Source organism: Narcine bancroftii, chromosome 6 (genome assembly GCF_036971445.1).
Source record: "Narcine bancroftii isolate sNarBan1 chromosome 6, sNarBan1.hap1, whole genome shotgun sequence".
Lineage (NCBI taxonomy): Eukaryota > Metazoa > Chordata > Chondrichthyes > Torpediniformes > Narcinidae > Narcine > Narcine bancroftii.
Window position 1 is genome coordinate 193,482,900 of NC_091474.1, and position 72,089 is coordinate 193,554,988.

Below are 72,089 nucleotides of genomic sequence, written 5' to 3' on the forward strand. Positions count from 1 at the left end.
AGTGGTGAGCTGGTTTTATTTTAATTCCTGCATTTTTTAATGGATAGGCTACTTCCTGGTACTGTTACCCAAGTTCCGGAGTTTTGACACGATGATGTCGAGAAATTGTATTTTTACTTTTTGTGATGATGTTGACTGGGGAAAACTTGAAGGTGTAAGCATTCCCACGGGCTTGCAGCCTTCGTGAGCTTGAAATGGCAGAGGTTGGTAGATTCCGTTGAGGAAGACTTGTGATATTGCAACTGTGCATTTTTTTTAAAGGTTGCACGCAATAGCCATGATGCTGTGATGTCAGAGGAGGTTAATATTTAAGGTTATCTACAGGGTACACCTAATTAGCTGTATTATTCTCTTGAATATTGTTGGACCTACACCCATGTACTCAAATAAGGGGTATTTCATCAAGCTCTGAATATAAAAGGTAAGATACTAATTAATTCCAGCATACCCTGCTTCTATCTGTTTTGTAGCCATATATTTGTGTTTAGTCCAATTACATTTCTGGTGAGTGGTGACAAGATTTTGTTCATGAGGATGGATGCAAGGACAATAAATGCAGAAATTACTAAAAAGATGTTCCATCAATCTAAAATGCAAGGACATCACCTGAAATGTTACCTGGCCTTGTATTTCCAGGAATTTTGGTTTATCATTTCAGATTTCCAGTATCTGCAGTGTTTGTATTTTAAATTTATTAATAGTGGCCATGACCTGAAAGTTGTGTAATAAGAATGTTACTTAGTGAGTTTTGAACTAAGGTCCTGGTCACCAATGTTCTCTGTTATAGCGCCAATTTTATTCTGTCAGTGTATACTGTGCAATGGTGAAAAAGTAAAAGATGTATTAAGCCTGCAATTTATGGTATGTCAACAAACAGGTTGTTTGCTGGGAAATTTGACAGCAAATGAGCCTTGAGTGAGTAAGAGTTTGTCATGCACAGAAACACATTGTCTGGATGCACTAACATTCCTGTTTACTGCAGCCATACAAATATATAACACTCCAACAACTTGCATTTATAAACAAATTTTATAAATTAAAATTGCCATAATATGTCATAAGGTAGAAAATATATTAAATATAAAAGGATAGATATGCATGTCTGCAATTAGTGGGCAAAAAGTGATCTTTCAATAGTGCAAAAAGATGTTTTGGTTGGCCTGGAGTTAGGATCATACGAGTAGGTTCAAGTGGCTGGGATTGATTGGCAAGGGGGAAAAAACACCTCTTGCATCTAGAGGTGTTATAGTTCAGGCCTCTGTACCTTTTACCTGAAGGTTGCAATGAGCAGAGATTGTAACCAGGCTCATCGGGATCTTTTAAAATTATGGCCTCCTACTTGAAATATGGTATTGTGCATGAATGTGTGGTGCTTGCACATCAAAGTCTTCCAATTTGGCTGCACTGCAGAAGTTATTGGGTAAAGGGCTGAGACAAAGTTTAATAGGTGGGGTTGAGTGGGAAGGAGGTGAAGATTGGGTTGAAGGAGGGTGAAAAATCAGTTTGTGCTGAATTGAAAGAGGAGAGATCTGATGTAGGATTGGCAAAGTTTGTAGCAGATTTCAACAGGGATTTTATCTGAAGCCTGCAACTGGAGTTAGGTGATCCATTCAGTTAGATTTGAAAAGCTCAGATCAGCAGGAAGCTGATTGGGCAATAGAGATCAAGTGATCCAGAGAACTTGTGACACCAGGTTGTATTTACTTCAGCTCAACAACTTAGAGCAGGGGTGTCAAACTCAAATTCACAAAGGGCCAAAATTAAAAACTTGGACTAAGTCGTGGGCCAAACTAAATATTTATTGAAATTTTTCAACAACATCTGCATGTTTTCTCTTCTTTCAACATATGTAATGTTAAACTTTTTCTTATTAAAATAAATGTTTAATAATAGTTTTAGTTAAAACTCTTTCCAGAAGAAGCATTAACAAATGAGAAATAAAATATTCAATAAATAATATTTCTCTATAGCCTTTAAGCTCCTTTTAAATGTATTTTTTCTCACAAGCCAACAAGTCAAAAAAATAACAACTTGCTTCAATGAAAATCCAATCTTTTGACTATGAACAGTCCAAAGTTAACCAAAGAAAACATTAATCCAAGCTTAGCTTGCTACACTGTGATTTACTCTGATGCACCTGGGTCTAAACCAGATACTTGGCATCTCTTCTTAGATGCAAGTTCATCAAACTCTGGGGTCAGAGTTTGCCTCCCACCTGTCTTGAAAGGTCCTGTTTTCTGTCTTTCGTTTGGCCATTTTCCGTCAGGGGTTTATTACGTGTGAGTTGGGCGACAGGTCGCAAATGCTAATGAAAGTAAAGAGAGGAGGTGGGGGCAATTAGCGGGCTGACGGGCCGGCGCCAACGCATTTGCAAAGCATTCTGGGATTTGTAGTATTAGCTGTGCATGCGCTATACTGGCGCAGCGGCCAGCGGGCCAGCTCTAATATGTATTTGATATGATCCTGCGGGCCAAATATAATTATATCACGGGCCAATGGCCCGCGGGCCTGAGTTTGACATGTGTGATCTAGAGAGACGGTACTATCGACAGTGCATGCCGCATTGAGTAGGAAATTTACAACTAGTTTTTTCTAGCAGAATGGCATAATTGATTGGATGGCCAGGTGGTGTTGGTAGTCTGGGAAGATGGGTAGTTTGGGAAGATGGGGGTTTCATAGATTTTGAAATCACTGGTGAGAGGAGTTTATTTTGACAGCTTGTTGGAGGGGAATGGAAATTTGTCCTGATGAAGGGTCTCCAACCTGAAACATGGCATCTGTGGGAAGAGAAAGTCAATCTGACCTGTTGAATTTACTAAAGTTTTCTTTTATTAATTTTACTTTAAAATTATAGCTGTAGGTTTTATGATTTTCATTTAGTGAAAACAGATTTTTCTTCTGATTCCTACAGTTTGCCATATCATTTAATTAATGTCTTTTAACATCGTACCAAGACACATGAGCAGGATTTTATGTTGAATATGCTGAAATTTTTATTAGCTTTACACAAATAAACAAATGTACAAAATATTTATGGGATGCACAGCAAAAGTGACAAATTGTATAACTCAGCAAAATATAGAGCGCACCCATAATACAAAGTACATCGAATAATTTATTGTAGATAGCCATGTCTCTATGCCCCATACCAAAGAAAAGACATTTTATTTTTTAAAAAAGTACTTTGTTCCTGTAGTAAAACAGCAAAATACTGAAATTTTGGATTTACTTTGTGCCTAGAGATTGTGGAAATAATTCAAGAATGGCACCACAACATTAAAAACTTTATATTTGAGCTACTGAGTAACATATCTTTTCTAAATTCAAGCAGGACATATTGTCTCTCAGCCATTGAGCATTAGTGAATGGGGGCAGCATCCTTCTAAGCAATATCACATGTCTGGCCAAAAGAGAGGCAAAAGACAGCGTATGACATTTGATTGGAGGTAAAAGTACATCTTCCTCTGCCGTTGTACCAAAAAGTGCAACCAAAGGATTAGGCTCAAGATCTACATAAAGGATAAGTTTGAAATGCAGTGTTTCACACTCCCAGAACGTAAGAATTCAAGAAGCCTATTCTATTTTACATTTATCACACCAATAGTATAGATCTGAATTGATACAAGATCATTTAACTTTAGACATATGGGCTATGTATAACTATAAATTGTAACAAACAATGGGCACATATGGATGTAGTTTTAACCATCTTAAAAATTGTAATCCCAAAGCTTGTATGACAATGTCCTGTTCCTGGATATTTTTAATTTTAACTAGAGGGGCGTGTCTCAAACCCATCAACTTATCAATATTAAAACATTGATGTAATTTTTAATTTGCAACTAATGTTCACATCAGGTGCCCCAGGGAAATCAAGTATCTGAGAATGAAGAAAATCAAGTTGAATTGTAGAAAATACCTAAATCAGAAACCTGTTCCAATGAATCTGGAAGGGAAAAATGTTTTTAAAAATCCCACATTAGGTGAATAAACATTTGCATAAACTATCATTTTATTATGCAGTTTCCCTGAAATAATGATATAATGACCATTTGTATCCGACATAACACTGAAAAATGCAAGGAATATTTTGATCAATAAAAATCAAGACCCATCCTGGCTTAAGCCTGAAAGGAAGAATGAAAATGTTCCCCCCTTCACCTTATCATGGCCAAGAATTATCACAAACATGAATAACTTTCTTGTATAAATAAAATAGATGTTTAATATATGAAAACACTTTCTCGTACCTGGATGGTTTAAATCTTTTTACATTCCAACTAAGGAAATTAACAAAAAATACCCATATTTTTATTAATAATGTAAGTTGATTAACAAATAATATCCCAACTCCAGATCTCAGCTTATACACAAGAATTTGAAACTAGTAATATATTGAAAGTGAATCTCACAAGGTCTGAACTTGTACAGATTCCTAAAGTCATAACAATCTTGAGAAAGTAAACCCCCCCCCCACCCCACGGCCACCATCACCCCAAAGCCAGACGGCTACTAAAGACATCAACAGCACACTCTTCAAAACAATCAGTTTCACCCAAACTAATCTTCCTGCCAGACATATTATCTCAGTCCCTTCTTATTAATGTAAATATATCTGCACTTCCAAATAATATATAACAAAATAGATAAATCTCAACAAATAATGTTGAGACTACAACCATTAAAAATTTCATTTAAAGTTTGTCATACAGTTTTGAAAAGTATATAATAAAGTAAAAATTTGAACCATTATTACTGAGAGAGGAATGACGATATACTTCTAATAAAAATTTAATAGCTTCATGAATTTAATACAAAGAAAATACTAACAGGAATACAAACCAAGTAGGTTTATTACCCCATAAAATGTGGTCAAAGCAAAAAAAAACTAAGCCAACTAGTCCTCACCTAACAAATGTTAGAAACCTTAAAAGTAATAGTAGACAATCAGCTTCAGTCATTGAGGTGAAATTAATACTGGGTGCGATGTAGTAGGGAGACCATCTAGTTCCGTGGTTTTTAAACTGCCCCCCCCCCCTCCACATGCCACCTTAAGCAATTCCTAAGCCATAGATGCTCTGTCATTATTTTAAATTTAATTTCCTTCCTTTTACCTATATTTGCATTAAAATGGATTGCTTAAGGTGGTATGGGAGTGGAAAGAAAAAGTTTGAAAACCACTGTTTTAATCATACCTAATTGAATTCTTATGCTTATGGTTTCATAACTCCAAAGGAAATTGGCCAATAACAATTTTCTGAAATACTGAAATATTTCAGTAACAATTGGTCAAGTGTAATGGTTCTTAACCTTCCCTCTCCCATGCCACCTTAAGCAATACTTTACCAATCACAGAGCACTTATGCCATGGGGATTGTTTACAATGGTATGTGAGTTTAGGTGGGCAGTTTGAAAACCACTGATCCGAGCCTATTCAACCACTTCTTATGACCATTGGGAGGTGTAACGTGGAGATGTGCGGGATACAGCAGGGAAGGCTTTGAACCAGGCTTGTACCACTCTGAAATTTCTTTGTATTCGGCAAGCTGCTTCAAAACTTCAGGACGCAATCCTCTACAATCCTGATCTGCTAGCCACGATATTCAAGTTTCCCTCTTTGAAGAGCTTCAAAAATCAGAGAATCCTTTAGTTGATAATGACCAAGTGTGGTCTTTCCTCCATGCTGGCTTGGGTATTAATGAGTGATGAGTTCTATCCATCTCTGGAGGAGATGGGAGCAATTCCTTCCCAAAAAACCATGCAAAACAACTCCAAAAAAAAAATTGGGAAGTTGCCCACTTTCAGTAGATTCAGCCAAGCCCAGAATACATATATTTTGTCATCTGCTCCTGCATTTTAGGTAATTCCTGTTGCTTGATCTGGAGCATACATTTTCTACTTCATTGACACGCTCACAAAAGTTGTTTAATTCAAGCGCCAAAGATAATAGACGTTCACCATGTTCCTCAGTTAATCTCTGAACTTAGTCAAGTTTAGTATTAATCTGATTTAAGAAATCTTTTAAAATTGTCAGTTAACGACTCTCTATGCTGATTCAGTAGCTCAGAAATAGCCTCAATAGTCAAAGTAGCTGGCACTTCTTTCTTCCCTGATTTACCACTTCTTGTAGCCATTTTAATGCAAATATAGGTAAAAGAAAGGAAATTAAATGTAAAACAAAGAACCAAGTAAGTGGAAAAAGTGCAAATTTTCCAGGGCATCTGACTACTCCTGTTACACTATGCTGCAGCCAACCGGAAGTTGTTGAATTTGGTTAAAGCTGTGACATATGTTATACAAATATCCATGTAAACTCTAAATGAGAGAAAGTTCCTTTGCCCTTGAATATCAGTCAATGATCCTTCTTTCAAGCACAAGTGTTTACATCACTTAAAGAAAAGTTTCTGGAAAAGTCACAATATGCTAATTCTATATTTAGTAAAATTCCAATAATCCAGCACCAAACTGACCGATTTTATGGATTATTGGATGCTACTCCTATTAATATCCCAACACACTATTTGTTCACTTTTTAAAGTTTCCCCAGTAGAAAAATCAATCTTCCAGTGAGCTTGTTGAGTTTAAAGAACCCGTAGGAAACAAATTCCATGTGAGCTGAAAGGAAACCTGGGAAGCATTCAAAGGGAGCACTGGCAGCTGTGGCCTGGTGAATATAAAAGGAGCATGGTAAGCCCATGATTTTTAAAAGAAGAACAGATGTGAATCGGCTACAATGTGTTAAAAGGGAGCACCTCGTGAGCCAGGTGCCAAACCACGAGGCCTGCAAACAATTAGACAAAAGTTGATCAAAGATCTATCAAAGAGGTAGGGAAATAACACAGGTTAAATGTGCATGAAAACAGAGAAGGTAAAATGAGGCTGAGACTAAGATATGATTGACTTTAATTTAAATTCCCAATCATGTTAATGGTGATGTAAAATCTTGACTTGGATGAATGATTTGGTTAATAGCAGATTTGCAGTGTTAAATGGTCTCTTTAGCTTGTTCGGCATTTGATTAAATTTGGTACATCAACCAGAAAGAACAGGTGCCTGACCTCTTCATAAATATACACCATGAAATTAGAGCTAAGAATATATTGTTCTTTTTATCACAAGGTGTTGCTAATATAATTCTGATAAAAATAAACACATTCTAAATGGTTAACTTATAAAACACTATAAAGTTCAACAATTCTGGGCAGAGGGATGTGGGAAGCTGAAATGGTTTCAATTCAGCACACTATATAGTTCATGCTCTGTAAAACTGAAGTTCCACACACTTGCCTGATACAAATGTTTTTTTTGCTTTCAATATCAACAAAAATTTCAATAGCTTCAAAAGATTCCCAACCTGTTCAGGGTGAGAATGATGATGCTTAAGGCCGGTGATCCAGCTCTCTACAGAAATTCAGGTATGACCTACAGAAGGAGTAGATTGAGTCAGATTGATAAGGCTTTGGCTCTGGAGACTTTGGCAAGAAGAGACTGAGGTGGTGATGCAGGAGTTGAAGTAAGAAAGGGTCACCCTATTCGAGGAACAAAAAGGTTCAGCAGGTAGGCACAGGTAAGGGCAGGTTTTATATATCATTTTTTTCTTCTAGTCATAGACAGTGGGAATGGCATCAAAGGCAGGGAATGTTCCTCTTGCAGAATGCGGAACATTGCAGAAGCCAACAGTGTCCCTGACGACTTCGTCTGCGAGAAGTGCATCAAGCGGCAGCTCCTGAAAAAACATGTAAATTGAGAGGCACGAACATGTGGGCCAAAATAGCCTATTACCCTGCTGTATGTCTACATTTAAATGTAAAGGAAGACGTGAGGTTGCTTTGTCAGACACGGTGAAGGAAAATCTGAAGGGTTTCTACAGGTATATTAAAAACAAAAAGACAGTAAGGGACAAAATTGATCGCCTTGAAGATCAGAATGGTTGGCTTTGTAAGGAGCCAAAAGTGATCAGGGAGATCTTAATTTTTTTTTAAATTAGTACTTACTCAGGAAATGGGCACACAGTTATGGGAAGCAAGGAAAACAAGCAGTGAGGTTATGGAATCTATATAGATAAAAGAGGAGTAAGTGCTTGCTGTCTTAAAGCACATAAGAGTGGATAAATACCCAAGACCTGACAAGATATTCCCTCGGACCTTTAATGAGGCTAGTGTAGAAGTTGCAGGGGCTCTGACAGAAATATTTTAAGTGTCCTTGGCCACAGGTGTAAAGTCGGAGATTGTTTTAAAAAAAAAAAAAGCTCTAAAATTAACCCTGGAAATTATAGGCCAGTGAGCCTGATGTCAGTAGTAGGCATTTTATTGGAAGGTGTTCTAAGAGTTCAGATATACCTTATTTGAATTGTCAGGGTCTAATTAGAGATGGTCAAAATGGCTTTGTGAATGGTAGGACTATTTAACCAATCATAGAGTTTTTTTTGAGGAGGTTACCAGGAATGTTGACAAAAGTTGCATATGTTGTCCACATGGACTTTAGTAAGTCCTTTGACAAAGTCCTAAATGGGAGGTTAGTCAGGAAATTTCAGAAGCTAGGCATTCATGTTGAAAAAGTGAACTGGATTCCACAATGGCTGCATGGGAGAAGCCAGAGAGTAATGATGGATGATTGCTTCTCAGATTAGAGGCATGTGAATAGTGGTGTGCCTCAGGGATTGGTGCTGGGACTATCGTTGTTTGTCATCTATATCAATGATCTGGATGATAATATGGTAAATTGGATCAGCAAGTTTGCAGGTGACACTAAGATTGGAGGTGCTGTGGACAGCAAAGAAGGTTTTCAAAGATTACAGATGGATTTAAACCAATTGGAAAAATGGCCAGAAAAATGGCAGATGGAATTTAATGCAGGCAAGTGTGAAGGGTTGCATTTTAGAAGGACAAACCAAGAAAGGACATGCATGGTAAATGGTGGGGCATTGAGAAGTACAGAAGAACAGGAATCTGGGAATACATATACAGTACATAATTCCCTGAAAGTGGTGTCATAGGTAGATAGGGTTGTAAAGAAAGATTTTGGTATATTGGCCTTCATAAATCAAAATATTGAGTATAAGTGTTGGGATATTCTAGTAAAATTGAACAAGATATTGCTGAGGCCAAATTTGGAGTATTGTGGGCAGTTTTGGTCACCTAATTGCAGGAAAGATATTAATAAAATAAAGTGCAGAAAAGATTTACTACAATATCTGGAACTGAGTTACGGGAAAGGTTAAACAGGTTAGGTCTTTATTCCTTAGAGCACAGAAGAATGAGGGGAGATTTGATAAAGGTATTTAAAATTATGAGGGGGATAGACAGAGTAAATGCAGGTAGGTTTTTCCACCTGACGGTAGGTGAGATACAAGCCAGACGACATGGGTTAAGGGTGAAAAAGTGAAAAATTTAGAAAAAACATGAGGGGGAATTTCTTCACACAGAGAGTGGTTGGAGAGAGGAATGAGCTTCCAGCTGAAATGGTGAATGCGGGGTCAGTTTTAACATTTAAGAAAATTTAGAGAGGTACATGGATGGGAGAAGTATGGATGGCTATTGTGAGAAACAGAAGTATCTTCACAGATTTTGCTCGAGACAAAAATTGAGAACAAAGAACATTTATTGTACAACAGTGCAAAGTTGGGTGCTTCCCCTTACCATGGGAATACACACATATACTGGGGCTCACCCAACTTTTATACAGTTCATTTCAGTGTAGAGGTACCCTCCCCCCCTTAACATTCTTCTGCCTCCTGGATTGGTTTGGCATTTGGTAATTCTGTCTGCCTACTTGCAGTTTCTGTAAACTTGAAAGACCATGGGGTATCCTGTCTGGGTCCCATCATGTCATTGTTCTTATTCATGAATCTGCCTTTGTCCTTATTCACACATCTCAAGCCCCCAGGACTTATTAATTCTATATGCAGAACTTTCTAATTCTTTCTATCACTATAAGACCCTTATTCTATTATACTTGCATAACCCTTCCTCACACTCTTATCGGAATTCATCCCTACTCAGCACTTACTTAACTTCCTTTAGTCTAGTCTATTATTCTTTATATTTCATTCATACTAACTTTACTTCCTATATTCTATTATCTCTCACAATCCACACTTTTTCTTTAGCTATGCTTAGTAAATTCTCAACTGGAAACTTGGTCTTTTTCCCAGCGAGTCAGCAAATGAACTGCAATCTCAGCATCATCAGACGGAGTTTGGGAGACGTACATCCTTTGGGTTGTAGTGATCTGACGAAGGGTCCGTTGAATTAAACACTGCTCACAAGTCATTAGGCAGGGAAGTATCATGATGGCTAAAGTAACGAGTCCAACTGCTATAAGGGCTGTGTGTATCCACCTCCAGTCACCAGTAAAAAGTTCAACCACCTGACCATTGTGACTGTTGTCATCAATTGATCTTCCACAAACGCCGCCCTCAGCAGCCAACAAGTAATCGAGAGCCAGGCGGTTTTGATAAGCTGTAGCTCGTATCTGTCGTTGTTCTTCAGCCAATAAATCCAAGGCCGTCGCTGTCTGTTTGGTGATAATCTCCAAAACTGCCTGGAGTCTGAGTAAACGGTTTAAATGCCAAATAGCTGTGGTATTCTGGAGCAGCTTGAGCCGTTTACAACTCGAATCCCCCTTATAGTGATTGCCTTTAGCCTTCCGAATGTATTCGTGACCCAAAGGATGATTTACAAGATGCCAAGTTGGAGGGGGGAGCATTTATTGTTACCTAACCTGTGAGTAGCAGCTTGTCTGTGAGTATTAGCATATACTCGTTTATCCCTACTTCAGGTATAGCCCTGACTAATCTTCTGCCTATCATTTTCCCACCATCTTCTTTGTACCATATTTTTAGCACTCATCTCTTTAATATCTGTAGAGGCTGGGACGCCAACCCAATCCACTCCCCAGGCAGTTCTGTTTCCCTGGTCCATGTTGGGATCCTAAATTAAACCATACTAAATAAGGTACCCCACTATGAATATACTCTATACCTGTGCCCTGTCTGCATTCTAAAGGTAAACTTGTCCATTCCTCAAAGTAATTATCATCTCTGCTGCCCCTATTCCAGGAGGACTTAATACATTGTGTACAATTGGGTGGTTTCCCAAAAATTGGGAACCAGCAGAAAAACAATACAGCAAATAATAAAAATAAAATTACAGCACTTTTTCCCGGCGTAGCATAACTTTCAGACTAGAAAGATGCGAGACTGCACGCCAGGTGGAGGGTATATTATCAACGTCTTTAGTTTGTGGATTAGCTTGTTTAATGCATTGTATGTGAGTCCACCCCTTTTCTTTTGTCCGCACTGCAGTGTCTGTAATCAGAAGTACACAATAAGGGCCGTCCCATATCGGTTTTAGTTTATGGTCTTGCCACGCTTTTACATATACCCAATCACCAGGTTTAACAGAATGAATAGGATAGTCCAGGGGTGGGTTTTGAGCTAATAAATCCTTCTGTCTTAAGTCGTACAGAGAAGTAGAAAGTCCCTGTAAATATTTAGATATGTACTGGTCATTAGCCTCAGGGGTAGGGGTATCAGTGTGGAATTCCATGAAAGGAAGACCAAACATCATTTCATATGGTGAGACAGCAAGGTCCTTACGAGGAGCTGTGCGAGTCCTAATTAAAGCCAAGGGTAAGCATTTAATCCAGGAGAGGCCAGTTTCCTCATGAAGTAGAGTGAGTTGATTCATCCGTTCAACACAGCCTGAACTCTGGGGGTGCCATGGGATATGTAACTGCCAATCTATTCCCAGGATTTTACACACACCCTGGAGTACCTGAGAGGTAAAATGTGTACCTCGATCTGAGTCAATGGCTTGAATAATGCCATAACGCAGAATAACAGACTCTAGTAATATCAGGATAACGGTGCTAGCACGATCATTAGGGGTCGGGAAAGCCTCAACCCATCGAGTAAAATGATCCACCATCACCAGGAGGTATTTATAAACCCCTATCTTAAGTAATTCCGTGAAGTCAATCTGTAGTCGTTGAAACAGACGTACGGCTATATTGCGACCGCCAGGCATTACCTGGCACATAATTTTCTTATTCTTTCGCTGACAGATTGGGCACCCCCGAGTACTTTGCTTGGCTATGGTGTACATTCCCGAGCAATTAAAGGACCATACAAAAGCATCAACAAGTGCCTATGTTCCCCAATGTGTCTGCTGGTGGAGCTGATTAATAATCTGATGAGCCAAGGCTTTATTCAGTACTTGGCGTCCCTCTGCCGTCCACCACAACCCATCGGCAGTTTGACGCATTCCCTGGTCTTTCATATAAACCTCCTCTTCCCGTGAAAAGATGGGAGTTTTTTGAACCTCATGGGGTGGGAAGTAACAGCTGCATGTCTATTTTTTCTGTGAGTGCAGCCTGTTTGGCAGCTTCATCTGCCTGTCTGTTCCCCTGTGCTTCAGGACTGTCAATAATTTGATGGCCCTGTACATGAACTACAGCTATCTCCTTAGGTAACATAAGAGCATCTAAGGATTGAACAATTAAGTTTTCATGATTCAACTTTTGTCCTTTCCCAGTTATCATTCCCCGCTCTTTCCAAATCTTTCCAAAGGTGTGCACTACACAAAAACCATACTTTGAGTCAGTATAGATTGTGCCCACCTTTCCCTCTAAACCCTGGAGAGCTCTACAGAGGGCATATAATTCACAGGATTGTGCCGACCAATGACCGGGAAGACGACCGGCTTCAATCACAACTCCTTCATTCCCATCCACTACACTATACCCGCTGTATCGATTGCCATTAAAGCAGCAGGAAGATCCATCAATAAACCATCTTTCACCCTCCCGTAAAGGTTCATCACTTAAATCATCTCTAATTTTTGTCTCTAAATCTATGACTTCTAAGCATACATGCTCTAAATCATTGGGGACAGTATCAGAATCTGGAGAAACCAAGAAGGCGGCTGGATTCTGTTCTTGTTCATAATCAGTGTCAAATCATCCCTATCTTTTTTTTTTTTTTTTTTTAATTTTTTTTATTTTTCACACCATAAATCACATTAGCCATGATATACACAATTTCTTTTTCACACATATACAGTGACTTTTTCTCCCCCCCCCTTTCCTCCCAAACCACCCCCCCTCCCCCCCTCTCATCCATTTTAGGTATACAATCTAGGTTGCATTAATCCAGTCAGACAATGTTGTCATTCAACAAAATTACACCAGAAATTCTACTGAGTCCATTCTTTTCTTTCCTTCTCCTTCCATCAACTTAGGTAATGTTTGTCCCCGGTAGGTTTTCGCTATTGTATTTAATGTAAGGCTCCTATACTTGTTCGAATATTTCAATATTATTTCTTAACCAATATGTTATTTTTTCTAATGGAATACATTTATTCATTTAAATTTGGTAGTTTATTCCTTTTAATTTGGTTATGTATTCCATTAATATTTAAAGACATATAGTTCAGCGTAGCCCTTTTATATTTTGTTTATCTTCTCTTTCCGTTTTTCCATCATTACCTTTCCTCCTTTTCCATTTCTGTTTTCTTATTTTCAACTCTTTATAAGACAACTCAAATCATCCCTATCCATGAGAATCGCTTCATACTTTAAAATTCTAGAATCAGTAAGCCACCTTCCAGCACGTTGTAAGAGAATGGTGCGGACTGTGTGAGGGGTGTGAACTATCATCGGGGCACCAAACGTAATTTTTCGTCCTTCCTCGACTAAAATAGCAGTGGCTGCAATTGCTTGCACACATTCTGGCCTACCACGACAAACAGGATCTACAATTTTTGACAGAAAGGCAACTAGTTGGCGAAAGCTTGCCCTCTCTTGCGTTAATACGCCCATGGCCACACCGTCTTTTGCATTGGTATATAGGTCAAATGGCTTATTTAGGTCGGATAAAGCCAAAACTGGGGCACTAATAAGACGCTGTTTCACAAAGGTAAAATCTTTAATCTCCTCCTCCGTCCAGACAACAGTTTCCCCCCTAGAGTCGCAAGTTTATCATAAAGAAATTTGACCAGGCTAGAATAATTCTCAATCCAAATTCTACAGTATCCCACTAAACCAAGGAATTTCCTAAGTTCTCGAGCACGGGATCTGCAGAATACTGCGTGTTTTCTCTGGACTTATGTTCCTAATTCCTTGACTAACCAGATGACCTAAGTATTTAACTTCAGATTGAACAAATTGTAACTTTGATTCGCTCACTCTAAGACCCTTATTCCCTAGAAAATTCAGAAATTCAACAGTGTATTGTTTAACCACATCATACGATTTTCCCGTGATTAATAAATCATCAACATATTGTATTAATTGACAATTCTCTCTCCGAGGGGCCTCATCTAGTACCTGTTCTAAAACTTGGCCAAACAAATTTGGGGATTCTGTAAAACCCTGGGGAAGGACCGTCCACCGGTATTGATTTTTCCGTCCTGTAAAAGGATTCTCCCACTCAAATGCAAACATGTCCCTACTGTCTATTGCCAACGGACAGGTCCAGAAGGCATCTTTGAGGTCAATTACACTAAACCACTTACTATAGGGATCAATTTTACCCATTATCGTATAGGGGTTAGGTACAACTGGATAACGAGTGAGAATAATTTTGTTTAACTCCCTCAAATCCTGCACTAATCGATAGGTACCGTCTGGTTTTTGGACAGGTAAAATTTGGGTATTAAAAGGTGACATACAAGGTTTGAGTATACCATCTTTCACCAATTGGTCAATTACTGGCTGCAGCCCCTTTCGGCCAGCCATAGGAATTGGATACTGTTTTCGTTTAATTACTTGGTCAGGGTCTTTTAAAGTAACTTGCAGGGGAGGAACATCTAACCCTCCTCTATTGCCTCTTTTTGCCCATACTCTAGGATTTATTAGTTCCCGATCCTCCTCTGTTAGTACATAAAATTGAACCCCGATACCTGATCCCTGTGGTCTGGTACCGATAGCCAATTGGTCCTGTAAATCTCGTCCCAACAGGCAAACTCCAGCTTGGGATATTTTACTAGTTCAACCTCTGTTATTATCTTTTCTCCCATTTGTATCCTTACATTCTTTAGTATAGGGACCGTAAAATCTCTTCCTCCCACTCCCAAAACCAGCACTGTCCCTTCTGTTTTAACACCCTTGGGCCGTTGTAAAATACTAGACCGGGATGCCCCTGAATCTACTGGAAAAATCATCTTGTCACCATGGGGTCCTATGCTTAAATTTACCAATGGTTCTCCGTGCAGCCCCACGGTGTGTATTGACTGAGAACCGTGACCCCCATATTCATAATCTGCCTCCATCAATGCATAAGATCGCGTCTCCCTGGCTCACATTGGGCATTCCCTCTTAAGGTGTCGGTCCTTTTTACAATAATAGCAAACTAATGCTCCTGTTTCCCAATTTCTACCAGGGTCTCCACAGGGTCCCGAGAATGGTCGTCGTCCCCGGAATTCTCCTCTACCCCTGCCTCTGCTCTGGTCTCTACTTCCCCACCCCTGGCGCTCCTCCCAACGTCCAGGAGCTGGCACACAGCTCCTAACATTTCCCTGCTGTCCCTCCACAACTTCCTTGACTGCCTGCATCCAAATCTTAGCCTTTCCTTTCTGTTGATCTTCAGATCTCTGGACGTATGCCCTTTGTGCGATCTGTAAAAGCTGTGTTATTCCCTTTTCATACCAATTCTCTGTCTTTTATAATTTCTTCCTGATATCTGGGGCTGAATTAGTAACAAAGCCCGTCAATATCAACTGTTCACCAGCTGGGGATCCTATATCCAACCCCCCATATTGCTGTATGGCCGCACGCAATCTATTCAGAAATGCAGAGGGGGTCTCCTCGGGACCTTGGGGAACCTCAAATGCATTCTTAAAGTTCTGTCCTTTTGGAACAGACTCCTTCATTCCTTTTACTAGATTAACCCGGTACTCATCCATTCGCGTGCGACCATCATTAGTAGTCTTATCCCAATTTGGGTTTACCAGGGGAAATTTAGCTTCTCCAGGTATCGCCTCTGGACCCCCTTAGTGTTCCCTATCCTAGACTCTAATCCCTGCCTGGCGAATCATTCCACGCTCATTCAAAGTAAATAGAGTCTTAAAGATAGACATTAATTCATCCCAGGTATATATATTAGGTCCCAAAAATTGATCTAATTGTTCTGCACGTCCCTGAGGGTCTTCTATCAGAGGTCATTTCCTTCTTAAAATTGCGCACCTCCGTACTGGTCAGAGGCACATTTACAAACCCGAGACCCCCCACATCCCCTCCCAAGGGAACCTCTCGTAAAGGTCTCTTCCAGTTAATTTCTGGCTTATCCCCTCCTCTATGATGTTTAGATTCCTGCCCTCCAGAAGACAAATCAAAGGGTTTTGCCCTTCCCTCCCGAGGTTCTCACACTGTTCTGAATGACCCACATAATCAAAGTCTCCTCCCTCTCGTGTCAATTGAGGCGGTAATCTTGTACTCTGTGAGCGTGTCATCATACCACCCCTACTTTCTTTTTCTTTCTCTAACTGTGGAGAAAGAGGGGAAGGTGAAAAAGGGTAAAGCGTAGGTGAGAGGGGGAAGATAGGAGCCGGCACAGGGGGAGCATAAGGTGGAGGAAGGGAATGTAACACATCCCATCCTTGTATTTCAGGGGCAGAAGGTTCCTCATCCTTCTTGTTCTTACATTCCTTTTCGCTCAAAATCATTTGATCAAACGATCCACTGAGCTAACAGGCTGCATATTCTCTGCTCTCGGTATTACCTCCTTGATTTTGGTAGAGCCAGATGTTCAATGCCTGACACATCCAGTCCTCGTCGGATCCGAACTTTGGCCAATATACCAAACTCCCTTTTATCAGATTCTTAACCCATTCCTGATAGCAATACCTGACCATGGTCTGTTTATCTTTCCCACGGGTATTCCCCGCACCCCAATCAGATAACATTAATCCTAACGGACCATGTTTAGGTATCTGATCTTCCCATCCTTCTTCAGGACTGTTTCCCTTGCTACTTACTCCTCCCATACTAGCAGGTAAATAAATTCCTCTTACCGGGATCCAGTAGCTATTCCTAGCGCACTTCCTTAACGTTCTCCCGTCGTTTGTTCTCATTGCCTCTTCTCGGATATCATTCGCTTCGTCCACTGACCAGTCACCCTTCGTCCGCGAGTCCAGCTGAATCAGTCGGGCACTCTGTCAGTGGAGGGAGTGGGATCCCGGACGAGCCCCCATTTGTGAGAAACAGAAGTACCTTCACAGATTTTGCTCGAGACAAAAATTAGAACAAAGAACATTTATTGTACAACAGTGCAAAGTTGGGTGCTTCCCCTTACCATGGGATACACACATATACTGGGGCTCACCCAACTTTTATACAGTTCATTTCAGTGTAGCGGTACCCTCCCCCCCCTTAACATTCTTCTGCCTCCTGGATTGGTTTAGCATTTGGTAATTCTGGCTGCCTACATGAAGTTTCTGTAAACTTGAAAGACCATGTAGTTCACAAACTACAGTTTGTGAACTTGGCCAGGGCCATCATGGGCATCAATCTTCACTCCATCAAGGACAACTTCTAGCAAAGAAAGCAGCCTCTATTCTCCAGGACCCTCACCACCTAGGCCATGCCCTCTTCACTCTGCTACCATTGGGAAGGGGGTAAAGGAGCCTGAGATGGACACCCAGCAGCACAAGGGCAACTTCCTTCCATCTCCCATCAGATTTCTGAATGGACAGTGAATCATAAATTCTACCTTCTTTTGCACTAATTATTTTAAAATTTATTTTCTAGCAACACTTGCACACCAATACTGCCACAAAACAACAGGTTTCATGATGTGTTCCTAAGAAGATAAGAAGTAAGAGCAGGCATGGGACATCTGGCCCATTGAGCTTGCTCTACCTTTCAAAGAGATCATGGCTGATCTGATGATAGGCTCATCTCCTCCCTATTTTTTCTCCATAATCCCTTAATCCCTAACCCTAATGTCTAAAAATCCATCTGACCTTGTCTTAAATATATTTATCGAGGTAGCCTCCAATGCTTCAATGGGCAGCAAATTCCATTGATTCTCCACCCTTTGGGAAAAGCAGTTCCTCCTGATCTCCATCCTAAATCTTCAACCCCAAATCCTGTGTCTCCTCATCTCCCCTGCTAATGGAAACAACTTTCCTACCTTATCTATGATTTTATACATTTCTATCAGATCCCCTCTTAATCTTCTAAATTCCAGCCTAAATATGCATGAGATTGTCTGATCTTGGAAGCTAACCAGACACACCTGGTCAGTTCTTGGAGGGAGACTGCACCAGGTTCTGTAGATCTCTGTGAGAGATGCTGGACAATGTAGTGACTCTGTCTGCCTTACGGTAGACAAAAGTCAAAGAATTTCATGTATGTTACATTCTAAATGTAGTATTACGTGACAATAATGGAACCTTTACCTTACTTTAATACAGTCCCACATGACTTGATCTCTCCTCTTGGGCTAACCCCCTCATCTCTGGAATGAACCTGGTAATGAACCTGGACCACCTCCAAAGCCAGTCCATCCTTACTCAAGAAAGGAGACCAGAACTGCATGCAGTATTTCAGATGAGGTTTCACCAGTATCTTGTACAGTTGCAGCATTACCTCCCTGCTCCTAAATTCAATCCCTCTAGCAATGAAGGCCAACATTCCATTTACCTTCTTGATAGCCTGCTGCACCCGCAACCCAACTTTTTGCGATTCATGTACAAGCTCTCCCTCATTCTTCTGCCGGGCAGCATGCTGCAATTGCTTTCCATTTAAATAATAATCTGACAATACATTCTCATTCTGAGCTTCTCACATGAGACTCCAGTATGGTAAATGCCTTGCTTCTTCTTCCTTCAATTTTTCTCTTCATTGTATTCAATGGGAATTTAATGGACTGAAAACAAATAAATGCCCAGCAGCAGATCACCTACACTGCAGAGTACTAAAGAAGGTTGCTGTGGGGGGTGGTACAGTAAGGACATTCAAAATACTCTTAGATAGGTTCATGGATGTAAGAAAAATAAAAGTTTATGGGCATGAGATAGGGAAGAGTTTGATTGTCATGGAATAGTTTTTGGGTCGGTGTGACATCCGGGGCTGAATGACCTGTACTGTGCAGTAATGTTCTATGTTCTGTTTTGCTCTTCACTGAATGCCATAGAAATTAATGGCACTATAAACCAATAAATATGCAGGACTTTATTATCTACAGTCCAGAGTACTAACAGAGAAAATAATGGTTGATGGGTGGGAAAAAATACACACTGGAATCATTACATCTTTCTTCGCATTGTTTTGGGTGCTTGAGGCCAAGATTCTTCCATTACACGGCAATGATTTTGATGATGGAAATGGATGTGATATTTCTATGCTTACAAAGGAAATCCATCTGAGTGGGATTGTGAATTGACAAGTGGATGCAAAGAGGCCTCAGGGTGATTTAGACAAGTTGAGTGAGAGTGCAAAAACAGTACAACACAGATTAAAAGGGTTTTCCATTTTGGTGAGGAAACAAGGCAGAAGATTATTTAAATAATGCTAGAATGGGAAATGTTAATGTACAAAGGGATATTGATTGCATCGGTAGAGGTGCATCTCAGGTTTGCCTTTTACATTTTCTCCACCTTTGAAATTTTGAACAGAAGTTTGCTAAAAGCAAATGAAATAGCTTCTGTTGACAGAGAGATTGAAAATAACATTAAAAATGCTGGAGCTATCCTTCCTATAACTGAATGGTTAAATGTGAAATATCACAAAAGAATCTTGATGGTTTTGTTTCTCAATTGACTATCCTTGGAGCCTTCTGCATTAAGTCATCAATGGGGTATTTATCCAATTTCAGGCCATTGATTTTTGCTGTGGCTTTTGTGACATTTTAGGAGGCAGGCACATTAGTTGAATCTAACTGGGAAAATTTGATACCACTAACTATTCACCAGTTCATTGCTAATTTATTATAAGATTCATCAGTATGTTTCACGCATTTTAAATGAAACAAAAATCTTTTCTGCAGACAGATACCCATCTTCTCAATGGCTAACATTGTAAACCTTCACGATGGCAGTCCTATTTTGCACAATTAAAAAATAGTGAGTTCATTTGGGAATTGCGTACTCTTGAGTTTAGACCACAACATTTCTATCTCTGTCCAGTCGATTTTATTTCAAACAGATTGATTAATTTTAAAATAAGTATTCTTTTTGTATCCTGCTATTCAGAATGTGGTGATTAATCCTAATCAGACAATGCAAAAATGCAGATGTCATTCTAATAGTGGTACACAATCTGTAAATAGCTTTATTACTGAATTTGTATTAAAATCTGAATTATAAAAACTACAGTTGCCTAAACTTTTATCTGGGATTCTGAAAACCGGTAACCTCGAAAAACCGGCGCTTTTTTTGGTTGATGACATCTGGCATCAAACATGATCCGACATGACCCTCGCTCAACTCCCGTTTATCCCGTCATATTCCACATCGCTAATTAGTGGTATCATTAGAACAGTGGTTCTCAACCTTTCTCTTTCCATTCACATACCACTTTAAGTCCCTCACCCTACTCACGTTGGAACATACAGCGTCATTCTGCCAGTTTATAAGTGCCACAACACTTTCAGTCTGCGCAGCAGCTCAATGGCCGTCATCACTACCCATAATCCCCCAAGCAGCTGAAACCGCTGTACCAGCTCCAACGCAGGGGAACAGAGAGGTGGCCGTTTTCCTGGCTCTGGTACAGCGGTTGGGGGAGGGGGGGCGAAATAGAGACAGCAGCACAACTCAGGCGGGGAGACAGAAGTGTGATGCGCATGGGGGGGAGAGACAGCAGTGCAACTCAGGTGGGTGAGGAGAGGACAGACATCAATGTGACTGAGGCGAGGGAAGAAGAGACGGCAGTGCGATTTGGAAAGGCAGGTTTAAATGGATCAAAATCATTTTGATTTCAAAATCTGTAAGATTCCAAACAATGGCAGGTGTCCGGTCCTGATGATCCCAAATAAAGGGTTAGACACGTATAAAATTATATGGAGACTTCTGACAGAAGCTTCACTGGATAACCTTAAATATGCAATAATGATTGACAAAGGAAATGAAAGATGATAAAGTGATCCAGGTCTGGACTATGTGCAATTTTAAAGAATCTATCATCTCCATACAAAGGAATGGACCCAGCACTTGGTCACTAGTTCCAGGAGAATTACACCATGGGTAAAGTTTCTTGATTTAACTATCCTGTCTAATGCACTTAGCTTCCCGTTCACGTGTTAGGTTTGATATTAAATGATGGAGAGATGTTCAACTATCCTTGTTCGCTTCCATCAGCAAAAAATAATTGGAGCCCTGCTTGTTTCATTCTTGTTAGGGACATCAAACCTAAATTCACCACCAATCCCTACACAAGAGGTTCAGTCTCTCTTAGGTTGTTGTCATTGTGAAAGTTTGGAGGGAAAGAAAGATCCATCTCTTTTTCTCAGAATGGAAGTGGAAGATTATTGAATACAGTAATAATGGCTCAGAAACCAGGGAAAAGTCACATTTTATTAAAGATAAGTTGCTTTGCTGTGAGCCAAAATAAATAATTTCTCACGTGAGCAAGTCAATAAGGATATTGCGCAACAAGCAGATTGTATGTTGAGTTTTAAACAGTTTTTTTCAAGCTATTCAAAGAGCATTATTAATATACATCACATGAAAAGCTCTTCAGTTTCCTCTCCAATTTAGTGTTTTAATTTTTACACAGTTTTATTTCATTGAAGTTCATTCCTGTCAGGACCAATCAGACAACATTGAAGTTCAAATTTGTCCTGGAGGAACTTAAGTTATTTTGGGTGAAGCAAAGAATTGTATTGGATGTAAAGAAACTGCTGTATGTTTCATGAAAAAAAAATCAGAATAACATGTTCACTCATTGTTGAATAGTTTAAAAATATAACAAATTGTTTGGTGTGGAGTCTCTGTGGCATTGATTATTTTACTTTGGCACAATTTTCCCAAAGTTAGCCGAAACACCACAATAGGTCAAGGAATTCCAAAAGCAAATTACATCCAGAGTAAATCAAGTTTCCATGATGTTTTCTGCTTTTTACAAGCCTCACATTGGAAGTTGCATCTACTCTCTCACCACAGGGCAAATCAGTAATCATGATAAATTGATAATAATGGCACAAAATTGTGTCATAAAGAAACATTAAATATGAAGAGGCCAAGAATTGATCAGATTTGGTCTTGAGATTCATTACTTAGTATGAATTCTCAGCGCTCTCAACAAGTCCAGCAAAAGTTTCAATTCTGGACATTAGGGGAGATTGATAAGTGTGGCAATCCTGTGGTGGTGAGCAAATAATCTTCCTGTGTTCACTCTGTCTCTTTTTTAAAAAAATCTGGCATTTCGTTGATACTTGGCTAAGAAAGAACTGTGAAGTATTAACTTTACATCTATCATTTATGTGCTAAATTCTGTGACTACTGGCTTCTTTTATCCCATATGAAGGATAAAGAAAGAAGACACAAAATCCAAGGTGGTAATGCAGAAAGAAAGCAGATAGAGTCCAGCTGGTCAGTCTGTTGAAGGCAGGGTTTGGGGGTTAATGGGGGAAGGGCGGGGGTGGAATGTAGAGAACAGAGGTCAAGGAAAAGAGGCTTTTGCCAAAAATCAGAGAAAAGATGCCAAAAAAGAAGCAAATGGGCTTGAAAAATGGTGGTGATGTCCACCAGCTTAGTCTGATAAAGTAGAAAATGGTGCACCCTCAAAGATGAAGCAGGGTGACTGCACATTACAGAGAATACCTTCAGCTGATAGAAAATTGTGAAGGGATTCCGGTTGTGGCAACTAGGGATAAAAATGATGAGACAGGTAGGTGGGGTAATAAAGAAGGCATTCAGAACATAGAACATTACAGCACAGTAGAGGCCAGCCAACCCATGATGTTGTGCTGACTGTGGCGATACAACCACCGACCGGACTGTCTGTGACAGTCTGCGCCTGTCTGCACTCCTGCACTGCCTACATACCTAGAGGGAGGTAACCTGGGAGGCTGGCTCCACCTACTCCCTGCCAATCACCTGCCCCATATAAAGGCTCACACCAGCCCTTGGGCAGGATTAGAGCACTGAACCTAGTGTGCAGGTTTTAAGCTAAGTACAGCCAGTAGTTTGAGCTTGTTTGTCCACACTGCAGTGCATGACAATTTAATTAGCTTCATTTTAAAGAACCATTAATAAGTTTATCAGGATAGAAAAACTGGGTATTGACCCCCAACACCCAGAAGCTCCATATAACCATATAACCACTTACAGCACAGAACAGGCCAGTTCGGCCCTACTAGTCCATGCCGTAACAAATCCCCACCCTCCTAGTCCCACTGACCAGCACCCGGTCCATACCCCTCCAGTCCTCTCCTATCCATGTAACTATCCAGTCTATCCTTAAATGTAACCAATGATCCCGCCTCAACCACGTCTGTCGGAAGCTCATTCCACATCCCTACCACCCTCTGCGTAAAGAAATTTCCCCTTATGTTCCCCTTATAATTTTCCCCCTTCAATCTTAAACCATGCCCTCTAGTTTGAATCTCCCCCACTCTTAATTGAAAAAGCCTATCCACGTTTACTCTGTCTGTCCCTTTTAAAATCTTAAACACCTCTATCAAGTCCCCTCTCAATCTTCTATGCTCCAGAGAAAAAAGCCCCAGTCTGCACAACCTTTCCCTGTAACTCAAACCTTGAAATCCTGTCAACATTCTCATGAACCTTCTCTGCACTTTCTCTATTTTGTTTATATCTTTCCTATAATTTGGTGACCAAAACTGTACACAGTACTCCAAATTTGGCCTCACTAATGCCTTGTACAATTTTATCATAACCTCCCTACTCTTGAATTCAATACTCTGATTTATGAAGGCCAACATTCCAAATGCCTTCTTCACCACACCATCTACCTGAGTATCAGCCTTGAGAGTACTATTTAACATAACTCCTAAATCCCTTTGTTGCTCTGCACATCTCAATAGCCTACCATTTAATGCATATGACCTATTTAGATTTCCCACTTCGAGATCTGAAAGCATGCGATCGGGACAATTATCCACATTCAGGCTGAAGTAATCAACTCAGACCAAAAGAAACTCATGGTTCTGCACACAAAACTAGGCCTGTTTGCATTCCAGGCAATCCATGACTGTACCGAGTACGAACTGGTGATGTCCATCCTGGAAAACATCTACCAGCCTCCAGAAAATGTATTCTACTCCAGGTACCTGCTTAGCATCAGGCTACAACAAACAGGTAAGATGGTAGAGGCTTACCTTGGGGCACTGAGAGAACTGGAACGTGCATGGCCACTGGGGAAGTGGAGTGGCTCATCCAGGATGCGTGTATGTGAGGCCTGTGATCGAAGGTGACTGCTGGAAGAAAGCAATGCTTCCCTCATGAGGGTCATTAATGTGGTTCGCTCTCTGGAAGCTGCAGCCAACCATGCTCGCCTGCTGCCTCCCCCTGCCTGGCCGATGCAGACAACCGCTGCCGCTGAGGTTCCCTATTGTGGAGATGCGATCACCGCCACCGATGCATTCCTATCACTTTAAGTACTGCAGGACCTGGTGTGGGCCCGACAGATGGTCCAGAAAGAACAGCCCCGCAAGGTATTTGCATTGCACCCAGTGTGGTAAGAAAGGCCACTTTGCCAAAGTGTGCCTCTCCAAATCCGCCGGGAGGACTGCGGCCCTCCATGACCAGTCATAAGCTCCCTTCAACCCTCCGGACACCTCCATGTATGAGTATTGGACAGTGCCATTACTCCGCCCGTAACTTCCCCACACACCGGTGATGTCACTTCCAGCCCAGCCGTTGAACCACGCTGATTCCATGTGCTCCCCATGGGTACCACCATCTTGAACCGGCCAACTTACCGAATACCTCACTCCCATCCTGTTGACCTGACAATGTGGTCAAAATGTGCGCATATAGCCAAATCCGGACTGCTTACTCGTTGCACCCCATGCCGGCATTTGCAACGTACGAGAGCCACCACGATGCACCAATGACGATACCGCCACCATCCTGGCTAATTGGAACTGCACCTAGCAACCGCTACTCGCCGCTACCAGCTTGGAGCAGTGACTTGGAACCCGAGTCGGTCCTAGCGTCCACCATGCTGTCGGATAACATCCCCCACAGACTCAGATGCTCAATGATGGACATCACCGTCAACAGGAAATAATAAAATGCCTGTTCAATAGCGGTAGTACTGAGAGCTGGAGAAGTGGAGTGGCTCATCCAGGATGCGTGTATGTGAGGCCTGTGATTGAAGGTGACTGCTGGAAGGAAGCAATGCTTCCCTCATGAGGGTCATTAATGTGATTCGCTCTCTGGAAGCTGCAGCCAACCATGCTCGCAGTCCATACATTGGCACTCAAAATACACCCAGCAAACTTTTCCATCACTTTTGCAGTCCAGGACCACTCCATCACAGCACTGGGGTGCTGCTCTGTAAGTTTGACTGGGAGGACTGGGAGGATGCATGCCCCAAGACAGGTTCCACCGCCACTAAAAGAAAATCTCAAGTTGGATCTTGACTGAATGACACCACTAGGGGTTATAAAGAAAGTGGAGGAGGCCACAGAATGGGTGAATTCAATGGTGTGTATCAAAAAGAAAGGTGACCTGTGTGTGACCATGGACCCAAAAGACTGAATGCCAGTATAAAGAGGGAAGATTATCAGATTCCAACCAGAGATATAATTACAAGATAGGTGGCTGATGCAAAGACTTACACTAAATTGGATTATATTCCAGGGCTTCTGGCAATTAAAATTGCATGAAGATAACACAAAATGTTGTACATTCAATACATCATTTGGCCAACACTCCTGTTTAAGGATGCCTTTTGGAACTTCCTCAGCTGCGGAAGTGTTCCACAGGACAATGGAGCACATTACAGAAGGCATAAATGGGGTACATATGTACATGGATGACATGATCCTGTGGGGAACCTCACAATGTGAGGCTTATCAAAGTGCTACCAACGCATCCAGAAGTCTGGATTAAAGTTAAACAGAGCAAAATGTCATTTGGAGTGAAGGAAATCACTTTTCTGTGAGATAAACTGTCCGAGGCAAGTGTGAAGCCAGACAAGAGCAAGGTGAAAGCAGTTCTAGAGTTGCTCAGACCCACTGACAAAAAGAGCATATTGAGAGTACTGGAATGATCAATTTCATTGGTAAATTCATACCAAATGTGTCTTCCAAAACAATGTACCTGAGGAAGTTGTTACATGACAAATGGGAATTCAAGTGGACAGACAACACGAGGGAGAATGGAGATGACTGAAAACCATTCTAACTACAGAACATTCTTTATTCCATCCAGAAAGATGAAAATATCAATGGATGCTTCAAAAGATGGAATAGCTGCCCTTCTACTTGTGGGAGAAGTTTGGAGGCCAGTCATATACACATCAAGGACGATGACCACATCTGAGTGTCCATATGGACAGATAGAGGGTGTCTAGATCTGGTGGTCTACGGACTCAAGAAATTCCACAGCTGTGTGCCCGGTCTATCAACATTCACATCAGAGACAGAGCACTAGCTATTAATAGCCAGAATCAGGAAAAATTTCTGTGAGATGACATAGTGAATCCAAAGACTGATATGAAGCTACAACATTATGACTTTGAATTGATGTACACACCAGGGAAACGTATTGTCCAGGGCAATGACACAGAGCTAAGTACACAATGAGAGTTCCACAGAGACAGATGTGAAGCTCCATGTGAGTCTGATCACTGAATCTCTTCCTGTATCTGACATGAAATCCAGGCAAATTGCAGCTGAAACAGAAAAGACACAGTTCTACAGAAGGTCATCAAGAATCTAAATGAAGGATGCCCTGAAGGTGAATGTCAGCCATACTACAACATTAGAGCTGAGCTGAGTGTTGTCAATGGGCTTCTACTCACACAGAGCAAAATTCTCATTCCCAATCACTGCGGCAAGAGATGCTGAAAAGGGTGCATGAGGTGCACCTTGGAATAGAAAAATGCAAGAGGAAGGCCAGAACTGCTGTTTATTGGCCAGGGGTAAATGCTGATTGGTCTCAAGCTGTGAGACCTGTTTAAAACATCATTCAAAGCAGCCAAAGGACCCCATGATCATATCTGACTTACCAGAGGAGACATGACAGAAAGTTGGGACTGATCTGTTCCACCTGGATGGAAAGAATTATCTGCTGGTTATTGACTATCTTTCGAACTATGCTAAGATTGTGCTGCCTCCCAACATGTCTGCTGCCTGTGTGATCAAATATATGAAATTGATTGTTGCAAGACATGGAATTCCTCAAGTCATCTACAATGACAATGGACCATTCTATTGCAGAGAATTCCAGAACTTTGCAGATTATGATTTTCAACATGTGACTTCAAGCTCTCTGGAACCACAGTCTCAAACAGTAAAGCAGAGGAAGGAGTTCACATGGTTAAACAGCTGCTCAAGCACAAAGCACAAAACAGTGGCTCAGATCCATATCTAGCTCTGTTGAGTTAAGAGCTTCACCACTTGAAAATGGCACGTCACCTGCTGAGTTCCTGATGGGACATAGACTGCGCACCACACATCCCTACTCTGCAGACCCAAACAAGAACAGAGATGATGAACGGAAATAAAAGTGTCTGCAAAGGAGAAAAAAAAGTGAACTATATCAAGTCAGCAAGAAAATTAAGGTCACTGGCACAACATGACACAGTGAGATCCAGAGGTTCCAACACATGGGAGAAAAAAGCCATTGTTCTGCAGAAAGAAAACCCAAGATCCCACAGAACAGAGGAAGGTCAAATACTGAGGAGGAATTGAAAGAGCCTGCTAAAGATGCAAGTGACGCTGCAAGAGCAGACAAATGCAGCAGATCCACCCTGCACAGCGACAGAGGAAACACCACCAGTGCTAGACACATGCAGCTGTGTTGATAAGATCCACATTTATTATCAAAGCACCTGACAGGCTGAATCTCTAAAAGAAAAAGAACTGCACACTTAAAAGGTTTGTGCTGTGATGTTTGTGTTTAACTTTAAATTCAAATGAATACAGTATTACTGTGTAATGTTGCGAGATTGAACATCTTTAGGAAAGGGGATGTGATGATTGGGAGTTGACCACTAAAGGAGTCGGAAATGAATGTTCTACCTCAGGTTAGATCCAAAATGAATATCCCATGAGATTGTGAGTTGTTAATAAAATATAATTAATACAAGAAAACACGTTTCTTTATTATAATAAAAGAAACATCACACCGGCCGCCTACCCACCAGAAGTCCCAATGATGCAGCTACCGATTCAAACCCTGTTCCCAGCTGCTTAATTACCGGAGCTTACGATGCTGCAGTCACTGACTCCACCTTGGACCCTGGTCGCCTACCTGCAGAAGGTCCCAATGCTTCAGCCACCGACTGTCACCTGAACCCCAGCTGCCCAAGATCAGAGCTTTCCACACTGACTCTCACCATGTGGCTTTTGACACAGATACCTACCATGGACCCAAGGTCATTGCTTGATCCCATTTACACATCCCCCTCTACTCCTCACCCTTCCTTATCCCTCTTCTCTACCCCCATTTCCCCCTCTGAGCTCCCCTCTTTTTCCCTACCCCCTAACCCTCAGGCCTCTCATCACCCCATTCTTTCTCATAACCCCCTACCCTCCTCCTTCCCTTCTGACCCCCACCACCTCCCACATCCCCCCCGATTTCCCCCACCTCTGACCTTCCTCACCCCCCAGCTCCTGCTTCTGACATCCTTAACACTCCTCTCCACCCTCTGATCTCCCCAACCTTCCTCTCTACCCTCTGACCTCCCTAAACCTCCACCTCCTCCCAATATCCTTCACCACACCAATTCCCACTCTGATGTCTATTTAGTCTTTACCATCCTCTCTGACCTTCGCTTCTCTGAAATGGAGCACTCAGTCCTCAGTAGAGGCCTTACCTTCATCCCCCACTGCCCACAGCTTAATGATTTCCGCAACGTCATGATGCTGAATTCTTCAGTCGCTTCTGCCTCGGCCTCCAGGCCTATTTCCATGACTGGTACTCTCCACTCCCATCCAAGTCCCCTTCTCCTGGTTTAAGCCTTCTACCTCCTCTTAAACACCTCATGCTGGCCAACTGTCCACTTGGATCTTATTATTTTTAAAATTTTAAAATTTAAAATTTAGATATACAGCACCGTAACAGGCTATTTTGGCCCATGAGTTCGTGCCACCAAATTTGCACCAAATTAACCTACACCCCCGGTACGTTTCAAATGGTGGGAGGAAACTAGAGCCCACAGGGTAAACCCAAGCAGACACTGGGAGAATGTACAAACTCCTTACAGACAGCGCGGGATTCGAACCTTGGCTCTGGTCAAAAGGACTATAAAGGCATTTCACTAGCCGCTATGCCAGCTGTATCACTCTAATTGCAACAAAGTCATCAACCGTCACAACTTCACTACTCCCCTCTCTTACTCTAATCTTTCCTCCTCCAAATGGTCTGCCCTCCACTCTCTCTGAAACAATCGTAACCTCACCATCAAATCCGCAAACAAGGGTGCTGATGTTATGGTCTGGCATACTGACCTCTACCTTGCTGAAGCCAGACAGCAGCTCTTAGACACCTCCACCTTCCACAGGACCCCACTACGACACATCAAGCCACGTCCAACACCATATCCAACCTTATCACTTCAGGTCACCTTCCTCCCATGGCCTCCAACCTCATTGTCTCCCATCCCTGCACTTCCCATTTATACCTTTTACCCAAGATACAGGCACCCAACCATCTTAGTAGACCCATTGTTTCCGCTTGCTCTTGCCCCACCAAATTAGTTTTGTCTTACCTTGACTCTATCTTTTCTCACCTACATCTGCAATACCTCACATTGAGAATCCCAGATGGTGTGTTGCCTCCCTGCTGCTAGGATCCCAGATATCACAGAATAAGTTCACAGCATTCTCAAGAGGGACGGTGAGCAGCCAGATGTCGAGGTCCATGTAGGGACCAATGATGTGGTTGAAAGGATAATGAACTCCTGCAAGGAGAGTTCAGGGAGTTAGGCACTAGGTTGAAGGGCAGGACCTCCAGTGTTGAGATCTTAGGATTGCTACCCATGCCACGTGTGAGTGAGGTTAGAAATGAGAGGATAATGCAGCTTTAACACATTATGTAAGGGAAAGCAGATGAGTTTAGAACATGGATTGGGATATGGAATTATGACATTGTGGCCATTAGTGAAACTTGGTTGCAGGAGGGACAGGACTGGCAGCTCAACGTTCCAGGCTTCCCTTGTTTTAGACACGATGGAGCGGGAGGGATGAAAGGGAAAGGAGTGGGATTGCTTGTCAGGGAAAATATCACAGCTGTGCTCATAGACTAGATGGCTCATCTATTGAGATAATGGGTGGATCTAAGGAATGGGAAAGGTATGACCACACTAATGGAATTGACTGCCCAATAGTTGGTGAGAATTGGAGATAGTAGACAACTGCAGGAAACATAAATTTGTGATAGAGATTTTAAATTTCCACCATTTGACTTGGACTCCCAAACTGTAAAAGAACTTGATGGCTTGGAGTTTTTCAAGTATGTTCAGGAATGTTTTCTAAATTAATATTTAGAAGTACCAACGAGAGAGAGGGCAATTCTGGATCTCCTATTGCAGAATAAGACCTGACAGGTGACAGAAGTATGTGAAGGGTAGAGGTGGCCAAACTTGCATAACACAAGAACCACATATGATAAACCAGATTTTTGAGAGCTGCAAAAATCATGAGATGATAAGCCAAGCCCACTAAATCTATCATTGTGTGCACCAGCTCCTACAATTCCCATCTCAGCCAGCATATTTCCGTGAGCTGCACAATATGTGTCAAAGAGCCGCGTGTGCCTCAAGAGCCACAGTTTGGCCAGCCCCTGGTATAGGGGAACATTTTGGGTCCAGTGAGCATATACCATTAGTTTCAAATTAATATGGATAAAGGTAGGTCTGGTTCTCAGGTTGAGAGTCTAAATTGGAGAATGGCCAATTATGAGGAAATGAGAAAGGAGCGAGAAAATGTGGAATGGAACAAGTTGCTTTCTGGCAAAGATGTGTTCGGTAAGTGGAAGGCATTGAAGGGGGAAGTTTTGAGCCCCTGTCAGTACTAAAGACTAAGTTAACAGGCATAGGGAAGCTTGGTTTTTGAGGGATATTGGGGATCTTGTCCAGAAGAAGGGAGAGGTGTATGGCAAGCATAGGCAAATGGAGCAAATGAGGTACTTGAGAAGCATAAAAGACGCAAGAAAAATCTTAAGGAAATCAGGAAGGCTGAAAGAAGAAGAGGTTGCTTTGGCTGACAATGTGAAGGAAAATCCTCAGGATTTCTACAGGTATATTGAGATATCTTAAGAGATATAAAAGAATAGTAAGGGACAAAATTGGTCCCTTTGAAGATCAGGGTCATCAGTTATCTATGGAGTCAGAGGAGATGGGAGATATCTTAAGTTTTTTATTTTGCATTAGTGTTTATTCAGAAAACTAGCAGAGAGTCTTGGGAAGTAAGGGAAAGCAGCAAGGTCATGGAACCTATCGAGATTAAAGAGGAGCTGGTGCTTGCTATCTTCAAGTAAATATGAGTATATAAATCTCCAGACCTGACAAGATATTCCCTCTGACCTTGAGAGAGGTGAGTGTAGAAATTGTAGGGGCCCTGGCAAAGATATTTAAAATTTTCTCAGCCACAGATGAGGTGCTGGAGGATTGGAGGGTAGCTTATGTTTTTCAATTGTTCAAAAAAGATTCCAAAATTAATCCAGGAAATTATAGGTCAGTGAACATGATGTCAGTAGTAGATAAATGATTGGAAGTGTCCAAAGAGATCAGATATACAAGTATTTGTTTAGACAGGGACAGTCAACATGGCCGTGTAGCAATCTTAGAGTTTTTCAAGAGTTATCAGGAAAGTTGATGAATGAAAGACTGTGGATGTTGTCATCATGGACTTTAGTAAGGACTTTGACAAGGTCCAACCTGGGTGATTAATAAGGATGATTTAGATGCTTGGTATCCATGGTGAGGTAATGAACTGCATTCGACATTGGCTATTTGGGAGAAGCCAGAGAGTGATAGTGGATGATTGCTTTTCAGACTGGAGGCCTGTGTCTTAAGGATCAGTTTGAAACCATTGTTTGTCATCTATATCAATGATCTGGATGATAATGTGGTAAATTGGATCAACAATTTGCAGATGACACAAAATTAGAGTTGTAGTGACAGCGAGAAAGGGATTTAATCCTTGTTGAGGGATCTGGACCAACTGGAAAAATGAGCTGAAAAATTGAAGATGGAATTTAATGCAGATGAGTGTGAGGTATTGCATTTTGGAAGGACAAACCAAGGTAGGACATACGTGGTAAATGGTAGGGCAGAGGGATCTCGGAATACAGATACATAATTCCCAGAAAGTGGCATCACACATAAATAGGGTTGTAAGGGATCTTTTGACATATTGGCCATATTGAGTAGAGGAGTTAAGAAATTATTGTAAGTTGTATAAGACATTGGTGAGGCCAGTTCTGGAGTATTATGTGCACTTTTGGTCACCTAACTACAGGAAAGATATCAATAAGATTGAAAGAGTACAGGGAATATTTATTAAGATGTTGATGGGACTTCAGGAACTGAAATACAGGGAAAGATGAAACAGGATAAAACTTTATTCACTGGTGTGTAGAAGAATGAGGAGAGATTTGATAGAGGTTTACAGAATTATGATGGGTATGGGGGTACAGAAAGTGCAAGTAGGCTTTTTCCAATGAGAGTAGTTGAGATACAAACTAGAGGACAAGGGTTAAGAGTGAAAGGGGAAAAGTTTAGGAGGAACATTAAAGTGAACTTCTTCATATGGGGTTGTGGGAATGTGGAATGAACTGCTATTTGAAGTAGTGAATGCGGATTCAATTTTAACATTTAAAAAGAATTTGGATGGGTGCAATACATGGAAGGGAGAGGTACTAAGAGCTGTGGACATGGTGCAGTTCAGTGGGACTAGGCTGAATAATAGTTCAGCACATACTAGAAGGGCCAAAGGGCATTTTTTCTACGCAGCAATGTTCTATGGTTCTAATAGACTATTTGGTATTATAATACCTTTTATTTCCTGTTGATGCTATGTGACTTGCTGAGTCTATTCACCACTTTTATGCATTACACTAGACCCCAGCCTCAGCAGGTTTTCTTGTATACCTCCAGATGGCAGCTCCATTGCAATCTCTTCAAGGGATACCTTTTCTGAAAAGTTTCTCCTCTTCTCTTCAAAGGAAGTTATCTGAGCCCCTCTCACCATTGCTCCTCTGTTATCACCACTGCTCTCAGGCTCTAGGATCTGTTAGCCTGTAATTCTCTCCCTTCCTATGGATGCTGCATCATTTGAGTTTCTCCACCACTTTTGTGCACTGCTTTTCACCATTTTTGTCTCTTTTGATTTTGAAATAAGGTTGTCATATATGCAGCTTTCCAAGCTTCTAGTATCTATTTAGAATCCAAAGATTTTTGGAAGATTATCATGTATGCACTCATCATCTTTGTAGCCACTGGTTTAAAGAAAACAAGCATCGAGGCCCAGGTGACTTTAAATTTTCAGTTCCTGTGCTTCATAAAAGTGCACCATTTACATATATATTTTTCTATTTTAAAACTACAAACATTGAATTTTACTTGTAATATCTTTTCATATATGTATTCTAAGGTGGATCATGGCAGAAACAATTGATGGACATTCTGAGACAAAAATCTTCATTTGAGGAGTGTCCCTCATACGGGTCAAGACTTTCTTATAAAACTCTCATAAATTTATAAAAATGTCAATAAGCCCAAAATAAGCATTTTACGAAAAAGAAATGAGAGTAACACCAAATAAAAAAAACATTGGTCTTTCCATTACTTGGTTGAATGTATTCCCTGTGATGGCCTCTCCGCTAACTAATTCCCTATACATGAATGTGAGCTCAAGATGGTGCCTAACACACAAAAAAAAATCAGTTTTGACTGTCTTTTAACAAGATGTCTAAATATTTGCATTATTTTCCTCTGCACAATATTGAGCAAATTGGCTGCCCCATCTTTCTGGGTTGAGATCCTGATCCCAACTCTGACCTCCAGCCAGGGCTCTCCCACATAGGTCTAATCAGCATCCCTTCTTATGCTCAGGATTCAAGCACCACAAGTACATCATGTCCAGTACTTCCTTACTTCATTAACCTCACCGACACTGTGCTTAATAATCCATTACAGATTTTGCAACAGAGGCTGAAATCTGTGGTGTCCGTATCATAATCTTGTTTCCAACTGTGATGCTGGACTCGTGCTGATATTTTTGTTACATTTTGCCAGAATACCCTGGATTTTTGGCTGTGGTAGGTTTATGGACAACTTTTCATGCAGATTGTAAAAAAAATTGCACGAATTACCCTAAATAGTTCCAACTTTTGACTCCAAATTTGACTGAATAAGGATTTGTTCAAGCTACAGACATTGATTAATTTTATTAATCCAATTCCGATGTCTTACAACATCAGAAGGGATTTATATTGCATCACAACTAAGCCTAAGTACATCATACCTACAGCCCAAAATTCATTATTACTTTTGACTTAACGGATAAAATTATTTACATTGTTCATTTATATTCTGATTACTGTATTGAATTAAGTTAAATGTATTGAAATGCACTGTGTGAACACCAACACTCCGGTTCATCAAATTCCATATAGTAGTCGCACGAGGCACGCAGTGAACGAAAGAACCACACAGAGTTGAAAATGAGTTGAACCAACTGATATTAATAGAATGTGTTTGAATCCCTAGGAACCTGATGATGCTTGTGACTCCCGGGATTTTTATGACATCAGCCACTAGGCTGTGGGGTTGTGTTCCCCCACCGCCCACCCGGAGCTCTCACAGTCAGATTTGTCGTGGGCTTGTCCATGACTCTATGAGTCAGTCCGCCTGTTGTTGAGGTTTGCTGCCACATAAACCAGAACAGGCATTAGGAGGTGTGGAGTCCACAGCAAACACCTTTTTAGTCCGTTTGGGTGACCAACCTCATTGGCATGGGAGTGTCACAGTCAGTCACAGGTCTAGGTGCGCTGACTTGAAACAGTCAATGGTGAAGGTGTCCTCATGGCCACTCACGTCGAGGATGCACGTAGTCCTGTTCTGACACACCACCTTGTACGAGCCCTTGAAGATGTAGTCATAGTCCCAGAAGTCCTTGGGGACAAAGGAAGGTGTCGGGCCTTGGCACGAGGTTGGGACAGGAATTAGTATTCCTAACTTCTCTAGGAGTCTTGTGAGCACTGCTGTGGATGTCTCCTCTGTGCCATGGGCTGCTGGCATAAGCTTGACTGGAACCGTCAGTGGGGCGCCATATACCTACTCTATCGAAGACATGGCTATGTCTTCTTTGGGAGCTGTGTGGATGCCGAGAAGCACCCATAGGAGCTCTTCCACCCAATCTAGGCCTTGGAGGTGCGCCATCAGGGCCGACTTCAGGTGCCATTGGAAACATTCCACCAGGCTGTTGGACTGTGGATGGTAGACCATGGTGTGGTGCAGCTGGGTTCCAAGTACCTGTGCCAGTGCTGACATGAACTGTGACACCCTGCCTGAGGTGATGTTGGCAAGCAGGCTGAAACATGTTACCCAACTTGCAAATAGGGCTTTGGTGCAGAACTCCATGGATGTGTCGGCAAGCTGTACAGTTTCTGGCCACCTGGTGAATCTGTCAACCTTGGTAAATAGGTACTTTTCCCCCAAGGAAACCAGCAGCAGATTGAAGATGTCCACATGGACATGCTCAAACCTCCTGTGTGGTTGGAAGGTTAAAGGTGAGCCTTCACGTGCCTTTGGACTTCATACTGGTCCAGTGCCCAACCTGCTTGTGCAGGCTGTGCCAAGCAAATCTATCCGCCACCAGTTGGATGGTTGCCTGAATGGATAGATGGGGCAAATCATGTAGTACATCAAAAACACGGCACCTCCAAGCAGCTGGAATAATGGGCTGGGGTTTGCCAGTGGACACAATACAGGAGAACTCGCTGCCTGTTGGATCGATGGTGAAGTCCTCAAGTTGCAGGCCTAAGACTGCAGTGCAGTAGGCCGGCATTTCTTCGTCCAGCTGCTGTGCCTCGGTGAGCACCACATAGTCCAGCCCTGGGAACTGTGAATGCACCGAATGGATGAAGGTGTGAGACAGTGCATCAGCCACAACGTTGTTTTTCCCGGAGATGTGTTTGACTGTGGTGGTATACTCCAAGATGTATGACGGGTGGCGTTGCTGCCGTGCCGACCATGGACCTGACACTTTGGCGAATGAGAAGGTGAGGGGTTTGTGGTCCATGAAGACCGAGAACGCCCTGTGGTGCATTGTTAGCCAGAATCAGACGCACACAAAGATAAAGACTGTACAAAAGGCTTTAATCCACAAAGACTTCTACAGAGCCAGGCTACCTATGGCTGCAGCAACTCTGAGTGAGGCCTCGGGAGGCCGGCGCAGGCTTATATCCCAGAGGGTGATTGACACCCAACCGGGTGGGGCTTGATCCCTTCAGGCCAACTGATTGACAGCCTGCCCAGGTGTTGTCCTGTCCCCTTACACTCCTGCAGGTACAGAGGTTGCCCCCTGCAGTAGGCCAGTGGTGTATCACCACATTCACCCCTTTCTTTAAAATTGTCCTGGGGTGGGGGTGGGGGGGGGGGGGCAGTAACAAGGAATCACACCCACTATGTACATACAATATTTACAGGTTGAGATGATCTGGCGGCCGCCGGGGTCTCTGTGACCGTCGTAGGACTGGCTCCTGGTCACTGGTCAGAGGGGAAGTGGGGGGGCTGGTGGTAGGGGTGTGTGTGGCTGGTGTGATGCCATGCAGAGGGGTGGCTGGGGGGGACGGGGTCGATGTATGTGGGTCATATTGGATGGGTGGGGGGGACGGGTTCATCTCCTAAGGCTGAAGTGGGCCCCTGGTGGTCAAGAGGGCCCTGCATGCCCCATAGCTGCCTGGGGACGGGGATGTATGCCCGGTCAGCATTGTCCTGGGTTGGAGGGTGGCGTGGTGTAGTGGGTGCTCCTGCTGGTGCCAAGTCCCTGGTTGAGACGGTGTCCTCCCTGCCACTGCCGAACCTAACGTAAGCGTAGTTATGGTTTGCATGAAGGAGGAAAACCTGCTCTACCAGGGCTTCAGCCTTGTGTTTCCGTACATGCTTTCGCAGAAGCACCGGTCCCGGAGATGTGAGTCATGTTGGTAGTGACATTCCAATCGCTGACCTCCTGCGGAATGAGAACAGACGTTCGTGAGGGGTCTTGTTGGTAGCCGTGCACAGCAGTGACTGAATGGCATGGAGCACCTTGGGCAGGGCATCCTGTCAGTACTCAACAGCCCACCCTTTTGACCTGAGATCCAGGAGGACTGCCTTCCAGACAACCCCATTCTTGCATTCCACTTGTCCGTTGCCTCTCAGGATATAGTTTGTCGAGCAACCTATCATGATGCTCCTCGCCATAGGGTACTGGCGCAGCTCGTCGCTCATGAAACTAGACCCCCAATCGCTGTGGATGAAGGCGTGGTAGCCAAACATGGTGAAAATCTGCCCCATGGCCCTGATGATGGTGGCTGTAGAGGTGTCTGGACAAGGGATGCTGAAAGGGAAGCGTGAGTTCTCATCAACTACCGTGAGGAAGTAGACATTTTGGTTCGTGGAAGGCAGGGGCCCTTTGAAGTCCATACCGAGATACTCAGAAGGCCGAGTAGCCTTTACAATGTGGAACTGGGGGGGGCAGAAGAACCTCGGTCATGTCCCTGATGTCCCTGATGGTGTACGGCAGATTTTGGGACTTAACGAAATTATACAACCGGGTGACGACCGGATGGCAGAGGGACTCATGCAATGCCTGCAACCTGTCGTCATGCATAGACGCTCAGGTGCGAGAGAGGGCATCGGGGGAGTCGTTAAACTTCCCGGGGCGGTACTAGATGTTGTAGCTGTAGGTTGCCAGCTCAACTCTCCAGCACAGGATCTTGTCGTTCTTGATCTTGCTCTTGTGAGAGGTGTTAAACATGAACACCAGGGCCCACTGGTCTGTGAGGAGCATGAATCTCCTGCCGGCCAGGTAGTGGCGCCTATGGCGGACCACTTCCACAATCGACTGGGCCTCCTTTTCAATGGCGGAGTGCCCCAGCTCAGAGTCCTAGAGAAGAAGGAGATGGAGCGCCCCCCCTCCCCTTAGTTGAAGGTAGCAGCGAGGTCCACCTCGGAGGCATCGCTCTCCACCTGGAAGGGGGAGTCCTCAACCACAGCCTGCATTGTGGCCTCCGCGATGTATTGCCTGATATGGGTGAAGGCTGCCTGCGCCTCAGGTGGGAGGGGAAAAGTTGTGGCTTGGGCCAGTGGGCGGACTTTGTCCAAGAAGCGAGTAACAAACTGCATGTAATAAGAGAACAGGCCCAGACACCTGCGGAGGCCTTTAGCGTGGGGCGGGTGGGGGGAGGGTAACTCCATAAATGAGCGCATCCTTTCTGGATCTTGGCCGACGCCTCCATGGGCCACGATGTACCCCAGGATGGCGAGGTGGGTGGTGCTGAACACACACTTCTCCTTGTTATAAATGAGGTTCAGCTCCGCTGCCATCTGGAGGAATTTCTCCAGGTTAGCATCGTGGTCCTGCTGGTCACGGCTGCAGATAGTGACGTTATCCTGATATGGGAACGTTGCCTTCAGCTTGTGCCAGTCTACCATGCAATCCATCTCCCGCTGGAAGACGGAAACCCTGTTCGTGACCCCAAAAGGAACCTGGCAGAACTGGTAGAGGTGCCCTTCCACCTCAAAGGCAGCGTAGGGCTTGTCCTTCAGGTGGATAGGGATTTGGTGATACGTTGATTTCAGGTCAATCATGGAGAAAACCCGGCAGCGGGCTATCTCATTGACCATGTCGGCGATCCTCGGCGGGGTAGGCATCCAGCTGGGTGTACCAATTAATGGTCTGGCTATAATCCACAACCATCCTCGGCTTACTTTCCCCTTTGACCACCAGGACTTGGACTCTCCAAGGACTGTAACTGGGCTCCATAACGCCTTCCACCAGGAGTCGCCACACCTCTGCCTTGATGAAGTCCCTGTCTGCAGCGCAATAGCACCTACTTCTGGTGGCGATCGGCTTGCAGCCTAGCGCAGGATGTGGGAAGAGCGCCGGTGGGGTGATGCGCAGTGTGGAGAGGCAGCAGGTTGGCCGGAGCTAGTAGGTTGGTGTGCTGTGCTGTGCAATGTGAGTGGAGGTTGGGGCACCCCGAAGGCAAGGGTGACACTCTGCAGGTGGCACTGGAAATCCAGGCACAGGAGGAGTGGTGCGCAGCGTTTGGGCATGACCAGGAGCCTGAATCCTGTGTAAGTCTCCCCTCCCACTGTTATATCAACTGAGCAGCACCTGAGGATACCAACAGTCTTATCCTTGGCGGCGAGCGCGATCAAGCAGGTGGTGGGGTGGACCTTTAACCTTAGGAAGTGGGCCAGGCTTGGGTGAATGAAGCTCTCGGTGCTGCCACTGTCGAACAGGCACTTTGTTATCGGCCCGTTTACTCTTACGTCCATCATCGAGCACCCAAGGTCGTGGGGGATGTCCCTTGTCAGCGTGGTGGCGGCCAGGACCGTTTCAGAGTCAGAGGTGTCGCTATCTGGAGGGATAGAGAGTGTCGATAGGGTGGCCTGGTCATCGCCTGTGTTGTCCACGTCGGCATCGGTCATGAGGTGCAGCGTGGGGAGGCGTGGGGAGCACCGGTAGGGCAGCCTGGTCATCGCCCACGTCGTTCTCAGTGTCGTCAGATGCCCTCCGTGTCGGGTGCTGCCTAGCCTAAGATAGTGGTGGCACGTGGGGAGCCGCTGTGTGGCTGGCCTCCTTCCCCAGGTGTGTCCGCTACGCCGGGGGAAGTGACATCATCACAGCCGGCAGCAGTGACGTTGTTACGTCAGCTGGAAGTGACGGCACACCGTGAGCCGGAAGTGACGTCGCTGTAGTTCTCAGTGAGCGGCGCCAGCAAAGGCGGAGGCTGGTGCAGATACTTAGGGCACACGCTGCGACGGTCGCTGGCAGGGCCGGATGTTGCGTGGTCGAAGTCGGGGAAGATGGAAGTCATCGCGGGGACAATGGCGCCTCCTGGCACGCACACGTGGGGAGTCCACGGGGGAGGTGGGGAGGTCATAGGGGCGGCTGAGCTGCCAGCACGTTTAAGAGGCACACTTTTGCAAAGTGGCCTTTCTTGCTGCATTGGGAACAATACTGGTTCCTAGCTGGGCAGTTTAGGCACGATCGTCGATCTGACCCACACCAGGACCCACAGAGTACTTACAGGGGCACCGGGCACCTGCCGCAGCAACGATCTCCTCCCCAGCTTAGCCTGGGGTTGCAGATGCAGTGTGAGAGGGCCATGAGGGAGCCTGGGGGAACCTGGAATCGAAGGCTTCGATGTGCAGGGTTGCTGCTTCCAGGGTTTGGACCACTTCCACAGTCCTGGTTAGGGCATAGATGTTGTCTTCCAGCAGCTTCTGCTGGAAGGCCCTCGAGCGTAGCCCTTGGACGAAGGCATCCCGGATCAGCCTCTCGACCTCCTCTGCACCTACCCCGGGTTCAGCCAGACATGGTCGGGCCAACTCTCGCAAGTGTCCCAGGTTGCTGGGCTCGGGTGTTGAGGAGGTACCTTGCACAGACCACATTCATGGGGGGCTTGTACAAGTTCTCGAGAGTGTCCATTGCACTCTTGTACGTGGAGCAGCCTTTAGTTACCCGGAAGGCGCGGGGACCCAGCTTTGACCGGAGTAGGACCAACCTCTTCCGATCGGAGTCCAGAATGTCGCCCTTGTGTGCCTCGATGATTGCCTTGACCACGTGCTGCCAGATCTCAAAGCATGTCTGGGCTTCCGGGTGATGTGGGTCAACCTCGAGGCTCCTTGCACACAGTTTTTACATAGCCGCCGTGGGAAAATTTTGTGGATTAAATTGTGGTGCACTGTTAGCCAGAATCAGACACACACAAAAATAAAGACTGTACAACAGGCTTTAATCCACAAAGACTTCCACAGAGCAGGCTACCTATGGCTGCAGCAACTCTGAGTGAGGCCTCGGGAGGCCAGCACAGGCTTATATCTTGGAGGGTGGTTGACACCCGACCAGATGGGGCTTGATCCATTCAGGCCGACTGATTGACAGCCTGGCCAGGTGTTGTCCTGTCCCCTTACACTCCTGCAGGTACAGAGGTTGCCCTCTGCAGTAGGCCGGTGGTACATTCCTGCAGGTACAGAGGTTGCCCCCTACAGTAGGCCAGTGGTACACTCCTGCAGGTACAGAGGTTGCCCCCTGCAGTAGGCTGGTGGTACACTCCTGCAGGTACAGAGGTTGTCCCCTGCAGTAGGCTGGTGGTGTACCACCATACTCCTGCCCCTCAAGAAATATCAAAAGTGTCGAATGGTAGAGGGCTAGCAGCTCCCTGTTGTATTTCAGCTCCAGGGGTCGTTTCACTGAGCAGAGTAATATTGGCAAGAACTATGGTTGAGTTTAATATTGTTTGTTTGCAAAATGTACAGAACATTGATGTTCTGTGAAATAAAATGTGAGTGGAAAGAAAGAAAATTGCTGAAGAGCTCTTTTTGCAACAAATGCAGTCAGTTGTGTGTTTTCTCTTGATATTGTATTTTTTTCTTTCTTGAAATATATTTGATGATTGTTTTATTTAATTATAAATATTGATTATATTATAGAAGGTGAAAATAAGTGTACTGAATTGTAAATGTCTCCGCTTTTTTTAATAAGGGAAATTCTATAACTTCCTTGAAAAGTTATAATTTATTTTTTATCCTTTTTCTCCTCTTGACTGTTTTTTCTTGCTATTATGTGTCGATTATGGTTCGACGAAAACAACCAGGAAATCCAGGAGCTGCTGGCAAAGAAGCAAGCTGCCCACCAGTCTCACCTTGCAAAGCCGTCCTGACCAGAGAAGAAACGAGCCTTCCGTCATGCAGCCATCTTCAGCGTAAACTCCGGGAGATCCAAAATGAGTGGTGGACTAGCCTCGCCAAACGAACCCAGCTCAGCGCGGACACTGGCGACTTCAGGGGTTTTTATGAGGCTCTAAAGGCTGTGTACGGCCCCTCACCCCAAGTCCAAAGCCTGCTGCGCAGCTTAGATGGCAAAGTCCTCCTCAGCGACAAGATCTCCATCCTCAACCGATGGTCAGAACACTTCCAATCTTTTTTCAGTGCCAACCGCTCAATCCAAGAATCTGCCCTGCTCCAGCTCCCTCAACAGCCCTTAAGGCTAGAGCTGGATGAGGTCCTCACCCGGGAAGAGACATATAAAGCAATAGAACAACTGAAAAGTGGCAAAGCAGCAGGTATGGATGGCATCCCTACCAGAGGTCTGGAAGGCTGGCGGCAAAACTCTGCATGCCAAACTGCATGAGTTTTTCAAGGTCTGCTGGGACCAAGGAAAGCTGCCTCAGGACCTTCGTGATGCCATCATCATCACCCTGTACAAAAACAAAGGCGAGAAATCAGACTGCTCAAACTACAGGGGAATCACGCTGCTCTCCATTGCAGGCAAAATCTTTGCTAGGATTCTCCTAAATAGAATAATACCTAGTGTCGCCGAAAATGTTCTCCCAGAATCACAGTACAGCTTTCGCGCAAACAGAGGAACTACTGACATGGTCTTTGCCCTCAGACAGCTCCAAGAAAAGTGCAGAGAACAAAACAAAGGACTCTACATCACCTTTGTTGACCTCACCAAAGCCTTCGACACCATGAGTAGGAAAGGGCTTTGGCAAATACTAGAGCGCATCGGATGCCTCCCAAAGTTCCTCAACATGGTTATCCAACTGCACGAAAACCAACAAGGTCGGGTCAGATACAGCAATGAGCTCTCTGAACCCTTCTCCATTAACAATGGCATGAAGCAAGGCTGCGTTCTCGCATTAACCCTCTTTTCAATCTTCTTCAGCATGATGCTGAAACAAGCCATGAAAGACCTCAACAATGAAGACGCTGTTTACATCCGGTACCGCACGGATGGCAGTCTCTTCAATCTGAGGCACCTGCAAGCTCACACCAAGACACAAGAGAAACTTGTCCGTGAACTACTCTTTGCAGATGATGCCGCTTTAGTTGCCCATTCAGAGCCAGCTCTTCAGCGCATGACATCCTGTTTTGTGGAAACTGCCAAAATGTTTGGCCTGGAAGTCAGCCTGAAGAAAACTGAGGTCCTCCATCAGCCAGCTCCCCACCATGACTACCAGCCCTCCCACATCTCCATCGGGCACACAAAACTCAAAATGGTCAACCAGTTTACCTATCTCGGCTGCACCATGTCATCGGATGCAAGGATCGACAACAAGATAGACAATAGACTCGCCAAGGCAAATAGTGCCTTTGGAAGACTACACAAAAGAGTCTGGAAAAACAACCAACTGAAAAACCTCACAAAGATTAGCGTATACAGAGCCGTTGTCATACCAATACTCCTGTTCGGCTCCGAATCATGGGTCCTCTACCGGCATCACCTACGGCTCCTAGAACACTTCCACCAGCGTTGTCTCCGCTCCATCCTCAACATTCATTGGAGCGACCTCATCACCAACATCGAAGTACTCGAGATGGCAGAGGCCAACAGCATCAAATCCACACTGCTGAAGATCCAACTGCACTGGGTAGGTCACGTCTCCAGAATGGAGGACCATCGCCATCCCAAGATCGGGTTATATGGCGAGCTCTCCACTGGCCACCGAGACAGAGGTGCACCAAAAAAGAGGTACAAGGACTGCCTAAAGAAATCTCTTGGTGCCTGCCACATTGACCACCGCCAGTGGGCTGATATCGCCTCAAACCATGCATCTTGGTGCCTCACAGTTCGGCGGGCAGCAACCTCCTTTGAAGAAGACCGCAGAGCCCACCTCACTAACAAAAGGCAAAGGAGGAAAAACCCAACACCCAACCCCAACCAACCAATTTTCCCTTGCGACCGCTGCAACTGTGTCTGCCTGTCCCGCATCAGACTTGTCAGCCACAAACGAGCCTGCAGCTGACGTGGACATTACCCCTCCATAAATCTTCATCCACGAAGCCAAGCCAAAGAAAGAAAGAATGTGTCGATATACTATTAAGAGTGTGGTTTTTGAGTTTTGAATTTACTTTATATTTTAAGAATATTTCTTATATATATTTGGAACATTATATAATTGAGATGTTTAATCGTTAATGCTTTAAATAAGATTTAAAATTATTTTGAAAAGAATTATGGGAGTGAGTTATAATTTATGTATGTTAAGGTTATACAGAATGCCTTATTTATTCTGTGCACCTGCTTATATCAATTTATTGAACTGTATCCCTTTTTCTGTTTGTATAATTTCTTTATTAAAATCAATAAAAATATTTTATAAAGATATTGTATTTAATAAAACAGCTGAAGTTGCCGATCTGTGAACTGCACCTTATACTTCTGAATTTATTTTTGATGCTTACTGCAATTTGATGAGAGATTTTGGAAGAAAGGAATGAGTTAATGTATCAAGTTGACACCATTTCAACCAAAAGGGAAAGGATGAATCCTGTGATAGAGTGGAGAGGAAAAGAGATCCAATGACACAAGTCAGGTGAACGCTGGCAAAATAAAATAGAAATTAAGCTTTGTTAATCCCAGCTGATGGATTTCAGGGAAGTGTATTTCAAAGGAGATGGATGCAAGTGAATTAGAGAAAGAAATATAATCCAATAGGGTAAGGCGTAGGAGGCTTTGAGAGCACCTGAAAAGTAAGGATAACTGCCAGAGAACATTTGGCATTTGGAATGCACTGCCTGAGTGGGTGTCTCACAACATTTAAATGAACACTTGTCAATTGAATTGTCAAGGCATAGATGACTACAGATTAATTTCTGGCAAATTGTATTGATATACCTGGATTTCTGATAGTCAGCATGGAGATAGTGGGCTAAATGGCCTGCTTCTATGCAATGTCAGTCTATGTCAACACAGTTGCTGGGAATGTGAAATTTTTTAAAAAGTCAGAAATATTCAGCAAATCAGGCAACATCTGCAAAGAGAGAGAGAAAGAGAGAGAGAGAGAGAGAGAGAGAGAGTCAATTTTCCATATCGATGAGTCCCGGCTAATGAGATTCTGTATCCTTGAGCTCATGGGAGTGCCTCCTTGGTACACCGTGAATCAAGTTCAAGTTTATTTATCATCCGATTGCACAAGTACCACCCGACAAAATGGCATTCTCTGGTCTATGGTGCAGAACATGCAGACATACAACCAGTCAGAACATATGCAGGACAAATATGCATAGATAAAAAATAAATAAATATTGTTTCATAAATAGTGGAGTCTTGGGTGATTAATGTGAGCAGTTCATTTAGTCACTCAGCATTCTCACTGCCTGTGAAAGGAAACTGTATCTCAGCATGGTGGTGCTGGCTCCGATATTCCTGTATCTCTTTCCCATTTGCAGTAGCTCTAAGATGCTGTGTGCAGGGTGGTAGGGTCCTCAACAATTTTGTGCACCATCTTCAGACAATGATCTCAGTAGATCACTTAGATGGAGGAAGGGAGACTCCAGTGATCCTCTCTCCCAGTTTTATGGTCCTGTGGTTTGACCTCCGATCCACTTCGCTACAGCAACCATACCACACTGTGATGCAGCAGGTCAGGATACTCTTGATAGAGCTCATGTAGAAGGTCAACATGAAGGTGACCAGTAGCCTGCCCACTTCAGTCTTCTCAAGAGTGCAGTTGTTGTTGTGCCTTCCTGACAAATCAACAGACAAGATAATTGGAACAGATTGGAATAGAGTAGCATTGCTAATGAGGCATAGTATCACAGCTGCATTAAGTGGGGGATGATGTGGGGAGATTGTGAACTGAATCTGTGTGGGTGGAAGTCAGAAGCAGGAAGGGAGAAATCACTCTATTGGGAGTATTCTGTAGGTCCTTTAATAGCCTCTGGACCACTGAGGAGCAGATAGTTCAGCAAATTTAGGAAAGGTGGAAAAATTGCAGGTCTTTAAAGTCCCAAATATTTAACTGGAGTCTTCTTTATGCAGAAGTGTTACAGGGAGCAGAATTATGTCCAGGAATGGTTTCTGAATATGGGCAAGCTGATTAGAGGAGAGGCCAATCTAGATCTAGTACTGGGCAATGAACCTGATCAGGTGACATCTCTTGGAGGGTGAGAATTTTAGAAATAGTGATACATTTCCCTGACCTTTAGCACAGCTATGGACAAGGACAGGAGCAGATGAAATGTGCAAGTTTTGAATTGGAGAAGGGTAATTATGATGGGATTATGCAAGAACTTGGGAGAGTAAATTCTGAAAAAGTGTACTCAGAGAAGTGCACAGCAGAAATGTGAAGTATGCTCAGGATGGGTTGTTTCACTGAGCAGAGTAATATTGGCAAGGACTATGGTTGACAAGAGAGGTGGAACAGTTAGTCAAGATGAAGAAGGAACCATACACAACCTTTTTATAAATGACCTGGATGAAGAACTAGAGGGATGGGTCAGTAAGTTTGCAGATGATATAAGGTTGGAGGTGTTGTAGGTAGTGTAGAAGGCTATTGCAAATGACAGCAGGATAAAAACAGGATGCAACTTTGGGCAGAGAAGTGGCAGATATTGTTCAATCTGGAAAAGTGTGAAGTAATATTTTGGATGATTGAACTTGAAGGTGGAGTACATGGTTAAAGGCAGGATTTTTAACAGTGTGGAAGTACAAACAGATCTTGTGGTCCAAGCCCAATAACCTTGGTGATGCCTCAAAGTTGCCATGGAAGTTGATAGGGTAGTTAAGAAGGCAAATGTTGTTCTGGTAGTCTTCATTAGTCAGAGGATTGAGTTTAAGAGCCACAAAGTAATGTTGCCACTCTATGACACTGGTTTATCTTGTATCTGTGAGTATTGTGTTCATTTCTGGTCACCTCATTTTAGGAAGGATGTGGAAGGTTTATAGAGGGTGCACAGGAGATTCAGCAGCATGCAGCTGGACCAGTGAATATGTCTTGTGAAGAAAGGTTAGGTCAGCTAGAACTTTCCTCTTTAAAGTAATAGGCAATAAGAGGTGATAATAGATGTCCATTAAGATGATTTAAGATTAAGAAAGGCATTAATAGGGTGGACAGCCAGCACTTTTATTTTCAGGGTGGCAATCGCCAAAACAAGAGGACATCAGTTTAAGGTGAGTGGAGGAAAGTTTAGGTGAAGTATTAGTGTTTTTTTTTGCACAGGTGGGTAGCTGGAATGCAATGTTGGGGATGATGGTGGAGGCTGATACAATAAGGACATACAAAAGATTCATAGATAGGAGCATGAATATAAGAACATTAGAGGGTTATGGTCTGTCAGGAAGGGAAAAATTAGATTAATATAGAGTAGGTTTATATAGGTCAGCACAACATCATGGGCCAAAGGGCTAGTAACACTCTGTATTGTTCTACTCATAGCACTCTCACACTGGCCACAAAGGATGGATTTAGTAATTAAAAAATAATGGTGTTTCAGGATCTTGACTCCTTTTGGTAGTAGTGAGGCATGGAATCCATGGAACCTTCACTGTGTGGATTCAGAATTGGCTTTCCTGTAGAAAGTAGAGTAGTAATGAATGAAAATTATTCTGCCTGGAGGTCAGTGACTAGTGGAGAAACAGAGGAATCTGTTCTGGGACCTTTGCTCTCTGTTATTTTTATAAGCAACCTGGACGAAGATGTAGAGGGATAGGTCAGTATGTTTGTGTATGTATGTACGTCAGTAAGGTTGAAGGTGTTGTGGATAGTGTCGAAGTTTGTTGTAGATTACAACAAGGTATAGACAGGATGCAGAGTTGGTCAGCAAGATGGAATTAATCTGGGTAACTGTGAAGTAATGCATTTTGGAAGGTCAAACTTGAAGGCAGAATACATGTTTATTGTAGGATACTTAAAAAAATGGAAGAATGGAGGAACCTTGGAGTTTGAATCCATAGATCACTCAAGGTTGCCTCACAGGTTTATAGGATAGTTAAGAGGGCCTATGGTATGCAGGGCTTCATTAATCATGGAATTAAGTTCATGAGTCATGAGGTAAAATTCCCCTCTATTATTCTCTGAAGAGACCAGAGTTGGAATATTGTGTTCAGTCTGGTTACCCCCTTACAGGAAGGATGTGGAGGCTATGGAGAGGATGCAGAGGAGATTTACCAGGTTGCTGCCTGGATTCAAAAATATGTCTATGAGACAAGTTTAGCAGAGCTGGGAATCTTCTCTCTGGAGCAAATAAGATGAGAGACAATTTAATAGAAGACAGAAAATTATGAGAGGCATAGATAAGGTAGACAGCTGACACCTTTTTTCCATACACTAGAGGATATTTGGCAGCTCGATACTCCTGGGTTTTATTGTTTAAAATGTGCCAGAGAAGAAGTAAAAGAGATGGAGATGTAGTATTGCTAATCAGGGAGAATGTCAAAGCTACACTCAGAGAGAACCTAATGGTGGGCTCATCTACTGAGGAAATGTGATTTGGGATCAGATATAAGAATAAAGCAATGACTCTAATAGGGCTATATTTTTCTTGGAGTCAAAGGAAGTGCACAATGTACTAAATAAGTATTTACATTGGTGTTTACCAAGGAGAAAGACCTGGAGGCACACACAAATGCACACACACACACACACACACACACACACACACACACACACACACACACACACACACACACTTATACCCTGCCATTTCTGATTTTGATGCTCCTGTATCTCTTTCTTGATGGTAGTGTCAAAGATACTTTGTGCTGAATTGAAAGCATCTAAAATAATTTATTGAGCCATATTTAAGTAACAGTTTCAGTAAATGTAATTAACAAAGGAAAGGGAGACCAATGATCTTCTCACCCATTTTGATGATCTTCCATATTGACTTCTGGTCCGATGCTTTGCAGCTACCATACCACACAAAAATGCAGCCAGAGAGGACACTCTAAATTGTGCTGCTGTACAATGTTGTCAAAATGGGGGCCAGTAGCCTTGCCCTCCTCATCTTTATCTTCCTTAGAAAGTGAAGGTGTTGCAGCACCTTCCTTATTAATGAGGTGGTGTTGTGGGTCCAGGATAGGTCATATGCACACCAAGGAAATTTGTGCACTCCCTTCGCTCCATGATGGAACCGTTGATGTTTAATGGAAAGTGGTCAACTTTCATCCTTATGAAGACCTCAATTATCTCTTTCTTTCTGTCCATGTTGAGATTCAGGACATCATTTTTCAAGCCTCCCAAGCTCCTCTCTATAAGACAACATATCATTGTTGCTGATGAGGTTAACTTCTGTTTTGTCATCTGCCAACCATATGATTCTATTTGAACTGAATGTGGCAAAAAACCATCATGAGTCAGTAGCATGAACAGTGATCAAAGTGATGGGTCTTAAGATTTAACATTTCTATTTGCTAGTTGTGGGGGAAAGGGACACTTAGTTATGGGAAATATAGATGAATCTGTCTGGAAAATGTTGGCAACTGACTTTTTTTTAAAACAAGCTCATGTACTAACAAAAAGAAATAGTTCTAAGTTTGAGTTTTATGCCACAGATTTAAAAACAGGTTTTACTGAACTTCATTCTATCCAACTGGAAGAAACACGTAATAGGCTAAAGGCAATCAATGCCATCAGAATGATCAAAACTACACTTAATTTTTATGTAATGAAGCATGGAACCTGGCTCCTGTGCTTATGACCCTGGATTTTAGCAGGTAACTGTGGTGATATGTAATTACACCACTAGGTCACCAGGGGTAATCCCAGTGACCTTGTATATAAAGCAGACCAGAGCTACAGTCTAGCCTTCCAGGTTCGTTTTCCAGGCCTCTTAGTGTACATATTAGTTTATTAAATTGTGCTGCCAATAACCACACCAGCAGTGCGAGTATAAGACAGCTCCCTTAAAAAAAATCACATTCACCTCCCTTAAAAAAAATGTTATTCCCCACCCCCCCAGTCCTCCTTCCCTTGTTTGTAAGTTAATGTCCAAACTTTTTTGTGGCTTCCATTGTCTTCTGGACCTCCTCAGTAGTGGTATAGAGGTGAGATGTGCGGTCTGCCTTTCGGCCTTTCTTGGTGGAGGTGTGGGAGTGGGAAGTACTAGATGGCCATGTGGGCTGGGGATCCTCTTGTATGGGATTAAGTCCTGCCATCAAGTCTAGGGTGGTGATATTTTGTGGGCCGGGCGTACCCAGGGTCCTGATTTCCGGGATGTGTGGTATAGTCCTCTGGGGTGACTCGATGGATGACTATTCTAGTGACTGCTGCTGCACTTCTTGATGATCTGTAGACATCTGTGTTCCCTCTGCATTGTTCACACATCCAGCCAGCGCGAGATCCCTGGTGGCCACCGAGTCTTCTCTTCCATCTGGGAATGTGATGAAGGCGTACTGAGGGTTCACGTGCCTCAACTCCACTTGATCCACCAGCAGATTCACTTTGTGGGGTCTGCAGTGCTTCCAGAGGAGAACAGGTCCCAGTGTCATCATCCATTTAGGCAGCACTGGGCCCGTCGTGGCTTTCCTTGTGAAAGAAATGATACGGTCATGTGGGGTCATGTTAGTGGCAGTACACAACAAAGAACGTATAGAGTGTAGGGCTTCTGGCAACACTTCTTGTCATCTAGAAACAGGCAGGTCTTTTGCTTTCAAGGTCAAGGTGTTTTCCAGATAATGGCATTTTCCCTTTCGACATCCATTCCCCCTGGGATTGTATCTTGTAGTGCAGCTGATAGCAATCCCTCTCTAGTGCAGGTACTACTGTACTTCTGCGCTCATGAATTCAGCACCCCTGTCTGTGTGTATGTAGTTTGGGTACCCAAATATGCTGCAGATGGGTTGGAGGCATTTTATAACAGTGGCAGTTGATATATCAGAACACGGGATTGCAAAGGGGAAACGGGAATATTCATCTATTACGTTTAGGAAATAGACATTTCTATTATTGGACGGGAGTGAGCCTTTAAAATCGAGGCTGAGGTGCTCAAAAGGTTTGGTAGCTTTTATAAGGGTGGCTTTGTCTGGTCGGTAAAATTGTGGTTTGCATTCCGGAGAGATGGGGCAGCTCTTGTTCACTGACCTCACTTCCACTACCGAAAATGGGAGGTTTTGGGTTTTAATGAAGTGAAACAGTCTTGCGACCATCGGGTGGCCCAGCTCATTGTGCAAGCTCTGCAACTGGGATGTGTGGTTAAGGATGGCACAAGCACCTCTGGACAGTGCGTCCAGGGGCTCGTTGAGTCTCCCGGGGCGGTATAGAATGTCGTAGTTAAATGTAGACAATTCTATCTGCCAGCGCAGTATTTTGTCATTCTTAATTCTCCCCCTGTTCTGATTATCGAACATAAAAGCCACAGACCGTTGGTCCGTGACAAGGATGAAGTGTTTGCACGCCAGATAACGTCGCCAGTGCCTTACTGCTTCCACAATGGCTAGGGCTTCCTTCTCTCCTGCTGAGTGTCTTACCTCTGACCCCTGTAGGGTTCGCAAGAAATAGGCCACTGGTCATCCATCTTGGTTTAGGGTGGCTGCCAGAGCCACATCGGATGCATCCGTTTCTACTTGAAGCGGGATCGACTCAGCTATGGACTGCATGGTAGCTTTAGCGATATGGTCCCTAATGTCCCTGAATGCTCTGGTGGCTGCTGGGCACAGAGGGAAAACTGAGGCTTTTATAAGTGGGCAGGCCCTGTCAGCGTAGTTGGGGACCCATTGGGCGTAGTAAGCGAACAGTCCCAAACACTTTTTTAATGCTTTCAGCATGTGTGGCACTGGGAGGTGAAGGAGAGGGCGCATATGGGCCGGGTCTGGGCTGATTTCCCCGTTCTGCACCATGTAGCCCAGGATTGGCAACTTCCTGGCGCTAAAGACAAATTTGTCCCTGTTAGGTTCCTTCCCTCGTCTGCCTGGAAGAAGCATTTTAAATTCATGTCATGATCCTCCTGAGTGTGGCCACAGATTGTCACATTGTCTAAGTAGGGGAATACTGCTTTCAGTTGGAGCTCATCTACTATTCAGTCCATTTCTTTCTGAAACAGGGACACTCCATTGGTGACACTGAAGGGGAGTTGCAGAAATTGATACAGCCTGCCGTCTGCCTTAAATGCCGTGTAAATGCAATCGCTGTTTCTAACGGGCAGTTGGTGGTATGCTGCCTTCAGGTCGTCTATGGTGGAGAACACCTTATACTGCGCAATGTTGTTGAACTTGTCTGCTATGCGTGGCAGTGGAAAGGCATCTAGTTGTGTAAATTTGTTGATTGTCTGGCTGTAATCCACTACCATGTGCAGTTTTTCTCCTAACTTTACTACAACCACCTGGGCTCTCCAGGGGCTGGTGCTCTGCTCTATGATGCCCTCCTGTAGTAGCCTGCGGACCTCTGTCCTAATGAAGACTCTATCCCTCGGGCTGTATCTCCTGCTCTTTGTGGCTATTGGTGTGCATTCTGGGGTCAGGTGTGTGAACAGTGGAGGGGGTTCTATGTTCAGGACAGACAGGCTGCAATGTTGTTTCTTCATAAGGCGTAGTGGGGAGTGAGGCCTGTTGTGCACTATTGTAATGCTTTCTATCTGGCACTGAAAATCTAACCCCAATAGTACCGGGGCACAGAGGTGAGGGAGTACTAGTAATTTGAACCCTTCGTATTTTGTGCCCTGGATTTCTAGAGTAACCCTGCAAATCTGTTTTACCTCAGCTGCAAGGATCCGGTGCTCACTCGGGTGTGTGGGGAGGGCAAGGTGGTTGACTAACCCCTGGTCAATAAAACTTTCAATGCTTCCACTATCTATTAAGCAATTTACCCTCACATCATTAATTTTGATGCACACAATGGCATCAGATAAATTGTGTGGACTCGCCTGATTCATGCATAGGGAAGCAAGTCTGGTGTGTCCTTTGTGTCCTTCCATCCGATAGTACTCGGCATTGTGAGAAGCAGAGGTGCCTTCACAGATTTCACTCGAGACAAAAAATCCTAAATAAGGACGGGAGGATAAAATACCGAAACATAGTCCATTAGGACTAATGTTATCCAATTGGAGTGCGGGGAAAATCCATGAGAAGGATAAGCAGACCATGGTCAGGTATTGTTGTCAGGAATGGGTTAAGAATCTGATAAAAGGGAGTTCGGTATATTGGCCAAAGTTCGGATCCGACGAGGACTGGATGTGTCAGGCATTGAACATCTGGCTCTACCAAAATCAAGGAGACAATACCGGGAGTAAGGAATATGCAACCTGTTGGCTTAGTGGATCGTCTAATCAGATGATTTTGGATGAGAAGAAACTTACAAATAAGAAGGATGAGGAAACTTCTGCCCCCGAAATAAAGGGATGGGATGTGTTACATTCCCTTCCTCCACCTTATGTTTCCCCTGTGCCGGCTCCCATCCCCTCCCTCTCCCCTACGCTTTACCCTTCTTTACCTTCCCCTCCTCCTCCACAGTTAAAGAAAGAAGGAGAAAGTAGGAGTGGTATGAGGACTCGCTCACAGAGAGCAAGATTACCGCCTCAATCAACACGAAAGGGAGGAGACTTTGATTGTGAGGGTTATTCAGAAGAACAGTGTGAGGCCCTTCGGGAGGAAGGGGCTGGACTCTTTGATTTATCTCCCAGAGGGCAGGAATCTAACCATCACAGAGGAGGAGATAAGCCAGAAACTAACTGGATGAGACCTTTACGGGAGGTTCCCTTAGGAGGGGATGGAGCGGGTCTCGGATTTGTAAATGTGCCTTTGACTAGTACTGAGGTGCACAATTTTAAAAAGGAAATGACCTCTCTGATAGAAGACCCTCAGGGATGTGCAGAACAATTAGATCAATTTTTGGGGCCTAATATATATACCTGGGATGAATTAATGTCTATCTTTAAGGCTCTATTTACTTTGGATGAGCGTGGAATGATCCACCAGGCAGGGATCAGAGTCTGGGATAGGGAACACCAAGGGGGACCAGGGGTGATACCTGGAGAAGCTAAATTTCCCCTGGTAAACCCAAATTGGGATAAGACTACTAATGATGGTCGCACGCGAATGGATGAGTACAGGGTTAATCTAATAAAAGGAATGAAGGAGTCTGTTCCAAAAGGACAAAACTTTAAGAAAGCATTTGAGGTTCCCCAAGGTCCCGAGGAGACCCCCCTCTGCATTTCTGACTAGATTACGGGCGGTTGGATATAGCAATATGGGGGGTTGGATATAGAATCCCCAGCAGGTGAACAGTTGGTATTGGCGGGTTTTGTTACTAATTCAGCTCTAGATATCAGGAAGAAATTACAAAAGACGGAGAATTGGCATGAACAGGGACTATCACAGCTTTTGCAGATCACACAAAGGGCATACGTCCAGAGGTCTGAAGAAAAACAGAAAGGAAAGGCTAAGATTTTGATGAAGGCAGTAAAGGAAAGCAAGGAAGTGTTAGGAACCCTGTGTCGGCTCCTGGATGTTGGGAGGAGCGCCGGGAGTGGGGAAGTAGAGACCAGGGCAGAGGTAGGGGTAGCGGAGGATTCCGGGGATGACGACCGTTCCCAGGACCCCGTGGAGACACTGGCAGAAATTGGGAGACAGGAGCATTTGTATGCTATTATTGTAAAAAGGAGGGACACTTTAAGAGGGAATGCCCGATGCGGGCCAGGGAGACGCGATCTTATGCATTGATGGAGGCATTGATGGAGTCATGGTTCTCAGTTAATGCATACCGTGGGGCTGCACGGAGAACTATTGGTAAATTTAAGTGTAGGACCCCACGGTGACAAAATGACTTTTCTAGTAGATTCTGGGGCAGCCCGGTCTAGTATTTTATGACATCCCAAGGGTGTTAAAACAGAAGGGACGGTGATGATTTCGGGGGTGGGGGGGGAGAGATTTTACAGTCCCTAAATTAAAGAATGTAAAGATACAAATGGGAGGAAAGATAGTAACAGAGGATATTTTACTAGTTCCCCAAGCTGGGGTTTGCTTGTTGGGACGTGATTTACAGGACCAATTGGCTATCGGTACCAGACCACAGGGATCGGGTATCGGGGTTCAATTTTATGTGCTGACGGAGAAGGATCGGGGACTAATAAATCCTAAGGTATGGGCGAAAAGAGGCAATAGAGGAGGGTTAGATGTTCCTCCCCTGCAAGTTACTCTAAAAGACCCCGACCAGGTAGTTCGACGAAAACAGTATCTGATTCCTATGGCTGGCCAAAAGGGGCTGCAGCCAGTAATTGACCAATTGGTGAAAGACGGTATACTCGAACCCTGCATGTCACCCTTTAATACTCCAATTCTACCTGTCCAAAAACCAGATGGCACATACCGATTGGTACAGGATTTGAGAGAGTTAAACAAAATTATTCTCACCCGTTATCCGGTTGTACCTAACCCTTATAAGTTGATGGGTAAGATTGACCCCCATAGTAAGTGGTTCAGTGTAATTGATCTCAAAGATGCCTTCTGGACCTGCCCTTTAGCAATGGACAGTAGGGACATGTTTGCATTTGAGTGGGAAAATCCCTTTACAGGACGGAAAAATCAATACCGGTGGACAGTCCTTCCCCAGGGTTTTACTGAATCACCAAATTTGTTTGGCCAAGTTTTGGAACAGGTACTAGATGAGGCCCCTCAGAGAGAGGATTGTCAATTATTACAATATGTTGATGATTTATTAATCATGGGGGAAATTTATGATTTGGTTAAACAATGCACTGTTGATTTTTTGAATTTTCTAGGGAATAAGGGTCTTAGAGTGAGTGAATCGAAGTTGTAATTTGTTCAATCCAAGGTTAAATACTTAGGTCATCTGGTTAGTCAAGGAATTAGGAAAATAAGTCTAGAGAGAATACGTGGTATTTTGCAGATCCCGCTTCCAAAGAATGCTCAAGAACTTAGGAAATTCCTTGGTTTGGGGGGATACTGCAGAATTTGGATTGATAATTATTCTAGCCTGGTCAAATTTCTTTATGATAAACTTGCGACTCTAGGGGGTGAAACTGTTGTCTGGGCGGAGGGGAAGATTAAAGATTTTGCCATGGTGAAACAACGTCTTACTATTGCCCCGATTTTGGCTTTACCCAACCTAAATAAGCCATTTGACTTATATACCAATGCGAAAGACGGTGTGGCCATGGGAGTATTAACAGAAGAGCGGGCAGGCTTTAGACAACCAGTTGCCTTTCTATCAAAGATTTTAGATCCTGTTTGTCGTGGTTGGCCAGAATGTGTGCAAGCAATTGCAGCCACTGCCATTCTAGTAGAGGAAGGACGCAAAATTACGTTTGGTGCCCCGATGACAGTTCACACCCCTCACACAGTCCGCACCATTCTTTTACAACGTGCCGGAAGGTAGCTTACCGATTCCAGAATTTTGAAGTATGAAGCAATCCTTATGGATAGGGATGATTTGACATTGATTACAAATGAAGATCAGAATCCAGCCGCCTTCTTGGTTTCTCCAGACTCTGATACGATCCCCAATGATTTAGAGCATGTATGCTTAGAAGTAATAGATTTACAGACTAAAATTAGAGGTGCTTTAAGCGATGAACCTTTACAAGAGGGTGAAAGATGGTTTATTGATGGATCTTCCCGCTGCATTGATGGTATTCGTTACAGCGGGTGTAGTGTAGTGGACAGGAATGAAGGAGTTGTGATTGAGGCCGGTCGTCTTCCCGGTTATTGGTCGGCCCAATCCTGTGAATTGTATGCCCTCTGTAGAGCTCTCCGGGGTCTAGAGGGAAAGGTGGGCACAATCTATACCGACTCCAAGTATGCTTTTGGTGTAGTACACACCTTTGGAAAGATTTGGAAAGAGCGGGGAATGATAACCGGGAAAGGACAAAGGTTAATCCATGAGAACTTAATTTTTCAATCCCTAGATGCTCTTATGTTACCTGAGGAGATAGCTGTAGTTCATGTACGAGGCCATCAAATTATTGACAGTCCTGAAGCCCAGGGTAACAGATGGGCAGATGAAGCTGCCAAACGGGCTGCACTAACAAAAATAATAGAGATGCAGCTCTTACTCTCCATTCCACATGAGGTTCAAAAGACTCCCATCTTTTCACAGGAGGAGGAGATTTATATGAAAGACCAGGGAATGCATCAAACTGCAGATGGGTTATGGTGGACGGCAGAGGGACGCCAAGTCCTGAATAAAGCCTTAGCTCGTCAGATTATTGATCAGCTCCACCAGCAGACACACTGGGGAACGCAGGCACTTGTTGACGCCTTTGTACGGTCCTTTAATTGTTCTGGAATATACACCTTAGCTAAACAAAGTACTCAGGGATGTCCAATTTGTCAGCGAGTGAATAAGAAAGTCATGTGCCATGTAATGCCTGGGGGTCGCAATATAGCCGTACGCCCGTTTCAACGAATACAGATTGACTTCAAGGAATTGCCCAAGATAGGGGTCTATAAATATCTCCTAGCAATGGTGGATCATTTTACTCGATGGGTTGAGGCTTTCCCGGCCCCTAATGATTGTGCTAACACCGTTATTCGGATATTACTAGAGGCTATTATTCCACATTACGGTATTGTGCAAACTATTGATTCAGATCGAGGTACACATTTTACCTCTCAGGTACTCCAGAGGGTGTGTAAAATCTTGGGAATAGATTGGCAGTTACATTCCCCATGGTACCCCCAGAGTTCAGGCTGAGTCGATCGGATGAATCAGACCCTGAAAAATCAACTCACTCGACTTCATGAGGAAACTGGCCTCTCCTGGATTAAATGCTTACCCTTAGCTTTAATTAGGATTCGCACAGCTCCTCATAAGGACCTTGCTGTCTCACCATATGAGATGATGTTCGGTCTTCCTTATATGGGATTCCACACCGATTCCCCTACCCCTGAGGCTAATGACCAGTACATATCTAAATATTTTCAGGGACTTTCTACTTCTCTGTATGACTTAAAACAGAAGGGTTTATTAGCTCAAAACCCACCCCTGGACTATTCCATTCATTCCATTAAAGCTGGTGATTGGGTATATGTAAAAGCGTGGCAAGACCATAAACTAGAACCTATATTGTGTACTTTTGATTACAGACAGTGCAGTACGATCAAAAAAAAAGGGATGGACTCACATACAACGCATTAAGCACGCTAATCCATAGACTAAAGACATTGATAATATTCCCTCCACCTGGCATGCTGTTTCGCATCCTTCTGGTCTGAAAGTCACGCTCCGCCGACAAAAATTGTTGTAATGTTATTTTTATTATTTGCGGTATTGTTTTCCTGCTGGTTCCCAATTTTTGGGAAACCACCCTATTGTACACAATGTATTAAGCCCTCCTGGAATAGGAGCAGCAGAGGTGAAGAATGGACAAGTTTACCTTTAGAATGCAAACAGGGCACAGGTATAGAGTGTCTTCACAGTGGGGTACCTTATTTATTACGGTTTAATTTAGGATCCCAACATGGACCAGGGAAGCAGAACTGTCCTAGGGGAGTGGCTTGGGTCTGCGTCCCGGCCTCTACGGGTATTAAAAAGACAAGTGCCAAGAATATGGTACAAAGAAGATGGTGGGAGAATTATAAGCAAAATATTAGTCAGGGCTATACCTGGAGTAGGAATAATGCTCGCAGACAAGCTGCTACTCACCAGTTAGGTGACAATAAATGAGTAGATTTAAGTCAACGAACAGCTGACTTGCTGGGGTTGAAGAATTGTTGGATTTGCGGAGGGCCAACTAAAGATGGTACCTGGCCCTGGCAAGGTGAGCCTTTGGATATATGGGAACTTCTACGCTTTAATGCTACAACGAATAAAATTGAACGACGCCCCCCAAACTTGGCATCTTGTAAATTATCCATTGGGTCACGAATGCGTTCGGAAGGCTAAAGGCCTATAAGGGGGATTCCAGTTGTAAACGGCTTAAGCTGCTCAAGAATACTACAGCTGTTTGGCATCCTGCAACCCTTACCTGGTATTTCTCTATGGAAAAAGATTCGGATTGTGTGCTTTATGAGAAGATCAATGACACCAGTGACATATGGAACTGTTCAGGTGAGACTCCTTACTGGGCCATCCCCTTGCTTCGGCAGATCTGGAACCAGACTATCCCACATGGATATGCACCAGAGGGTTTATATTGGATTTGTGGGAATATGGCTTATACCTTTTTAGAACCTGATTGGAGCGGCACTTGTTGTATTGGAATCATTCAACCTCAATTTGTCTTACTGCCTTTGCATGCCGACCATCACCTTTCCACCAAGCTATATATGCGCCTAATCCCACAATCTCCTCAGGATACTCGTCCAAAGAGAGAACTTAAAATTGGAAATTTGGGTGAAGACTTGCCCCCTGAATGTATTGTTTCATATTATGGCCCTGCTACTTGGGCTCAGGATGGATCATGGGGATATCGAACCCCCATTTATATACTCAATCGTTTGATCAGACTCCAGGCAGTTTTGGAAATTATCGCCAATCAGACAGCGATGGTCTTGGATTTATTGGCTGAAGAGCAGCGACAGATACGTGCTTCAGCTTATCAAAATCGCCTGGCCCTCGATTACTTGTTGGCTGTTGAGGGTGGCGTTTGTGGAAAATTGACCTTACCAATTGTTGCTTCAAGATTGATGACAATGGCCAGGCGATAAAAAATATTTCTTCAGGAATTCGAAAACTTTCACATGTCCTGGTCCAGACTTGGCATCCTTGGTCCAGTATATGGTGGACTAAAATTTTTACTGGTGACTGGAGCTGGATACATACGGCCCTTATAGCAGTTGGACTTTTTATTCTAGTCCTTATAATAATTCCCTGCTTAATGCCTTGTGTGCATTGTTTAATTCAACAGGCCCTTCGTCGGGTCACTGCAACACAAATGATGTATGCTTCCCAAACTCCGTTCGATGATGCTGAGGTTGCAGTTCATTTACTCACTCACTGGGAAAAAGACCAAGCTTAAAATGATACTGCCCGATTGAGGATTTACTAAGCGTAGCTAAAGAAAAAGGGTGGTTTGTGAAGAATAATGGAATATGAGAAGTCAGGCAAGTGCTAATTAGGAATAAATTAGGATGGGGTGAAGGGATAATGGAATATAGGAAGTCAAGCAAGTGCTAAATAGGAATGAATTATGATAGGTTGAATAAGGTAAGAATGAGGAAGGGATAAGCAAGCATAATATGTTAGACTTAGCAAGTCTTGTGGGTTGAGATTTATGAATAAGAACAAAGACATGACATTTCCTGGTGAATGCACCTTGGCTGGGGCCTTGGGGCTTCTGCATACTTTTGCATAATGCCTACGTTTTCCACAGCTGGAACAGACATTTTCTCTGGCAGGGCAGAGGGCTCTGGGGTGCTTTCTTTGTCCACTGAAAAAGCACTTGGGACCCTCAAGGTGCTGCTGCTCCTGTGAATTCCTGTGAGGCAGCAAACTTTTCTTTTCGTGGGGCTAGAGAGTCCAGCAGTGTGACGTTTGTCCTGGTGCTTTCTAAAGCTTCTGCAATAGTCTCGGCCTCATCTAGCCCCACCATTCCTTTCTCCAGCAATCGGTGTCTCATCTCAGTGGACTGTATGCCCACAACAATTCTGTCCCTAATAATGTCCTCCGCATACTCCTGAGCTGATACTGCTTTAAAGTTGCAGCCTCTCGCCAGGTCTTTCAGAGAGAGTATAAAGTCTCTAGCAGACTCCCCTACTTGTTGTGACCTGGTCATGAGCCTGTACCAGGAGTGGAGTTCGCTATGCCCCTTACTGTAATGCCTCTGTAAAATGCTCATTGCCTCTTGGTAGGACCTGGCATCCTGTATAAGGGAGTAAGGGTGGTCTCACAGCTCCACTAACAGCAGCATTAATAGCTCTTTATCCGATGCCTCAGCAACCTCCATGTAATTCAGAAAGCATCTCTGCCAGCAGCCGAAGTGCATGCTGGCTCAGGGATTTCTGGGGTCGAGCTCCAGCCTGTCTGGTCACAGCACATGGCTAAGCCGCAGTCTCTGGACCCTTAGGTGTAGCAAGGGCGGACCCTGGGGTACTGGGAGCTGCTGGTAGAGCCTCTGTGGGGCTTGTGTCTGCTGGAGGAGTAACCTGGGTGCTAGGGGCTGTTGGCTGAGTCTCTGGCTTTGGGACGTTTGCAGCGAGCTTAGTGGGGATCCCAGCTGTAGCGTCAGGTCTCCATGGTATTGGGGACAATGCTGCTGGGGAGTGACGGTAGTGGTGTCTGCTTTCCCTGGCTCTGGAGTGGTCAGGAATTCTGCACATACAAGGTGATCGGGAGAACGACTTGTGGCCTCTTTCTGATCAGACCGGGGTTTAGGGTTGGTGGCACCTGTACCGGCAAACCCATGGGCAGGCAGGGCTCTTGGCTGTTTCTTACCTGCCCTATCATACTTCTGTAGTCTTCCCCACATTCCACCATGATTCCAGTACAGTGGTCCCTACCCATCTCTGTCCTCGGATGCACATGCATGCTGGTCGTCCCCGCAATCCATCCCTCGGGAAGCGTCTCCAGGTGGTCGGACATGCGCGTTGGGGCAGAAACAGCTTCCATCCTAGCATGTCACACATGAAACCATCCCAAATTAAGTGGGAATCTGTGAAGAAGTTTAAAGGGAAGAACAGACCTTGCATGGCAGGGGTGAAGAAGAGGCAGTGGTGTTCTGCTGTTGGCAGCTTATCATCATTTGTATACATTCCAATAACTATTGCCTAATGAGTCCACATAAAAATAGATATGATGATTAAAAGGAACTGTTTTTCATCAAGAAGCTAAACAATATTAGTAATGGTTTGTTAACAGCATGTTTGTAGATTCCGGGAGTTATCCCGGAATGCATTCAAAATGGGGAACCATCTGTTCTCCACACAAGCATATTGTTGCTCAGGAGGCGATGTTGTTAGCTCATATTCTGCAAGTCTGTTGTCTTGCTGTGAATGTGTCTTTAACAAATTGAAGTATTTTAAAAATGTAAATATCACCTTCAAAGAGATACCACTTTTGAGAGTGTTTAAAATAATTGTAATATGAATGCCTCAACTGCACTTTTGTTTTCTTGAACTATAAGGACAGATATTGAACTTATCTAATTTTGAGATTGTGACATTAACATCTCTATTCAACTTTAGACCAGATCATAAAGTTGTGAGATCCACATAAAGCTTAAGAGAAAGGAGGTAGATCTAAATATGTTTTGGTGAAAAAAAATCAATAGAATTTTGTTCAAAATACACCCCTGCTGACTGAGTCAGCATAAATACAGACATCAGGAAAAGATGTAGAGAACTGATAAATACGATCTATCTGCAACCATCCACACTCTGCTACCCATTCCACCATGCACCATGAGAGACCACATGAAATTAGGAAAAGACTCCAGGTCCAGCAATTTAATTGAGTAAGCTACATGAAAGTGTTGGAATGAAACTATATCCCAACACATTCCACATCTTCAGGTGGTGTATTGGGTGTGTTAAGAATTGGGCCACTTGCATAGAATTCCTAGCCCCTGGCCTGGTCTTGTAACTATTGTATTTATGTGATATCTGCACAATTTCAAGTCAATAGTGATATCTCCTCCCACCTCTCAACACTTATCAATAGTGAGAGATAGTGAGTGTTTTCAGATCATGGACTCGAGCTGTTTCAGTGAGGTGGCCACCAACCATAATCATGTAAACATTGAGGGGTACACGAGCTAAGTGACACTAAATCTGGTAAAAATTATGAGTTTGTTTCATTCAGAATTAAAAAACCATATTACAGGATGCCTCAGTATTGGAGCTAGATGGTTTGTTTACAGAGTTTCAGCAATTGAAGAGGTAGGAACAAATAGAAGGTGTCAGCTCAGTATAGGGAAGGCCTGAATGAAATATTGTGTTAATAGCTCCAAGAACATCAGACAATACTGCTCCTAGGATGACTCCTCACAGTGATCCATCATGATTACTGTAGCTCACTGTGTCATTCTCTCCATTCCCTTTGACTCACCAGATCCATAGTTCCCAGTTCCTGAGGTCACTTCCAATTCACTTGTCTAGCATCTCCAAAGTTTCAAGTGTGCCAAAATATCAGAGTTTTATTGCACTTCATTGTTGATTCATTTTTGAATGTCTCTCTTCGGTCATTTGGTCCCAGAAATCAGCATTCCCCCAATTCAGGACCTTAAAATACAATCCATCTTTGTCCTCTATAACAACCAGAAAATTCTGATATTTAATTTTCACATTTTTTCTCAAGATGTTCCAACCAATTTGAAGTGCTTTCACCATAGAACACTACAGCAGAAACAGGCCCTTCGGCCAATCTAGTCCATGCCAAACTATTTATTCTGCCTGATCCCAGCAAATTGTATCTGGAACATACCTATCCAATCTTCTCTTAAATATTGAAATTAAACCTGCATCCATCATCTCCACTGGCAATTCGGTCCACACTCTCACCACTCTCTGAATGAAGTTCTCCCTGATGTTCCCCATTTCCTCCAATTCTTGTTTCATCCAACCTCAGTGAAATAAAGCCTGTTTACATGTGCCCTATCTATAGTCCTCATTATTTTGTATACCTCTGCCAAATCTCCCCTCATCCTTGGACATTCTAGGGAATAGGTCTTAACTTATTCAACCTTTTCCGATAATTCGTTTCTTCAACCCAGTACTCTTCACTCATTTCTCAGCCCTCTTTCAATCTTATTGATATCTATCCTGTTGGTAGGTGACCAAAACTTCACACAATATTCCAGATATGTCCTCACCAATGTCTCCTACAACTTCAACATAACATCTCAACTCCTGTACTCAGTTCTTTGATTTATTAAGGCCAATGTGCTAAAACCTTACTCTATGCTATCTACCTGTGACACCAGATTCAAGGAAGCCATTAGTTTTTCCTCATTTAGAATTCCCACATCCAAAGTATTTGCTTTTGCATTAAGGTCCTCGTTGCTGAAGATTCTTTGTGAAAGCTCAAAATGCATTTCATACCTTTTCATATATTACCTGCCTGTAATACCCTTCTGTCTTCATCCATTTCATTACTCCATGCCCAAGGTTCAGAAGCAATTAATCTACTTCCATTTGGGTGGCCATTGTTTACATCTTTTCTGACCTTTATGAACCTCAACCATGTTGGACAAAACTAAAAGAAGCATCATGGACAAAATATTGCAAATTCCAAAATCTGATACAAAATATTTCCAACATTTTCTATTTTTATTTAAAACAGACATTTTTTCAAAGTTGCCATAAACCAACATTCTTTCTTTGATGGGATAGTTTGTTACAGAAGGTTAAATAAAATGTAATTCTTCTTTTGCGCACAGAATCAAAATATATTTTTCTAGTTGTGCTAAAATGATCAATTATTCTCGTATCATGGTTAAGTTTTCAATTTTCTTTATCAGGGACTTTTATTCCTGTTAAGAAAATGCTTATTTTTGTAGCTCAGTATCACAAAGTCAAGCCAATGTGTTATGAGTTATTGTATGAAAAATATGGCAGTTTCATAAAAAAATTATATCTTTTTATTAAAGTAGCTGCGTCTGACATATTATTGATGGTACTTAAAGTTTTTCATGGCAAGAATGTTCATTGACTGTCTTTTTTTATATTTTTATATTTATGTGATTAAAAATAAATTGTTTTGGAGTGAATTCCATAAATGTAGTTATTCTCTGCAAGTTGATCAATACAGAATTTTGAAAGGGTGATAAAATTGACTGAAAATGTAATTACAAAATTAAGAATTTTGTGGAGACCAATCAAAAAGAGAAAATCTGACGTGATTTAGAAATGGGATAACAGGGAGCAGGAAAGATTGAATGCCGTCAGAAATTTTGGGTGGGAGCCAGAGTGCAATACTCTGAAAGCACAGGGACAATGATCAAGAACATTATGAAGCAATCAAAATAGAAATTGTGTTTGACTTTATGTTTTTCAGTAATAGACCAAATGTAGTGTATAATCATAGTTACCATGGCAGCTGGGAAAAGTTATAGATCTGTTCACTGCTGCATGTACTGTGTGGAACTCCAGTCAATAGTACCATCTCCCTAGACTGCTGAGCTGAAGTGAATACTACCTGTTGTCACAAGTTCCCTGGATCACTTGATCTCTATTGCCCATTCAGCTTCTTGCTGATCTGAGCTTTTCAAATCCATCTGCCTGAGTAAGCTGACTCCAATCGTCAGGTGCAGACTTCGGTTAAAACCCATGTTGAAGTCTGCTACAATAGCCTCCTCCAAGATCACAAGAGCACTGATAACGAGAAAAAAGGTAACATTACAGATATATAATATCAAGAGTCCCTTCAGGAACATTGTGCGTAACGAGCTGTCCAGTGTACTTTTCTTGTTGTTTTTACATGTGGAGGTGTTGCAGGAGGAGATGTGTTATCCCATCAGAGGTAGTAGTGGTAGTGTTTCTGTTTACTGGCGCAACTGGTTGTTTCCTGGTCGTTGATGTAGCTAAAAACTCATCCTCTAAGTGACCAACTTTAAGACAGTCAATGCTAACAGACTCCCTCTTGCCTTGTATATCGAGAATGAAATATTTGGGAGACTTGCATATCACCTTATGTGGTCCAGTGTATGGTTTCTTGAGAGGTTGATGTACTGCGTCATGTCTAACAAATACATATGAGCACAAACTGAGCTCTGCTGGTACATGTGATACAAGACTTTGTCTACGAGCCTGGGCAGGAGTGATATTTGTCATGTACTTTCATAGATGATGAACATCATTGTCTGTGTCTAGTATTGATGCAGGTCAATCAGGTGCAGCCATCTGTCCAGGTACTGAAGTGTAGTCCCATACATTAGTTCAGCCGGTGTGCAGCCCAGGTCTTCTTTTACCATTGTATGAATGCCCAGTAGTATAATTGACAAGTACTCATACCACTGGTTTGGGTTCTGCTGGGTTTTCAATGCTGCTTTAAGTTGATGATGAAAATGTTTGACGATGCCATTAGCTGCAGGATGATAGGCTGTGGTGCAGGTAATGTGTACTACCAAGTAGATTGGTCACTTTGTGAAACAGCTGGGATTCAAACTGTTGTTGCCTGTTTGTTATGATCGTAGATGGTGTGCCGTAACTTGTTGCCCAGTGGTGGATCAAAACTCTGGCGACTGTCTCGGCCATGAATAGGTGAAGCATCAACCCACCTGCTAAAACAGTCTATACAGGTGAGAAGATAACTACCAGATTGGTGTGTATATGTTAAAATCTGGTGTCTGGGGTAGTGTATGTGTCAAGGGGAGCTCTGGTATGATGGAGAACTTTGGCTTTCTGATAGGCAATGCAGCTCCTAGCCCACCACTTAACATCAATATTCATGTTAGGCCACACAAAGTAATATGTTATCGCTTCTGTTATCGACCTTATACCACGATGTGAAATAGTATGGAGAGCATTGAAAACAGAGCATCGATGTTCCTTGGGAACATCGGATCGCTCATGTCAAGAAGAAACATCACACCAAATATGTCCATTGCTGGCAATGGTACACACTTGAATGAGATCGATGTTGATTGTTGAACTGCAACCCAGTCATTGTCATCTGCCTGATCACAGGCGAGGTGCTGAAAATCAATGATAGAGGTGGTATGCTATGCATCTGTATGTAGGTGTGACAGTGCTTTCTTTCTCTTTGATATGTTGAATATCGGAGGTGAGCTGCGATATGTAATCCAAGTGATGGACTTCACATGAGGGCGAATCAGTTTGTAACAGTTTGGAACAAAGGGCGTATGTCAAAGGCTTGTGATGAGTGTAGATGGTGAAAATGTTTGATGGCAAGGTAAACGGCCAGCAGTTCACAACCAAATGTGCTACACTTGGTCTCTGCAGGTTGGAGTTGCTTGGAGAAAAAACCAAGTGGTTGCCAGGCACTATCTACAAGCTGTTGAATGGCTCCACCTACTCCGACATCTGATGCATCGACAATGAGTCATAATGGAATGTTGTGTCAAGGATGAAGCAGAGTAGACACACTAGCCAGGTCACTCTTAGCACAATGGAAGGCTGAAAGCACTGCCCGTAGCATATGATGGACTGATTTTTCTTAGCCCCTGTTCTTCAGCAAATCCATGAGTGGTTGGAGTACATCAGCACAGTGCAGGATGAACCGTCTGTAAAAAATTGATCAGACCAAGAAACTCCTTCTGCTTCGTGAGCGAAGGAGGAATGGAAAAATCATGAATGACCCTCATCTTGTCGTCCTGAAAACGAATCCCACGTTCATCAACCGTATGGCGCAGGAAGGGGAGTAACTGTATGCCAAACTGACAATTAGCCTGGTTGACAACTGTGCCTTACTCACGCAAATGCTTGCGAAGTAGACAAAGATTAATCTTGTTTTTGTCATCTGTAGAACTGGCTACTAGCAGGTCATCTACGTAAACATAGGCAAAAGGAAAATCATGAGCACATCATCCATCAGCATCTGAAATGTCTGTACAGCGTTTCATAAACCAAACAGCATATGAACCACTCAAAAAGTCCAAAAGGAGACATGATGGCTGTCTTGTAGGCTCCACTGGGATTTGATGGTATACCCAAATCAAAGTGATCATGAAGAAAATGCGACAACCACTGAGAGATGATGAAAAATCCTGAAGATACAGGATGGGGTACTGATTATGCACTGTACAGGTATTCAGGGCATAGTAGTCTTCACATGGGTACCAATCCCTCAGTGTCTTCTTGGGAACCATGTGGAGGGGAGATAACCAGTTGCTGTCAGACTGTTGAATGATTCCCAGTACCAATATATGATCAAATTCAGCCTTAGTAATCTGTTGACGATCAGAGGCAAGTCACCGAGGCTGAGCCAAAACAGACGGTCCACGTGTTTGTATATGGTGGGTGACAGAGTGTTTGACCTCAGTATGCTTGTAAAGTTGGAAAGTAATCTCTGGATATTCTCGAAGAGGGGCATCAAAATGTGTAGTTGATGTCATGGTCATAAAGACAGACTGACATGTAATATATTGCTGAAGTCAATAAATTTGTGGTGTTTGACGTCCACCAGTAGTCCAAATTCGCACAACAAATCAGCTCCGATGCTGTGTGTAGGTATGTCGGCAATGATAAAAACCCACTTAAAAACACACCGCAGGCCAAGATTAGTGTGTGATCTTTCTCCATATGTAGAAATGGGCGATTAATTGCCAGCTAGTAGTTGAACAGAGGTGGAAGTACCATGGATATCAAATGTTGATGGAGCGAGAATGTTAACTTCTGCTCCAGTGTCTACTAGAAAATGAATGCCCTGGTATTTGTCTGTGATGTAAAATAGCAGACGACTGTCCATCTCCACACTACCTAGTCCCTGGCTTGGGTGTTTCCCTGCTGTTTACCTCAAGAGTAGGGCGGCACAGTGTTGAGCCTTGTTGCTGAATCTCCAGTAATACCAGCATTTGGTGCCAGCATGTGATGCCGTATGGCTGCGGCTGTGGCTGCACCCCCACCATGAAAAACGCTGCCCTTTCAGGCTGTCACTGCAGCCCAATCCGCAGTGATGTGGCAGGTGAGCGCCTGAATTTCATGCATGAGTTGATCAACAGTACGCCGCAGTTCTGTCATTTCCGATTGTGGTATGGAAGGAGGTCAGGAGTGCTGACTGTTCGCACTGACCTGCTCAGGAGAGCCACCTCTAAGATCTTGTCAGCAATCTTAATAAGTTTGTCGATGTCTACAGCTTCTGATGTTGATGACAGGATAAGATGAACATTATCAGGCAGGCGCTGTGAAAATAACTGTTTTAGGATGTTGTCCTCCAGCTTGTTCTATTGTTACAAGCCCAGAGGACCAATAAACCCGGCAGCAATAGATATTCACCAAGACATATGGTTACTTAAACAAAAGTTGCTTTTAATTATCTTTAAACATGTAAATAGAACCATACTTTAACTTCTCACTATTAACTATGTAATGTGCATGTAATGTGTGTGTAAATTCAAAAAAGTTCTTTGATTCACAGTCCAATCTCACTCCTTCAAGATCACTGGTTGCAGGCAATTCTTATACTGTGCACAGAATTTAACATTTATGAAGTTCATCAGCTGAAGTGCTAGTGCATCTGATGAACTCAGCTTTAAGCTTGTTATAATGGTCTTCAATTGACAGAGAAATTAAAAAGTCACATACTTCTTGTGCCATCTCTGGTTTCAAAGAGGCAATAATATGTGCAAAATGCATCTCCTGTGATGTTATGTTCCAGATAGAAAATTGCACCCACACCTGAGCAAACCATAACACCAGGTCAGTGGGACAAAATGGTGGTAGCTTCAAACTGACCACCGCAATGAGCATTACAGCTGGGGTGGTGGTCAACTGACTCACCTCCTCTGACTCTACATTATTCATGGATGAAAATAGACTTCTCCCATATAGATGGTAGAACAAAGTAGAACAGTAAATGTACATGAAACTGCAGATCACATCAGGGTCACCGATGTAGAGAAAAAACTAATTAATTATAAATTTTATACTCACTACTGCATGTACAGTCAATAGTACCATCTCACTGGACTGCTGAGTTGAAGTGAATTAATACTACCCTGTGTCACAAGTTCCCTGGATCACTTGATCTCTATTGCCCAATCAGCTTCCTGCTGATCTGAGCTTTTCAAATCCAACAGCCTGAGTCACCTGACTCCAATTACTAGGTGCACCCTTCAGATAAAATTCCTGTGGAAGTCTGCTACAGATCTGTAGTATGTTATGTTAATAGTTGGTGCAAAGAATATATAATAAAAATACATTTTTAGTTACATGGATCATAGAATTTAGAACAGTACAGCAAAGTACAGGCCCTTCAGCCCTTGATGTTGTGCTGACCTACATAAAACAACTCCACATCCATCTAACTATTCCCCCATCATAGCCCATAATTCTCCATTTTTCTTACATCTATGTGCCATTCTAAGAGGCTTTTAAATTCCCAATTATATTAGCCTTTACCATAACACCCAGCAATTTATATCAGACATCAACCATTCTCTGTCAAAAACCTTCCTCTGATGTTTCCCTTCAACATTTCTCATTCACCTTAAAGGGATATCCTCTAGTATTGGCCATTTCCACCCTGGTTAAAAGGTGCTGCAGTCCATCCTGTCAGAATCAGAATGTATTAGCATGAAAAAGGCCATCAGGTAGTGGTCATAATGGCATTTCCTGGAGAAATTGAGAGACAAGGACTCAATGGACCCAGTATGATGATTCCCTGAGCAGAGCATCCAGGTGGAATGGCTCAATGCCAGGGGTCAAGAACAAGAACCAGGACTTAGCCTGGCTGACAGTGAGAGGAGCCTTCTCAACTATGGCTGGGACCATTGTTGATTGTCATCTAAATCAATGATCTGGATGATAATGTGGTAAATTGGATTAGCAAGTTTATAGATGACACTAAGATTGGAGGTGTTGTGGACAGCAAAGAAGGTCTTCAAAGCTTGCAGATGGATCTGGACCAAGTGGAAAAATGGGCTGAAAAATGGCAGATAGAATTTAATGCAGACAAGTATAAGGTGTTAACTTTTGGAAGGACAAACCAAGAAAGACATAAACTGTAAATGTTAGGGCACTGAGGAGTGTGGTAGAACAGATGGATCTGAGAATACAGATACATAATTCCCTGAAAGTGGTGTGACAGGTGGATAGGATTGTAAAGAGAGCTTTTGGCATATTGGCCTTCGTAAATCAAAGTATTGAGTACAGGAGTTGGAATGTTATGTTAAAGTTGTATAAGACATTGGTGAGGCCAAATTTGGATTATTGTGTACAGTTTTGGTCACCGAACTACAGGAAAGGTATCAATAAGATAGAAAAAGTGCAGAGAAGATTTACTAGGATGTTGCCTGGACTTCAGGTAGGACCTGAAGGTACAGGGAAAGGTTAAACAGGTTAGGAGTTTATTCCCTAGAGCATAGAAGAATGAAGGGATATTTGATAAAGGTATTTAAAATTATGAGGAGAATGGACAGAGTAAATGTAGATAGGCTTTTTCCACTGAGAGTACATGAGATACAAACCAGAGGTCATGGATAAGAGTGAAAGAGGAAATGTTTAGGGGGAACACAAAGGGGAAACTTCACTCAGAGAGTGGTGGAGGTGTGGAACAAGCTTCCAGCTGAAGTGGTGAATGTTAACTCACTATTTAACATGTTAACATTTAAGAGAAATTTGGATGGGAGAGGTATGGAGAGCTATGGACTGGGTGCAGGTCAGTGAGACTAGGTGAAAAAAATGGTTCAGCCCAGACTAGAAAGGCTGAAGAGGTCTGTTTATGTGCTATAATGTTCTATGGTTCTAATGAGATCCTTCCTGTACGATTGGAACATCACCCACCATGCATGTTATCCTCAAGATGACTGTGATGGAGTGAAGACATTTGCCCTCCTCTTTGCTGAATGCAGATTTGATAAGAGTATGTGAAGAAGGAAGCTAAGGTTCTTGTCACAGTTCATCCCCTGCATCAGTGGACAAAAGCTGCAACTGGGGATGCACACAGAGTCGGACATCCAGTACTGCTGTTTCATCAACTTGACAAAAGGTGCACTTTGGTCTGCCCAAAACACATTGGTCTTTCAACACATGGAGATATCAATGAGGGTAAGCTGCCGACCAGCACATGTTGATGCAGTCAACACAAGAATGCTGTTACCACAGTCTAGTCATCCCATTACTGGGCATTGAGGGGCTGAGAACGAGGGGAAGTCCGTCAAACAATAGAGGGGAGAGAAACAGCAAGGTGTCACGGTGGTGGTAATAGTGTAAATGGAATGGAATATATCAAGGCATAGTGACAGGAATGTATGGATATGAAAGTAATGTTGGGAACAGACTCTGAATGGTTTCCCTTTGTAAATAATTTATTGTGAATAAAGTCTATTTTCGGAAAAAAATATTATCATGAATATATCATGAAATCCATTGTTTTGCGGCAGCATTATTGATTCAAATATTGCCATAAATTACATTTTTACAAAATCAATTAGTGCAAAAGAAGAGAAAGTGAGGTGGTGTCTGTTTGTGGATCATTTTCCATTCTGAAATTTGA

General features: G+C 43.2%; 1 long non-coding RNA gene across 1 annotated transcript; it reads right to left on the reverse strand.

The window, feature by feature from the left end:
* Positions 1 to 9,662: 9,662 nt before the first annotated feature.
* On the reverse strand, positions 9,663 to 27,251 carry LOC138736907 (uncharacterized). Its single transcript, XR_011340651.1, has 3 exons — positions 24,281 to 27,251; positions 17,013 to 17,225; positions 9,663 to 11,308 (listed from the first exon to the last, which is right to left on the reverse strand). It is a non-coding gene; the product is annotated as an uncharacterized lncRNA (long non-coding RNA).
* Between the last annotated feature and the right edge of the window lie 44,838 nt (positions 27,252 to 72,089).